The sequence below is a fragment of the Hermetia illucens genome, chromosome 4 (genome assembly GCF_905115235.1).
Source record: "Hermetia illucens chromosome 4, iHerIll2.2.curated.20191125, whole genome shotgun sequence".
NCBI classification, from domain to species: Eukaryota; Metazoa; Arthropoda; class Insecta; order Diptera; family Stratiomyidae; genus Hermetia; species Hermetia illucens.
Genome location: NC_051852.1, coordinates 141,151,214 through 141,223,302, shown reverse-complemented (window position 1 = coordinate 141,223,302; position 72,089 = coordinate 141,151,214). Strand labels below are relative to the sequence as shown.

The window sequence follows — 72,089 nt, the reverse complement described above, 5'->3', positions numbered from 1 at the left end:
TGCTCCTGTTATCGAGCCTCTCAAATTTAATAAACACAAATTTTGTAGACTCCAAATGGGCCGCTTTTCAATTTACTTCAGACATCAAAATTTTATTGGAATACAACGTTCCATGCTTTATAGCACAACAGATTTCCTAGCTTCCTGCGGTGGCCTTCTGGGTTTGTTTTTAGGCATGACTGTTCTAAGCTTTGTGGAGATATTTTACTTTTTTACGATGCGACTTATAGCAAACCTAAGGTTGCGATGGAAGAGCCCCGAATTTAAACTCTATATCGAATAAGAATGAAACTGAATCCCCTGCCTGTCCCTGTGTGTTGCAAGACACAGGTCAACTGTATTGAATGTGAATCCTGAATGTCTAATAAATCATTTAATTCCTTAGAAAGAGTTGCTTTTAATTTTACTTTGAGCCAAAAGTATGTACATCAGAATCGACTCCCTCGAAATGATAATAATAATCGTTGGCGCAACAATCTATATTGAATCAGGGTCAGGTTAGAGCACAAGACCGTAACGGTACACTACAGGATTACAGTATGCTGTAGGAGGCAATGTGGTCAGCATTGCACTCGCCCGAGATTATTACCCTGATTTGACTCAGTTACTCATTCACAGCTGAGTCGACTGGTATCCGACGTCAGATCATGATACAAATCCCACTGCCAGCAGTGAGATTTGAACCACGACCTTCCATACGACAACCTTGTGCTCTAACCACTCAACTATTTGGACAGCTATCCGGAATATGATAACCTCAAGAGTAATGAAGACACCCTTAACATGAACAGAAGTTTGCACTTGATCCCTTGAAATAAAACTGGTCTAATTGTAATCCATACCTTTTCAACCTGAATAGCGTATTGCTATGCGCCCGGATAATGCCAGGATATTTTTTCAATTATTGTAACCGCATCTTTGTAGATCCTCAGCTTTATTTTTTGGAATGAATCCGAGCTGGCGTACACTCGGTTTCAAGGCATGCACATTTCCTTTCTCATTAATTTTCTTGTGTCTGTCGACTGGGAGAATACATTTCATTGTAAGTAACATCCCTTTCTCTACACCATAAGGTCCTTCATCATTCCCATTACTCCATTTTCTGTATAAATCAAGTGTTGTCCAGCAGTTAGCCGATACTTTTGATATAAGGAAAGGGTGCAAGAGATGCGCCGGACGGGGATCGCTTCCCTAGAGAACTACGCCATATATTATAGCTCGGAGTAGGTTTTCCAGTCAGCCAAAAAATGAAACCCGCTGTTACCGGATTTGAAAACATAAGCGAAAAGCCATGAACTCTCCGTTCGGAACGCAAATTTAGATATATAAGCCTCGTTCACGTTCACGCCCCTACAGAGGAGACTGCAGAGTCAGAGAAGTATACCTTCTACGAGACAGTAGAGCGAACTCTCGAAAGCTGTCCCAGGTATGATATCAAGTTTCGTAGAAGTCCAACTGTCGGGTGTTGATAAATTCGTCGAAGGCAATTTTGACAGCCTCTTCGTTCCTAAATTGTTTTTCGGCCAAAAAATGATCCAAACGCTTAAAAAACTGGTAGTCGGTTGGCGAAAGGTCCGGCGAATATGGTTGATGAGGCAGAGTCCCATACTGCAATTCATTCAACTTTTGAACCGTTGTTCTGGAAACATGAACTCATGCATTGTCGTGAAGGAGTATCACACCATCTCTGTTGACCAATCTCGGCCGTTGAATACTCAATTTTCGGTACATTTTCTCGAGTTGAGCACAGTATTTCTGTGCATTTATCGTTTCTCCAGGTGCCAAAAAAAAAAATAGTGGGTAACTCCAGCTGTAGACCACCAAACAGTCACCAATACCTTCTTCGAATGGAGGATCGGTTTCGGCACATGCTTCGGTGGCTCATCAGCATCTAGCCATTGTGCTGATTAGCGACGATTATCGTGTAATATCCACCTTTTATCACATGTTACTATTCTGTGCAAAAAGAGATCGGTTCTATTGCGCCATGTTTTGCTCCGTAAGGGCATGCGGAACCCATTTGTCGAGCTTTTTCGTCTTTCCAAGTTGTTGCAAGTGCCGGGAAACTGTCGAATAGTGTACGTCCAGCGTCTCTGCAATGTCCCTTACAGACTGACGTGTGGCGGATTCGACTAGCAAACGCAGCTCGTCGTTGTCAATCGATGGTCCTCGAAGTCCACCTGGCTCACTTTGAAGGTTTACGTCGCCTGGCCGGAAATTTTCGAACCACCGCTGTGTGGTTCGTTCGGGTACCGTATCAGCTCCAAATGCGCTGTTAATGTTCTTGGTCGCCTCCGCCGCTTTATGACCGGGTTTGAACTCTACAGAAAAAGTATACGTTCTTGGCTCTTGTCCATCCTTTTTTTCCATTCCATTCCCTGTTATCCCAACGATGGTCAAAACTGAAATGACTCCTTGATTAAATGTAGGAGTATTTATACTTCAATGTTCAACACCAACAGCGCCAACTGGTGATGGTTTGATACACCAAAATCGCAACTAAGTTCACTTGATTGCCAAAACGGCCATTGCATATGCAACAACCTAATAATGACCAACGTCGATCTTACTCACACAGTTCCCCAGAAAAACTTAGATAGTGGAACTCTTCTCAGGTTGTGATCGAGAAATTTCACCGTTTACAACAATCCCCTTTTGAACAAAATCGTCAGCGCACTCATCGCCGCTAATGGATCTGCATAAAACCTTGACATCTTAACTATCTACATTCACCTCTGGGAGCCGACTTCCCTTTTGCCGCAGATACCCTCATGGAAGCGAACTACCATCAAGCCGAAATGCATGCATGCAACAGTTCTAATCCACTGACTACCCTATTCCGCATGCCCAACCATGCAAAACGTGCAGTCAAGCCGGAATTCTTTCCAAATTTTAGCTACACGTTGTTCACATATTTTCCTGTAATATTCGCTTTTTAAGGTTTTATGTAAAACAAAACGTAATCAAAATCGGTTTACTGTCTTTTTTTGGTCGTGCACGGAGGTGAAAAATATTCGAAAGACACGTCCGCCCCAGCTCAGCCGCCCAAACTCCGGAGCTACAGCGGGCCCGTGTGGGATTCGCACCCACTAAAAACCACCTCCTTTCTCTCTAGCCCCAGCCCCGCGGGACCACCATTAAGGTGTTACTTCGCAGGGTAGGTTTGCCCTTAGGCACTTGTCCTCCTACTTGTGGCTTTCCTCCTTCCTTGCTCCTTCAGCAACCCCTGCTGCATGCCACTTCTCGTCGGACTCCAGCATCACCGCAACCAAGCTCTCCGGTGTCACGCTTCTGCCCAGCACCTGATTTAAGCCCCTCCTCTCCATCGCAAATCTTGGGCAGTGAAACATCACATGCTACGGATCCTCCGGTATGCCATCGCATCTGGGACAATTCGGAGAATCATCCAATCCAAAGCGGTACAAATACTGCCTGTAGCAACCACCGTGTCCCGTGAGTAACTGGGTAATGTGGTAGTTGGTCTCCCCACGTTTCCGCTCAAGCCACACCCTAATGTTGGGAATGAGCCTGTGCGTACACCGACCTTTCGTGGGTTCGTCCCATCTGCGTTGCCAGAGATCATGCAACTCTGACCTTGTCGCATTTCTACAATCTGTGTGCACCTCCATACGTTTTGCATGGTACAACACACTCATTTCTTTAGCCAGAATGTCAACAGGGATCATGGCTGTCACCACCAATACTGCCTCATCTGATGTGGTTGTAAAAGCACTGCAAACCCTCAAAGCCATCAGCCGGTAAACCGAGTTCACCTGCTTCTCTCTCTGACAGTTTGCACACAGGTAACGAGTAGAGCAGGATGGAGCGCACCACTCGGGCTAGCACCAACCTCCGGCAGTGTTTTGGCCCACCAATATCTGGCAACATTTTTGCAAGTGCCGTAAAGGCACCCAGGTAGAGTACTTTTCCACCAAATTCGCTAAGTATCCGGGGATACCCGGATTCCCTTTAATTCTATTCTAGCTGCCCAAAATGAATGCGTTTTTGACATCCAGCGCTAACACGGCACAACAGGCACCTGAAATCAGTGCACCTTTTGCCTGGTTTATTACCATGCTAATTGTGTCCACCGTAGAGCGGGCACGTCTACCATTGCTGGCTGGATGGGTAGTAGTCTGTTGTAGATGACTCTCTCCACCATCTTCCCCATTGTATCTAGCAGGCAGGTAGGACGATACAACGCTGGGTCTCCACGTGGCTTGCCAGGTTTCAGAAGCACCACCAATTTTTGTTTTTTCCACTGGACAGGAAATATTCCTTCTTTTAGGTACGCCTTGAAAATGTTGGCGAAAAGTCGGGCCTAGTCTTCACTGCCAGTTTCAAGGCTCGATTGGGGATACCATACAAACCTGGGGCCTTGTTGTCACCGATCCTACCACATATTTTCCGCTCCGCTCCGCTCCTTCACAGTTACTGGAGGTATTATGTCCTCATTAAGATGAACAACCATTTGCCTTCCCTTATTTTCGTGGTGAGGGAAGAGAGTGGTAACAATCTGTTTCAAGAGGCGCGGACAGGTCACCTGGGGTGATCTCCGCAGCCTTTTCATTACCGGCCTCGCCCCAAGAGTTTATGTCGGCATGGTCACACAGCTGTTTGAAGCTGTTTTAGGCGGCCAGGCAATTACCTGTGTGCCTCCTCTCAGCCTTCGCCATCGGGTTTTCCCCTGAGCCTCTGGCAAAGCCCCATTCAAGTCTGACATATATCAACCTCATCTGCGATTTGTGTTCAGGGCTCTGCTGTATTTCGAGCACCTGCTGCTGCCTGCAATGGACCAATGATCCTCACCCTCCTTTCCTTTGTACAGTAGGCAATTTGGGTCAGCTCCGCAGTCCTTGCTGATATGGCCCTCCCCATCTCCTACATTGCTTCGACCTGTCATTTGGACTAGTGCATGCCTTCGCAATGTGACCGAATCCAAGGCATCTAAAACACCGCTTCAACGCCACTTGTTCCCTAAGACGACAAATAACCCTGTATATTCTCATTCTCCTTGCCGCTAACAGTTTGAGTGCGTTCTCTACTAGTAGACTGATGATGGCGGAGTCTCCTCCCCCTTGGGGAGCTGAAGCAAATTTCAGGTAACTGTGAACGATGGAGCATAGGTGCTGTTGACAGGCTATGCCCCGAAGTTGTTAAGAATTGCACGTATTACTCCCTTTCGAGAAGTATGAAATCGAGAAGGTCTATAGCGTTAATGAGCCATGGGAAAAGATTTGTTGGCATTAAAAAGTAATAGCCGTGAAGATACTTCATTGGCGAATATGTTGTTGCAGGGCATGCCTCTTTTTTAAGATTTTGTGTAAACACAAAACCTTATTAAAATCGGTTTACTGTCTGTCTGTCCGTCACACGCATTTTTCTCGGAGACGGTTATAGCGATGGTAGAAAGGTGGGAACTGTGAACGCTCACGCATACAGTGAATTACATCCTTTTACGTCGAATTTAAGGGGGGTCCCAATACATGCAAAAGGGGGGTGTAAAATTTTTTTTCATCAAATATATTATAGTTATGTGGGGTATCAAATTAAAGGTCGTCTCGATTAGTGCTTTTCAAAGCCAATCTTGGTTTTGACGTTCGTTAGAAGGGTGGGGAGCGCAGGGGTTTGAAAGTGATCACTTCTACCAAACCGAAAAATCTGAAAAAAATCAGGAGGCTGCCACTATATGGTGCCTGGGCTCCGAAATACCTTCCATGCCGATATCTGTTTAAATAAAGTTAATAATAGTATATTTCTACAATTTTTTGTAATTGGTTAGTTATAATACCTCAAATTTGTTGCTTCTTTGAAAATTGAAGCCTATGAATGCTAATATCACCCGAAAGTGGATACCCTCACATAATATATGGATATATTACGTGCTACGTACTAAGAAATACACAAAACCTTTCGTACCTGAATCGTCCAGCTTCCGGTTTCCTGACTTGTTTAACAAATTAGTACAGAAATATGTATTCCAAGAAGAGGAAATCTCATCAACCTGATTAGCTATGGATTATCGATTATTTAATTATCTAAGTAACTCGTGTTAACAATGGAAAAAACCTTAAAGGAGGATATTTACTTCCTTCTTCCTTATATTCCCAACAGAAAATAATCAAGGCGCGGTATGTGATTTTCACCCTTCTTAACACAAAGCAAGCAATAATTTCAATACATAAAATTCAAAGTAATTCCGTTTTCTTACCTTCTTATCAACAAGTAGAAAACTTGATATTTGAGAAAATATTCGGGGTTTTTTCCAAATCTGAAACTGCTGACTGCAGTCATATGCCTATAATTTACGTTACATTGATTACCGCTACTAGCTGCTTACATTTATTACAAAGTAATTACCTTACAGAAGCTAAGGTCGTCCTACTTCTGCTACTACCAAAAATAGACACACTTAAACTTTAGGGCAGTCGGTGGGGTATAAAACACTTTGACTTTGGAAGAAATCAGATCATCCCCAAATCGTGGATTGGAGTAGCCAATTCCTCCAGTATATGTTACTGCTGAAGTTAGTACCATACAATCCGATATAAATCAATCTTAAATTGAAGATACTTTGATAATTAGTTCGGAATAATTCGTCAAGCCCACTGAAGTCAACCTCTGGGAAGTTCTCCTCTCAAAACAAGGAAAGGAAAAGGAATCTGCTGAGGAATATGAAAAAAATTCCCCTTAATCCTCAGTCATTGCAATGGTGAGACTTCACATTATTTAGATATTTTCCATTTGGTTCATATTTTTCTTTTGAAGGCGATATAATCCTCGGCTGAACAGATCAATTTCAAATGATTCAATTGCAACTGAGGAGGAGGCAAAGGAAAATATCGTGTATGGCACCTGGTTAGAAATGGTCTGGGGAATCCTTTTGGATTACTCGACGATAAGCACTATCCATGGAATACGTTATATTTTGGAAAGAAGGCGATCGTGGTGGGAAAGGTAAGAACAATGGAATTTATTTAGGCTGTTAGTATAATGAATTATGGTGGTGTTGACTCTTGGTCAATCTTTGTTGGTGTAGTTTAGATATAACGGTAAAAAAGTAATATAAAAGGATAGCGAAAGGAAAGACATTGCAATTCATCACCATCAACGGCACAATGACCAGTATCCGGTCAAGGCCTGTCTTGGAACGGAACAGCAGACACCCCGGTTTTGTGGCAAGGTCCACCAACTCGATATCCCTAAAGCTATCTGTTGTCCTGACCTACGACGTTGCTCCACCTCAAGTAGGAGCTGTCACATATTTTTCTTGTATCATAGATATTGGCACCTTACGGATTTACTCCTAGCGACCGCAGCCTATTCAGCCCGACTTTATCCTCTGAATCGTCCATTTCCCTCTTGTAACCAAAAATTGTTCCGAGAAATCTTCCCTTGAACATGGCTAGGATTTCGAAATTTTGCTCGCTGGGAACCTAAATCCCAGAGAAATACGTAAGAACTGGCGAGATCATTGTCTTGTATAGTAAGAGCTTTGGTGGTCAAAGGGTAGTATGGAGCATAAAACCTGGGAAATGCCTGCTGAACATCAACAGCTCTACTACCAAACCCTATCTCCACCTAGACGTGGTAACCGCTGGGAGCTCTTTCTTAACGAAAAGTTGCAGACGGAGAAGGTCCCTGTACAGAGATGAAGCTGATGAGCAGCTAGCCGATACCCTGTCACAATATAGGGCTGATGTAACAGCGTTACAGAAGATGCGTTGGACAAGGACCGGTTTCCTGGAGAAGAGCCACTACACCATATATTATAGTGGCCATCCAGTAAACCAAGTGCTCGGAGTAGGTTTCTTAGTCAGCCAAAAAATGAAACCTGCTGTTATCGGCTTTGAAAACATAAGCAAACGGCTATGCACTCTGCGCTTACGAGGCAAATTTAGAAATATAAGCTTCATTAACATTCACGCCCCTACAGAGGAGACTGCAGGGTCGGAGAAGGATACCTTCTACGAGGCAGTAGAACGAAGCCTCGAAGCCTGTCCCAGATATGGTATTAAAATCATACTTGAGAATTTTAAGAGCGAAGTAGGGAAGGCGATACACTGGCTCCCATAGCTTACACAAAAATACAAATGATAATGAACTGCGGATTATTCAATTAGCAGCGTCACACGAAATGGTTGTTGGAAGTACCTGGTTTGCGCGGAAAGCGCTCCACAAACATATGTGGGCCTCTCCAGACGGGATCGCTTTCAACCAAATTGACCACGTGTTGATTGAACGCCGCCACCGCCGCCTTATCATTGATACGGCCACAAACATACTTGACCCCAGCCGCGAAAGGAGTCGGAACGGCTGGTTTGACAATGAATGTAAGCTAGCAACGGAACGGAAGAATGCCGCACACCGAGTAATGTTGCATTCTCAAAGAACGCGGGCACGCACAGATACTTATCACGAATTCCATCGCGCGGAGAAGCGACTTCACAGATGGAAAAAGGAAGCCTAGGAGAACCGACAAATCTGTGAACTAGAAAAGTACAGGGAGCAACCGCACCAGGCGCGAAAGTTTTACCAACAAGTCAGCAGGATGAATCCTTATACACTTCGATGTTCATCCTGCCGAGACAAATAGGGAAATCTGATTTCCGACAGAATAGGCATATTAGAGCGATGGGTTGAGTACTTTGATGAACTACTGAACAACCAGAACATCGGCGAGTTGGAGGTCCCGAAAACTGAAGACGACGGACAAATACTGCCACCACCAAGTTTAGGAGAGACGGTCTGTGCAATTCATCGGCTAAACAGTCATCAGTCGCCAGGAGCCGATGGAATTACAGCCAAATTAGTTAAATATGGAGGCGACCAGTTACACCAAGTGGTTCATCAACTTGTGCTCAACATATGGGACAGCGAAGCAATCCCTGACGATTGGCAATAAGGCATTATCTGTCTCATACATAAAAAGGGAGATATCACATAGTGCAACAATTATAGAGGTATCACGTTGTTGAGTACCATCTATAAGATATTCTCCGCTATCTTACTAGGCCGGATAGCCATATCCCCAGAACATCCATTGGCCCATACGGAAAAGTCTTCACTCCAGGCAAATCAGCAACAGATCAGATTTTCTCTCTGCGGCAAGCGATAGAAAAACTGTTGGAATATGGACAACAGTTGCACCATCTATTCATCGACTCTAAAGCCACGTGTGATAGCACAACCAGGGTAAAACTGTACACGACAATGAGAGAATTCGGCATCCCGACGAAATTAATAAGACTGACTAGGCTGACCCTGACCAATGTGCGAGGCCAGATAAAAGCAGCAGGATCACTCTCAAGACCATTCGACATCAACAACGGTCTACGACAAGGGGATGCCCTATCAAGCGTCCTCTTTAACCTGGCCCTCGAGAAAGTGATCCGTGATGCTGACGTAAATGCGAGAGGTACGATCCTCCTTAAGTCCACCCAACTACTGGCCTACCCTGCCGATATCGACATCATGGGAAGAACGACCCGAGACGTACAAACTGCCTTCATCCAGATCGAGCTGGCGGCGCGAGATCTTGGGCTGCATATTAAGGCAAGACAAAATATATGGTGGCAACGTCAGCACCGAAAATGAACCAAGCAGCAACATCAAACCGCACTGGTCAAACAGGAAGAATAAGAATAGGAGAACACAACGTTGAGACCGTTGATAATTTCTCCGGTCGAAAATCACAATCGATAACAACTACGATGATGAAATCCGCGCACGGTTGCTGTCACCCAACAGAGCCTATTTCAGCTTACAAAGACTGTTCCGCTCGAAACGTCTCACCATAGGGTCAAAGCTCTTACTGCACAAGACTATGATCTTGCCAGTCCTTATGTATTCCTCGGAAACTTGGGTTCTTAGCAAGAAGAATTGCGAACTCTTGGCCGTGTTCGAGAGAAGAATCCTCCGAAGAATTTTTGGAAGACGAGGCAGACCCTGCCTAAGATGGAGCGATGGCGTAGGCCAGGGCGCCAGACAGCTTTTAGAGATATCGAATTGGTGGACCTCGGCGCAAAACCGGGATGTCTGGAGTTCCTTATTAAGGCAGGCCTAGACCGGATACCGGTTGTTGCGCCGTTGGTGATAATGAAGAGCTTTGACTCTGAAACGTTTCAAAGGGATACTACTGCAACCAGGAATAGGCTCTGTTGACTGCGCCATTGCCATTGCCATTAATAATAATAATAATTCAGAGTAATAATTCAATTTGAATGTAGGCCTGTAAGTGTATTAGAGCACCTCATTCCAAAAGAGCACCGATACAATGGGGTGCAATATGATAAACATTTTTCATGAAGTCATGGAGTAGAAAATTTTACTAATTATGAAAAGTGAATTCTCCTAGTATCAGCGAGTAATGTCTCTCACTCTTTGTAGAGTACAGGACACCTACTCTACATTTTCAGTGAAACTGCGTTTCGGTTTCGCGATTATCAAACTAAATGCGGTACAAACAGTGCAACAACATACACAAGGATGGCACGGCAATTCAGCCTTTCCTACGGCGCGATTTAAGAAGGGTGGTAGCCGTCCTCACCAAAGTGTCTTTTCCGCTTCTAATCAGCCCCTTTTTTAGTGACTTCATACCACGTTCCTTATACTCTTTCAATAGATTCTCCTCCATCCTGACTTGTTCATATTTGATATAGGCGGCACTTCAATTTGGCGGTTTTAGGGAGCAGTATAGTCTCATTGTACACGTGACTACATTTAACCAAAGTTCCTAGCGCTGGAATGGTATATTCTGAAGAAATTGTTGGTGATTCGAACGCCATTTTCTAAACCCGAAGGAACCTTTGCAGAGAAGGTTCAACTGAGGTAGTCTCTCTGGTGTGATTGGCACGAACTTGAACCCGGTAAAACCACCATCGACATAGTGGCTCCAATATATTATTTCCGCTGCTAAAGGGCATTTTTACATTACCCCTTCACCTAGTCTCCGGTGAATGTGATGTCCAGGTACAAACCGCCGTTGTATCACATATAACGAACCTCAATTTGAAGCACCACCAATGTGTTCTCTGGATCGTTCCTCCACCAGACTAACTGGAATTTTTTAGCAGAGTCATTGGCTATGTTCTGATGCAATATTTTCTCTATGTCAACCATTAGGGCGAACCTTAGCATTCTAGGTCGAATGATTGAATGCAAGCACATTATCCTGAATTTTGCGGACCACGGACAGAATTTGATCTCGTAGCGGCAGGTCTATTGAATATGGTGCGTAATTTGGTGGGTCATGTTTTCTAGTTTGTGCACCCAGTGAAGGAATAGAAAATAATAGGCCTACTGAACAGACTTGACATCTGTCTCCTCCATGTGCCCCGGAAGTTAGAATTCATAACATGGTTTGCGTTCCAATAAGACACGCTGCTATAGCCCCCTAATAACACAGCCTTTCAGCTATCTCTTCTGTGAATTTGGCAGAATCGGGCCTCGCACTTCTTTTCATTCAAAAACATCCCAGGGTCATCGCCCTTAATTTTCCCAAGTTGCCAAAATTACGTAATCTTTTCGGTGAGACGTTCGATTTTAATTGAAACTTTTACCCCGCGGAATGTTGGGTTTTGTTGAACTGGCTCACTATCGACAATTCCAGTGACTCTACCTGGTACCGTTCAGCAACTGAGTGTGTTCTACGTGGAGAGTGATTCCCAAGGACACTGCCCAAATACAGTAGAACATTTCCGGACCGAGAAATGTTTTCTCCTTGAGGACACATTGATATACCAACTGGGCTGCCAAATTACTATCTGTTCGAACCGGTGAACACTGGTGCACGTTTTCTGGTAACTTGCACCGTACCTACCGATTGCTCTTTATTTTTACATGATGGGTAGAATCTATAAATTCGTCAACAGCTGTTGACGTTTTACTGCATCATTTTTCATAAAGTTCAATTACCAACATAAGTCAAGGATTACTTAGCAGTTGAAAAGGTTGCATGCTCGTCACTGACCATGAAAATTACTGTCGAGAGAGGATCACTTCCACGGAGAGAGATGCTGATGTTGGTTGGTAAGGCACTGTCCCCGTAAGTTGATGAGCGGTAATTGAACTTGTCACTCTGTGTTATCTTTTGCGTCCCATGGTCGATTTTCCGAGCGGGCGGGGCTATGGTGTTTTCATATATTTGCTTCGCACCAAACTATAGAATTATGATCCGCTATAGATGAGATCCAGGGGCCGTCATGCAGGAGTGATTTGCGTCTAAATTGTCATTCTGCATCAGCAACCAACTCAGTTTATGGAGGAACTCAGTTACGGAGTGGAAAATAGCTAATTGAGGGACCCGCAAAATACCTCGGGGAATTTCTACCAATTTCGATCTGAACAGAGATAAAAAATGAAATGATACTCCCTAGTGTCTGAATTCAGGTCAATAGGAATACAGGACAGAGATCATATTGGAGTGTATGATCGCACAGTTTTCTCCCCATACCTCCTACATCGATTGAATCAATGCCGCTAGTGTATACCTTTGCAGAATATCCAGAAGAAGCGATTTAAAGCATTTCTTCAGTGAGATCTGTTCTCTTAAATGGCAGACTGCCCACCAAATCCCAACTTTTTCGGCCACTAACAACTTCTGCTGTCTTCACTGGCTACAATACCCATTTAAGTATCGCCATATGATTTTCTCAGAATCCTGGTAGATTCTTCTCCAAATTCATCTAAGTTCAATTGGTCTTTCAGGGCAGTACAAATTTCGCCTTTCGATACCAAGATCCTTACACTGTAAATCTCATATTTTTTTGGTGCGCAACACGGCATTCTCTCCAAGCGAGTTTTAAATTTGAGTGCGAAAGCATCAGCTTTGCCAACGCTGTATCAATTATTTTTTCCCAAGTTGGGTGGAGGGTTATTCGTCCGAATCAGGGCTTCCCGACGAGACTACTTCTTTTATACAATCCTTTACTTTTAACATATATTGACCCGTCCGTTAATTGATCTTTTACGGTCCTTTTCATTGACGGAAATCTCAGAGTTGACAAGTTTCTCCTGAATGGGTCCTGGTGTACCCCCTACTGTCGCATCTCTTGACCAAACGCGGTGAACTTTAACACCGTTCTTGTCCTTCAACGATCTGCTTTCAGCCCATCTTTCTCCGGTTATTTTGCTAGTGTTCTCAGTAAGGCGGTATTGTGTCTTGTCCTTCTTGCCGCCTTGTCCGACATTGACGGTTCATTTGAACATGACATTTTTCCGTAAACTCATCGATTATGCTGCTCACTCTCTCATCGAGTGACAGACCCTTGGGGAAATGGCTCTGAGTGTGAAGAAAGAAACAGGCAGAGTAGGGTTTGAGATGAAATCCAGCAAAACCAAGCTATCAATCCAACAAATCACCGTACTCTTAGTTTGGTTTAGTAGGGGAAGCTGCAGTCCCAAGCAAGTCTTTCTTAAACCCATTGTACTATCCCCGGAGATCCCCTATTCAGAAAGGGAGATTGCGAAAGTTTACCTTAGCTTTCCAGGGTATCTTCGTCTGAAGTCTGAGGACGCCGAGGAACTGCATACGAATTGCAGGGCGGTCTGTTCCTCCTACTCACATTATCGAGACCACCTCACCAATTTCTTCTATATGGTAGTTTATGGAATAGTATCCTGTTAAAAGTTCTGCTAGGGTTTTCCTGTCCCACTTCTTAAGAGACAACCTCGCCGGTATCCGGTCCAGATATCCCACTTACCCAGAATGGTCGGCAAGTGGGTCACCCTGGGCCTACATGGTGTAGAATAATGACGGAAAAGAGCAAGCTTCTGGAAAAATCGTAGAAAAACCGATACGTAGATGTCGGTAGCATGGATAACCTATTAGATGAACAAATAAGTGGAAGTTGCTTTGAACTGAAAATTTTGGACACAATCAAAAAAACTCAATCATGACCATATCGACGTTTCAAAACCATTGCATATTTTCAGATTGATATGGATAATTGCATTTCTCAGCGCAATATTTTTGTGTTCTCGATTGATTTTCCAAATCCTACTCACATGGAAGTCAACACCAGTTATTGTGACCTTCAGCGACAAATCAACGCCTATCTGGGAAATACCATTTCCTTCGATTATCGTATGCCCCGAAAGTAGGACTGTCAATGGAACATTCAATTTCACAAAAGCATTTCATAATGTTATCGACAATCCGAGCAGAGACAGATTTGACAATCTGTCCAGCACTGAGTAAGTTTCACTCATCATTGCGTTTTTTACTGACTTCAAGGAGTTTCGTTTTCACTTTTGGACTACATTGTTTCAGCTATAAGTATTTGCAAACGCTCTCTCAAATATGTGATATAGATCTGGTAGACCGTCTGAAGTTCCGGAAAACCGCAAGCCCCATCGATGTACTGGGAGTAATGGCATCACTTGCACCGACTATAAACTATACTGTTCCCGTTGGGATATTCCACAAGGAACTATTTTTCCCAGATGGATACTTCACAACTATCTTCACAGATTTAGGGGTATGTCATCAATTTAACGGAATCCACCAATCGGAGTTATTACGTTACCCAAGGTAAGTAGAAACTTATTCGTATGAACTTGTATAGCTAAAAGACAAGAAAACTCAATCCTCAGTTTTGAAAACTTTACATTTGCGGGTGAGGCGCTAAAGAAGTCAACCTGGAGTTTGTCTGAAGGCTACCCCAAAAACACTGATGACGAGGCTGTATACCCTCTACGAGCTCAAATTTCTGGTAAAAAAGGGGGCATATATCTCGTCATACAAGGTTTTCTCGCCGACATCGATTACCTATGCCGCGGAGCTGTAGAAGGATTCAGTGTAGGTTCAAAGGTTATCTCACTTTTCTTCGTTTCTGCGTCAGAAGAAACATTTTAGACAGCTTAATTTTGTGTGTCTGATCATGTCATTCATTCCAAACTTTGTCCTTATTAATCTTTCAGTTGCAGCTGTTAGCCCCTGATGAATTCCCTGCTGCTAACAAGCAATTCATTAGGGGTTCATTCGGTAAAGATGTTGGCATGATAATAAAACCAACCCTAATAACAACTTCGGACAACCTCAGGGATTCATCATGGCAGAGGTAACTCAATGTCTCTCAACGAAAATTAAATAACTTTTTTCCTTCCAGTCGACATTGTTTCTTCGCTGATGAACGTTATCTCCGGTTCTTCAAGACATACTCTCAAGATAAATGCGTTTTCGAGTGTTTAACCAATTATACCTACGCAAAATGCAAATGCGTCAAGTTTTCAATGCCACGTGAGTTTCTAATATCTGGAATTCCTCTCAAAAGGATCTTCCATCAAATTGCTCTATTCTATTTCACCAGACACTAAGGATATGCCCATTTGTCAAGCAGCTGACATACCGTGCTACAATCAAGCTGAAGATGATCTATTACGGAAGGAATTTGAGTTTGAACTCTCAGGAAAGTCGAAGGATTTCACGGGCTGCAATTGTCTGCCAGCTTGCACATCCTTAAAATACGAGGTGGAGGTTAGTGAAACCAAATATTATTACGAGAAACTACTTCGTGCATCAAGGGCAGCAGATTACATGATCGAAAATCCAGGGTGAAATTATTGCTATTATTAATCCTTTCAAAATTTAATAAACACAAATTTTCCAGACTCCAAATGGGCCGCTTTTCAATATATTTCAGGCACCAAAACTTCATTGGAATACAACGTTCCATGCTTTATAGCACAACAGACTTCCTAGCTTCCTGCGGTGGCCTTCTAGGTTTGTTTTTAGGCATGACCGTCCTAAGCTTTGTGGAGATATTTTACTTTTTTACGATGCGACTTATAGCAAACCTAAGGTTGCGATGGAAGGGCCCCGAATTTAAACTTTATATCGAATAGGAATGAAACTGAATGCCCTGGCCCTATTTAAGATGCGGGTTAACTACATTGAATGTGAATTCGAAAAGACTAATAAACTATTTAATTCCTTAGAAAGAGTTGCTTTTAATTTTACTTTGATCCTTAACTTTTCAATCGAAATACGCTGGCTACTGTTGCCATTCCTACTGGGATAATATAAATCCCACTTTCAGAAGGTTTTCCCTTTCCATCAGCTTATTTAATCGGTTGGAGATGTTGGGAGTCCTGAGTCCGCACCCACTTGGTGACGGACCGGACCACTTGGGAAGCTGTGATGCCATTGTATCATCAACCTTTCTCCTATTACCGTGCTATTTATCTGCCCCCACTAACGTGCAATTCCATGTATTTTCTTTCAAGCAATGACGATACATTTATTTGTGTCATATTGTAAGGTTTCGAGTGAGTTTGCCAATATTTACAAGCAGCAACATCTTCAATTTTCTTTTGCTTCACATGACCGAGCGACGACGTGATGCAAAGGAAGCAACTCATAATGTGCAACAAATGGTTAACGAATTTCTTTCTTTTTCTCGATGACCTGTCCAGACCAGACCATTTTTACGAAGTGACAAAATCCTGAGATAAAATTTAGGGGAACCTTGTAGAAGGCGAGAAATTAAAAAAGTGGGAAGGAAGAAAAAAAGTTGACTGACTGAGTTCGCCCAGGGCAGAGGCAACTCATCAGATGCTGCCTCACCTTTGCTTTTCGTGTAGTGTGACCGAAAGTAGCGACAATTGGTAATCGTTCCATTTATATATAATCGAAACAAGACAAACACGACATAAGTGCGAATTATATCGAAGTGAAATCCTTCGTAAATTCAGACCTGAACCAAGCCGAAGTGAATTTATTGTTGAGGATGGTAGGAGTCCTGAATCCGCATCGACATGATGACGGACCGGACCACTTGGGAAGCAACTTACTACTGGGTAGGAAGGATTCCTGATTTCTAATGCGAATGCTGTGCCCTGTTTATGCACCAAGAATCAAGAGTATTGCTTTTAGAAGACGTTTGAGTGTGCATTTGTCCCATTAGTACCTAGCACGTAATATATGCATATATTATGTGAAAATATCCACTTTCGAGTGATATTGACATTCAAGGTCCTGAATTTGTACGATTTCCACTAAACTTGATAGGATCATGCTCTATATTATAGCCTACATTGCTGCATTCGTGGTATCAGGATGAACTAAAGAGGGGTTCTACAGCCAGTAACTGAAATTAATAGTAATACACTATTATGACCTTGATTTGAACAAATATCGGTATGGAGAGTATTTCGGAATTTAGGCATCATATAGTGGCAGCCTCTTAAATTTTTTCAGATTCTTCGTTTGGGTAGTTTCTGAGAATGGGTCCGTTAAGGAGAAAATCACTTTCGACCCCTGCAATCCCTACCTTTCCAACAAATGTGAAGATAAAGACCGGCTTCGGAAAGCCCTAATCGGGACCTTTCTTTTAATACCCCACATGACTATATTTGGTTAAGAAAAACCTACACCCCGCTTTTGCATGTATCAGGACCCCCTTAAATTCTACATAGAATGGTGTAACTCACTCTATGCCAGAGCCTTCACATTTCCCACTTTTCTACCAAATTTGATATCAACCGCTTCAATCGTCTCCGACAAAAATGCTTGTGACAAACAGCTAGACGGACAATAGAAGGAAAATCACAGCGTCCACACCGATTGAGGGCATTGCGAATATCGTGCGCTTACCGCACAACATCAGACGAAGCAAATTGTGACATCTTGGCGAACAAAGATCGACGTGTCTATAACCCATCATATGCAATCGGTGAGTGCTATACATATCGTCGGCAATTAGCACGAAGTGAATCTATTTTTGAATGGCAAAAAAATATGGGATGATTCACCTAAAGGACGCTGGACACAGAGGATTATTCCAGATGTCTCAAAATGGATCAAAGGAACTCACGGTGGGGTTAGTTATCACCCAACTCAATTCCTAAGCGGACACGGAGGGTGCTGTGCATACCTTTATCGCTTCGGGCGTGACGACTCTCCGTATTGCCCGACATGCGTGATGATTCCGAAGGATGTGAAGCATGTTATTTTTAACTGCCCGCGGTTGAAATTGACGCCAGAGCACGGTTGACACCCGAGCATATCTTGGACCACATGCTAGCCTCTGAAACATCTTGGAGGGCGGTGGAAAAATTAATGAAGACCATCCACAATCTGTTGAGGAAGGAGGAGCTTCGGAGGAGAGTTACAAATAAAGACACGAAGAGCGGTTCGTAACTGATGATAATACCGAAATGGCAGTTCCGCGGGGTAAGCGAAGGAAAAGGAGGTTGTTTTAGTGAGTAAAAGTCTCACTTAACCGTATGACAGGGGACAGCGGTAGGTTTTGAACCTTTCCACCTTCCAACACATAAAGACAAGTCGGGAAACCGGAAGCTGGACGCTTCAGGTATGAAAGGTTTTGTGTATTTCTTAGTACGTAGCACGTAATATATCCATATATGATATTATGTGAGAGTATCCACTTTCGGGTGATATTGACATTCATAGTCTTCAATTTTCAAAGAAGCAACAAATTTGAGGTATTATAACTTTGTTAGTAATCGTGCAATTTCCACCAAACTTGGTAAGATCACGCTCTATATTATAGCCTATATCACTGCAAAATTTCATGGTACTAGGATGAACTTAAGGGGGGTTTCTAACCAATTACAAAAAATTGTAGTAATATACTATTATTAACTTTATTTAAACAGATATCGGCATGGAAGGTATTTCGGAGCCCAGGCACTATATAGTGGCAGCCTAATGATTTTTTTTCAGATTTTTCGGTTTAGTAGTTTCTGAGAATGGCCCCCTTAAAGAAGTGATCACTTTCAACCCCCCGCGCTCCCCACCCTTCCAACGAATGTCAAAACTAAGATCGGCTTTGGAAAGTACTAATCGAGACCTTTAATTTGATACCCCACACGACTATATTTGATGAAAAAAAATTTTACACCCCCCTTTTGCATGTATGGGGACCCCCCCTTAAATTCGACGTAAAAAGATGTAATTCGCTGTATACGTGAGCGTTCACAGTTCCGACCTTTCTACCAAATTTGGTGTCAATCGCTGTAACCGTCTCCGAGAAAAATCCGTGTGACCGACAGACATACAGACAGACGGACAGACAGACAGACAGACAGACAGTAAACCGATTTTAATAAGGTTTTGTGTTTACACAAAACCTTAAAAAGACAGACAGACAGTAAATTAATTTGAAGAAGGTTTTGTTTTACAGAAAACCTTAAAAAGGCTATACGTTACCAATGTGACAATTGAAGACGTATCTACATGCTCCCAACCATCGCAAAGACAATAGCTAAAATAATCCTGGAAAGCATCAAAGAACATTTCGAAAGCTTGATGAACAGAGAGTAGGTTGGTTTCTGTTCAGAATCTTCCTGCATTGACCACATTAATATTCTACCGATCATTTCGAAACAGTGGGCGGAGTTTGGATATTCGCTCCATCTGCTCTCTATCAATTTCGAGAAAGCTTCCCATAGCCTGTACAGGGAATGTGTCTATAATGCTCTACGCAGCAGGATCATTCCAGAGAAACGAATAGCTATTATCAGCGCGGCATATGATGCTGCAAAATGTCACGTGCTGCAACGAGGTAAAATCTAGGTGGACTTTGAGGTCCAAGCGGAAACCGCCAGGGTTGCATCTTGTCACTGAGAGGGAGCGATATTGGAGCAGTTCAGTCGGCTGATTGTTTGGCCAACCATGTGAAGAGTAGAGTGGAAGACCTTCGCAAAATGGTTAGCAAGAACGATTGATTTTTCGGGAGAGGATATATTTTGTGAAAGGAAGTCATTACGGCTGGCAATTTTGGCAAATCACGCGGATAATTGTCTTAGCTAGCTGTTTGTTTAGCTCAATATTAGAGAGGCAATTGTGGAGGTGGTTAGTATACAAGATGAATTGAGGTTTCGGGATCATGGATCCCGTTCTTAAGGAAGGAGTACTGCGTAGAATATCTATTTTTAAGTAGTCTCCGCCGTAAGGTTGTCTTGAAATGGATGTCTAGAGGGATATCGGTCAGAAGAAAGATAAGGTTACCAAAGTTGAAGGAACTTGTTGGTACGAATTCGCCTGAATTATTTCAATATATTGGCGAAACGCGCTATAAATGATACCGTTAGAAACTCACTGATTCTGAGGGAGTTGGAGCTGGAAGAGCCTGGAGATCAGTTAACGGCGATGGCCGAATGGCTTGAACGCAGAGGGGGATGTCAAGGATGATGGCATCATGGTCACTGATGCCAAGTATGGTTTTGAGGAAAGCGGTGGTGTTTGGATTGGGATTTATGCAGATATTGATGTGAGGTATGAGTGGTTGTTCTTTACATTGTATATAGGAAGTACCTAGCTAAAAGGGGAGCTACTATGAACAGCAGGGTGTGTGGTAAACCAGCGTGCAATATGCACCTGTTGTTATTGATGTAAAGTTGTGTCTGACTGGTCGCCCCTAAAATCAGAGACCACCAATTGAAAGAGTTTAGTCTCCGCAAAAGGATTTAATTGAAAGATTTAGTTGGGACAGTAGAAAGAAATGACATATACGAAGCGAGCGGTGATTTGCATTTAGGTGATGGTAATTCCTAAAGATTTAAGGGCATTTGCGGAAAGAAAAGAGATGTCTCGCAACGAATTTGTCGGAGACAAACATTGGATTGTCTCCGGTAGGGTTTAGCTAAGATCGTGCCTCTCTGTGCGGAATAGGTTGGAATTTAGAATGCTGGGTTTGTATCGATTGTGCAACCAAGTTTTACACAAGAGCACCATTTGTGGATTGTGTTCGCTTAGGAACAATTCGAACGTATGCCTTCGAATCCGACCGACTATAGAAATGATGTTTAACTTAGTAGTCCCAACATCCGTAACTTGCTAACATAAGGTAGATCATCGTGTTGAACACCATCATGAACTGCCAGGATTGTATAACGAAAGTTCGGAGATCAAGAACGACTTGGTTAGAAGGTACCTGTTTTGCCAAGTGGCTTGGGTTGCCGCTGTGTAATGCATCAACGAAAGACCGAGTGAAAGTAAGCGTTCAAATCATGCACGGTTTAGTGGATGGAGTTAGATTGGTGCACGAAGGGGGGGCCCCGGCAGTTCGATGCTACATGACGGAGTCACTAGCAATTTCTCACTGCGGAATCTGTTTATTAATGATCCGCTCGATACGAACTAAAGTGTGATTTATCGCCTTTGCTGGGATCAGATCTTCCATCTTAAAAGAACCGTCAATAGTGACTAGCCACAGAAACGGGGGGTTTGTCGGCTAGCACACTGGACCTCCTACGAAGTAGGTGTGGTCCAGGTCACGAATAATAATTGGCGTGGTTTTTCCGAAGGAAGAGTGAACATGAAGAACTTGGCCTTTTTTGTTCTCCACGAGAAGGTTCTTTGTTGCGGTGCAGCCCGCTTTAGATTTCAGGAGGATTTGGTGGTTGGAGTTTTCCGATTTCTTCAACAGGCAGTCCTTGGTTACATCTCTTGGTATGGTAGTCTCTGGCACCTTAAAATTTTCCGCGCCCTCGACAACAACAACAAGAGGAATTTTAATGTTCACCTGTTTCCTCGCCGGCTGTTGTTTACTCCTAGGTTTCGCAGTATAAGTCGCACAAGATGACATTGATGTTGGACAGTCGGTCTGCTCTGGGCAACGTCCACCATAAGTTGGTTTGGTAGTTACTTCTAGTAAGGTAATGGTCGACTGCAGACATTTTTATTATAGTATGCGTCAAAATTGTAAAGCGTTAATCCCTCATTTCCAAGGGCCAATTCTTCCTCATCTTCTAAGGTTCACCAATCCAGTTGCATTTTTCTTACTAATAATTTGATGCATATCAAAGTACAAGCATCGCATGTGTGCATTTTCCATAAACCAATAGTAATTGGCAATGGGTGGCCAAAACTTGCAGGGGAAAGATCCCTCATCTCAATTAAATTTAAAGTTATAACATATATGCTATTCTATGCCTTGCAGCTCCCTACCCTTTACACTGGTTTTGATAAATTCAAGAACAATTAAAGCCATTCGTAGACGTAGACATGTCCTCCCTACTTTGCTTTTTATTCGTCTCACTCCACCCAAAATTCCAAATCTCCAAAATTACATTTCTCTCCCAATAATTTAGTTCCAAAAAAAATAATCCACTTACCAAAAAAATGTCTTCCTTTAACATTTTCACTTCCATTTCGCAAATTTAATATTTAACCACAATCTCCTTCATTTCTATCAATTTCAGCTCCAGAAAGAAATTCAATATTTAAGATGAACTCTGGAATATTTCGATAGCTTCTGCGGAAGTTCAGCCACCAACGCAAACCAACAAAAGGACATCAGCATTTATTCCGTATTCGGAGTAAATATAGAAATCTCGTTCTTTTTTCTATCTGAGGCATTGAGTTCGTCCTTACTGTTCCAGTCATTTCTTTCTGTTCATCTGTGCGTGCACCCCCGTCCCCCTGCAGACATGGAAAGTCGATTTTACTAGGAAAGGAGTCGAAAAATTCAATGTTCTTGGAAAATTCTGTGTTGATATTGCTTTTATTAAGCAAACATTAAATATGGATTGGATTGTTGAAGGTCTCCTCATTGAATATGGAAACGAATCGGCAATTTATTTAATGATTTTCAAAGTGAAATGGAATCGGTTGTGTGGATGAGCATTTTGCGGAGGCTGAATTCTTTATTTCATATTCGAACTGGAGATGAGAGCGTTTCGTATGGAAAAACCGTAGCTAGGATAACATAGCTGCTTCCTCCCTCGAGCGCCTAATTGAATACTGAGTCCGCCAGGAATAGTCCACTTTTCAAATCCCATGGTACGCTCTTGTCTGGAAGGAAAATTGGAATTGTGCGCATGCTAGCCCATTAAGAATGAATGAGATGTCCTGGCCCCACTAGATAAAAATATAAGTGCAGAGTCTCATGTTTGGAAGAGTGAAGTATCCCTGGAGGAAGAGAAACGTACTCTGAAATTTCGTGAACAGAGGGGTTTATGCCGAAAAAGAATAACATTGTAATCTGAAATCACCCGTTAAGAAATAATTAAAGATTATACGGAATATAATAAAGCAAGTTAAGATTATTTACGAGCTCGGTAATTTCTCCACAATTTTAATCGCAGCCGAGTGGGGATGAATACTAGAATTATGCCGTTAATACCAATAGCCGTTGAGCTTATGACGATCACTGCTTGTCATACAACAGTTTCCCGACCAGCGGACTGAACGCTGACATCAAGCAATTTGAATAAGATCATCATCAACGGCGCAACAACCGGTATCCGGTCTAGGACTGCTTTAATAAGGAACTCCAGACATCCCGGTTTTGCGCCGAGGTCCACCAATTCGATATCCCTAAAAGCTGTCTGGCCTCGTCTTCTTTTTCTACCATAGATATTGCCCTTATAGACTTTCCGGGTGGGATCATCCTCATCCATACGAATTAAGTGACCCGCGCACCGTAACCTATTGAGCCGGATTTTATCCGCAACCGGACGGTCATGGTATCGTCATCGTCGATATCGTCAGCATAGGCCAGTAGTTGGGTGGACTTGAAGAGACCCCTTGTACTTACCTCAGCATCACGGATCACTTTCTCGAGGGCCAGGTTAAAGAGGACGCATGATAGGACATCCCCTTCTCGTAGACCGTTGTTAATGTCGAATGGTCTTGAAAGTGATCCTACTGCTTTTATCTGGCCTCGCACATTGGTCAGGGTCAGCCTAGTCAGTCTTATTAATTTCGTCGGAATACCGAATTCTCCCATGGCCGTGTACAGTTTTACCCTGGCTATGCTATCATAGGCGGCTTTCAAGTCGATGAACAGATGGTGTAACTGTTGTCGATATTCCAGCAGTTTTTCCATCGCTTGCTGCAAAGAGAAAATCTGATGTGTTGCTGAATTGCCTGGAGTGAAGCCTCTTTGGTATGGGCCAATGATGTTCTGGGCGTATGGGGCTATCCGGCCTTACAAGATAGCGGAGAATATCTTATAGATGGTACTCAGCAACGTGATACCTCTATAATTGCTGCACTGTGTGATATCTCCCTTTTTATGTATGAGACAGATAATGCCTCGTTGCCAATCGTCAGGCATTGATTCGCTATCCCATATCTTGAGTACAAATTGATGAACCACTTGGTGTAACTGGTCGTCTCCATATTTAACCAATTCGGCTGTAATTCCATCGGCTCCTGGCGACTTGTTATTTTTTAGCCGATGAATTGCACGGACTCTTTCTCCTAAACTTGGTGGTGGCAGTATTTGTCCGTCGTCTTCAGTTGGCGGGACCTCCAACTCGCCGATGTTCTGATTGTTCAGTAGCTCATCAAAGTACTCAACCCATCGCTCCGATATGCCCATTCTGTCGGAAATCAGATTTCCCTCTTTGTCCCGGCAGGATGAACATCGAGGTGTATAAAGCTTCATCCTGCTGACTTGTTGGTAAAACTTGCGCGCCTGGTGCGGTTGCTTCCTGTAATTTTCGAGTTCACAGACTTATTGGTTCTCCCAGGCTTCCTTTTTCCGTCTGTGAAGTCGCTTCTCCGCTCAACGGAGTTCGTGATAAATCTCTGCGCGTGCCCGCGTTCTTTGGGAATGCAACATTACTCGGTATGCAGCATTCTTCCGCTCCGTTGTTAGCTTCCATTCATCGTCAAACCAGCCGTTCCGACTCCTGTGAATAAAGTACAGACGAAAATGCTCCCTCAAAAGCTATATGGGATCGTATGGGAATATCCTAGGAAGGCACTCACAAAATTCTCATGAATCGTCAAAGCTTTAAGGGAACTCCAAATGAATTCTCAGCCATAGATACCACCGTGCCATCTCTGTCTCCCTTTTTACCTACGAAGCTGAGAATCAACTCGGATAGGGCAAATTGTGCCAAGCAAAGTTGGGGAAGAAACTCAAAAAGACAACGTTTTGACCCTTAATCACTTGAATGGTGTGGGGTGAAATAAACAAAATTTCATCTGAATCGTTGATCAATTACTGAAGCTTTCTAAATTCAACAAGCAACAGGATCCAACAGAACATACGGGCCATGATAAAATATCTACACCCCGCTCATGCTGTGAATCCTCCGATGCGCTACTGCTTTCAGCATAATTCGGGGAATCATCCAATGACTCGATGCAGATACTACATGTCCATATCCTGTGTAATGCGTTAATTGGCATCCCGCTCGAGCCATACCCGAATGTGTGTAATTAGCCTGTGTTTTCACCAATCTTTCGAAAACTCGTCCCCCAATTTTGACTTGCCGCATTCGTGCCTTCTGCTTCCCCTTTGTACATCTTGCATGGTATAGTGCGGTCATTTCTTTTCTTAGAATATCTTAGATATGAACCCATATCTACCACCACCAGCACTGCTCCATCTAATGTAGTTCTGAAATCACTGCAAACCCCCGAAACTACCTGCTATATTTTCTGAGGGTTTGCAGGCGCTCCAGTCCACATAGATGACGCATAAAACCGAATGGATCAGCCCACACCGAACAGCCACAATGTTTCGGCACGCCCACATTCGCCAACATTTTTGTAAGTGTCGCGGTGATACTAGCTGCCTTTTGACACGCATACTCTAGGCCTCGCTAAAGACCTAAAGCTATATGGCAGCCTGCTTAGAGACTATCATGTGGTCAGCCCACCTTAACAATGTTCTTATTTCTACGGTTCGTCATTAATATACCTTTCGTTTTCTTATCCGCCAAGGTCAGCCCGGCCCTTTTTAGCCAGGACTTCCACTCTCACTACCTTCGTTGCTTAGACCTCTACATCCTCAGGGTGCTTTGCTGCAACTTTAACCAGGTTATGGACAAAGCCGACAATTATTACCTCTGCTGGGACCAGGAGAACTGGCACTTCACTATACATGACATTCCACTGAAGAAGACCCAGTACCCTGTGATACTCACGCTGTGATGATATGATTTTTGGGACTCTCATCCAACCTGTAACAGAAGTTTCTCTCTGAGAGGTAATTGCTGACTACTTACAAGCCCAATCCTCTTTCCAGATTTCAGATCAGCATGTTCTCTATATATCGGAACGCAACCATTTCTTCCCGGGTGGGTATCATTATTATTATTATAGGTATTTTTGAGTGATCCCAAAAAAGATCATCCCAAATGCTAACAACGTATGGCATTTTGCTAATTAATTAGCTCAGGAAAATAGATGAGTTTTGTTAACGATTGAGGAGTTCTAAATCCGCATCCACTTTTTGTCGGACCGGACCAAATGCAGAGCAAACTTTATGGTCCACGAACTCCTAAGTTCAAAAATTAAAATAGGGACGAAGACAGCTACGGTTTCATAACAAAGCAGAGGCAACTCAACAGACAAGGATCTTGGTACTTTTGTCCGTCCTGACACATCTAGCTTTGCAACATATTAGTTCTCCAGATGACCTTTGAACTTTCATGAAATGAACCCCCCTCACAACCCAATTATTTCCACCAATCGACCCCTGAAGGGTTGTCAGCGATCTTTAGCTTATGGCTCACGATACAGGAAGTGACGTCCCCGAGGTGCCGGAGTAAGTGATTCTGACCCCCTAGCTGGCAGTATACGTACGTCCTAGGTAGTAGCCCCGAGAAAGCTCAAATGACCGGTGCAAGTCGGAACACATTGGGAGCCCTCGGAACCGTTACTACCTGCCGACGTCGATAAGATGTTATGTGAGCCTAGCTCTGCTAAGGTGCTATTTGCGGCATGGATCAGAATCCAATCCCTTCGGAACCTTGATCGTGTGTGTGTGTGTGTGTGTGTATGGTGGGGGAGAAGCTACAGCTTCTGAGCACTCAGGCCGTGTTGGCCCATTGTACTCGCGTCCCCCGTCTAACGGAATATTCCGGATTCCTTAACGTATCGTAGGATTTCCGTTAGTGGATGTGATGCTACCCGTCGCAATTGGAGAACATCGGCACCAAAGATCTGATGCCTGATGCGTCCATAGGCGGGGCATTCACATAGGAAATGCTCGGTGGATTCCGCTTCCTCATTACAGGAGGGACACGTATCATCTTCGGTAATTCCTATTCTGAACATATGCCCAGCTAGTGAATTATGGCCTGTCAGAATGCCCACAATGCACCTGCAAGTCCTCCTGCTTTTCGACAGAATAAACTTTGCGATACGTATGTTGGGTTCTGGCAGGAAAAGTTTGGTGTGTCGAGCAGCATTTAGGCTCTGCCACCTGTCATTATGGGAAACTTGTTCCCAGTTTTTGAAAATAGATTTAGCCAATGCTACTGATACCCCAATTGCTGGCTCCGGTCCCGGCATAGGGGAGATTGACCCCTATTTCGCTAAAGCGTCCGAGATTTCATTTCCCTCTATGCCACAGTGATCAGGTACCCAGAGTAGTTCCACCGTATTGAATCTAGACATAGAGTTCAAACGGTTTCTGCATTCCTAAACGATTTTCGAGGTGATCAAAGGACTACTCAATGCCCTCAGTGCAGCTTGACTGTCACTACAGATTGCGATGCGCCTGCCCTTCAACCGCTCGTCAATCACCCAGTTTGCCACCCTTAGGATCGCATAAACTTCGGCTTGAAAAACCGTTGCATATTGTCCCAAAGGAAAAGCCCACTTCTCGTTTTTATTCGTGAGGTAGACTCCGGCTCCAGAACCTTCTTCTGTTTTTGAGCCATCGGTGTAGAAGACTTCCGTATATCCCTCCACGCATTCCTCTGGGTGTTCCCAGTCCTCTCTACGCTTCAGGGTGGCTACATATCTTCTACCAAACAGATGTATGGGGACACGAGAATCGGAAGGCATTGTAAGAACTGGATTCAGTCCTCCCAATAACTCTTCCAATGCTCTGTGCCCCCCACATCCGTTGTTTTCCCATAGATCTAATCGAATTAGCCTATGAGCTGCTCTCATTGCAGTGCTTTGAATAAATATATCCAGGGGCTGCAAATTGAGTAGTGCATTCAGAGCTGCACCGGATGTCGTGCTTGATCGGGTAGTCTACATTGAACCGGTATTAGTCAACCGCGTTGCCCCAGCGAGCACTGATCCGTCCCTAAGTTCCAGGACCAGCTAAGCGTAGGTCACTCTTCACGGAATTGAGGTAAGGACCTTGCCCTCGAGGGTAAACCCATTCCTGACTATTGCGACCCGCTGCGTTGCGTACGATGTGCTAGTCAAATTTCCATGGAGAGCAAAGACAAAGAAAACTCAAAAAATCGACGAAATATCAAGGAAGGAGGAATAGCTGGCTGCATCTGCGCGCAGCACGAAAATGCGTCGCTGATCGCTGCGACCAGCGAAAGAGGCAGCGAGAGCTGAAACAACCGATGTCATACTGCGACGTCCAAATAAAGGGGAAGGCTTACAAAGTGAAGTAGCTGCCGGCGCGATGACGGCAACTTCAATACCTTGTAGTGTCCCTGTTCCAGAAAACGCTAGTCAAACTCGTTAGACCAAAGCAGCTGAATTCGGATATGAACGGAATGGAAGTGTAGCCGACTGTCCTACCCACTAGCTCCTCTAGAAAAACATCACATCAAAAGCAGCAAAAACAGGCTGATGGATCTGGAGGGACTACCGGACCGCATTTCCCTCTTCAGGCGAACATGAAAAGTAACGAAAGACGAAAATAGCCGCACATTCCACTGAGAACACTGTAAGCGCCAAACGGATCGCATATATCCCACTCCAAAGCGAGCTGGGGAAAAAGCGAAAAGAAGAAGACGCGCCTAAGGAAGACTTTGTCGAAGTAGTTTTTAGGGCTCAAAAAAGAATGTAAAGAGGAACAAAAGGAGAACACACTACCCTGCCGAAGACCTGTCCATCCAAAGATAAGGAGGCTAGAAGTAGCAAATCGGTGACAGAAAAGACAAGGAAACGAAAAAGGACTAGACCGTCTGCTGACTAGACCGTCTGCTCTGCTCTTTAAGCACGACATTTTGGGAACCCTTCAGTGAAATCCAAAGGCAATGGAGCAGAAGTTTCTTCCATACGGAAAACGAAGAATGGTGGAGTCCTCGTTGAATTTGGCCCGAAGACGACTAGCAAGAGTATGTTCCGCGAAGCTATCAAGGGGCTACTGTGGGGGAAGGCTCCCCTCTAAAGCCTAAAGCCTAACTGCTCTCTGGAAGTCCTCACAGAAAAAGTCAAAGCGGAGGAGGCCATAAAGCATGAATGTCACCGACCTGCTGCGAAAGCAGAAATTGCGTTCTCTGCAAGGATCGCTCGACTATCATGTTCCGGATCTATAAATTAACATGCTACCTCTCACAAGTTGCCAACGCAATTCGCTGTGGAGGTAAAAGCTGATAAAGTGTTAATCAGCAAGCAATACCGAAACTTTGGCTCTGTCTGGATGCGCTATTTAGGGATAACGTTTTTTAGCGTTTACCTAACGCCGAATGAGACGATACCGGCATCTTCTAGAGCAGCAAGTCTGCGTCGATGCTCTGAAGAGCATGCTCCTGGCGGCGATATCGTTACAGCTGATACTGTCGTAAATTCATAATTTGATAAAAACAGCCTGCGAAGCTTCCATGCCCCGAGGGGCCCCAACCGTGGAAAACCTTGTCATAAATTGTCATATCCCTGCGGATTGTTGTCAATCACGGAGGACGTCGAGGACTGCCCCCTTTTCACAATGAAGAGCTCGACGAAAAAGACTCAGGTCCTTCTGGTATTCCGGTGGAAGTTTACAAACACTATCTAACTGAAAATAAAATAATAACAACAAAGAATGTGCGGATGACCTAAGCAAAGTAGTGAACAGGAGACATACATAACCTTATAGGAGCCATTAGAAAAAGCGAGAAGAAAGAGACTGCGACCTGCAATTACGTAAAAACCTACTCTCGCAAGGATATACTCATTATCAGAAAACAAGGCACACGACATTTATTTCCAGCCATTTATGAGGTTACACAAAAATATACTTAAATAAATATTTTGCTTTTAAAGTCTCCCTGCCAGTTGAATGCTTTCACTCTATTTCATAACCAAGCAATCATTATTGCTCATTTTTCTGCCAAACCACCATTTTATTATTTGACGGCATGTCAATTACCTCCTTTACTACAATACCATTCTTGGCAGCCTCCTGCTTTAAGTCCCGCAAATCTCGGATACCCCATTCAGGATCGTGTTTCCGCAAAGCTTCATCAAACTCCCGATTGCTCTCCGGTTCCAAAACACCATCTATAGCCAAAGCACCGTAAGTCAAAAGCAAGCCGCCAGGTTTTAGCACATGGCCTGCAGTTCTAAAGAGCCCTTCTGTGCACGCCCATGGACTGACGTGAATTAAATTTACGTTAAGTATGTAGTCGAATTGTCCGGCGAAATTCAAAAGACATGGTTGAGATATGTCAACAAATAAGGGTTGCTTCATATTGCCATGTCGGCTTTCGTCCGCGTAAGCTGCAATGCTGGCCAGAAGTTCTTCATCGTACTCGGTGGGTTGGAATGTGATATTTGGAAACTGATTTGCGAAGTAAAGTGCGTGCTGACCAGTGCCTGATGATATTTCGAGGAACTGCAAACCTGGTGTCTTCGAGTCCAGAAATCTGGTTAAAACTTCTAGAATGGGTTGCCCATTTCGCTCGGCTGGAAGGAAGACTTTTTTGTCGCTAAACATGGAAAAATGCGGACTCAGCATCAAAAATGAGAAAATATTGAAAAAAAGTGTCGAATTTCTAGCTTACCTTCCGTCCTCAGCGTCGTGGAATGCATACATTGTATACCTCAAATCGACAAAAAAAGACAAGCCCTTTTATACTTTTTCAACCCGGGTTCAATTGCACTAGTTGACTAGTTGCTTACCGTCCGCTAGAAAAACCAAATTTCACAAGCGGAAAGGGACCAAAGATTTCGTGATATCATACATAAGTAAAAACGTCACATACAGCTGACCCAGCTGATAAACATCCCGCCTGCAGTGAAGACACACCCCCAGGAATAAAATCTCACATTCTAGCAAACAAATTAAGCTAGTCTACGTGAAAATGTTGACAAGATTGCCGCGTGGATATTAGAAAACCTGAATTTTCCATCGCCATTTAACATGGAAAACATATTCCTTTTTTCATGTCAACTAGCATAGTTTCGAACCAACTATTCCACTAGTTCACATTATTCTAACTATTCTAACTATAGATGGCCTAGTTATCCACCAAATGTGGTGCCAACTAGCGGAATATATTGGAAAGTTGAGGAGATCAATAATTTTATAACTGTGCTTCACTCATTTGTTTTAAGATGCTTGGAGTCTCGTTAAGAACCACTAAAAGGTCATATTATTGTGATAATGGATTCAACTGTTTCTGAGTAAATTGCGTGTGACAGACAGACATAGCCATCAGATTTTAATAATTTTGACAACATTAGGAACGATTTGACTTGCAATTTGTCTACCCTAATGTGTTTGGAAGGCATTTCTAGATTTGCGAAAATCTACGAGCGTCGCAAGCAGGAAACCATTTGAATAAGTATGCTTGGAATAAAATTATAGGGCTAATATATGAGACTTGAATTTCTGCAGCCCCGCAAGTCACTCCACTCCCAAGACATTGATTGCTATTATTCCTCAAACTGACAGTGCAACAACCACTCACCTCAGACTTTTTCAGTTCTATCCGTAAATGTTGACGTCAAAATGTGTATCGAATACAACGATAGAAAACAACCGAGGCAGAATTTTAAGGACTATAATCTGAAACGACTACCATGTCCTACAAAACAAGTTTTGATTTGGTTACCCCATTCAACAAGGGTACCTATTACTGTGTCGGCGTTTTAGATAAAGAAGTTTAGTACCCATAAAAGCTGAAATAGACTACAAAAAAGATAAAGAAGTGTCGGAACCATAGGAAAAGATTGTCCTCTTCTTTTATTAAAGAAAATAGTTCATGATGTTTACTTCTTCAGTGAGTTTCATAATCTGGGTTTCACCTGTACTTCCACAACAGAGAGGGTTCAAACTTTCCTGCATAATGAGCTAAATTCAAACCACAGACGGCTACCTCATCTCCAACTTTCAAGTACTGCTTCATCAGACTATTTATTCTCTCTTGGCTCGCAGTCATTCCTAATCCGGACCAATCAGCCAAAATATTCGTTCGCGTTATCCTTGCGTATAAATAAATCGCGTTACGGAACACTAATGGTCATCACCACTGACAAGGGCTCGCTATTCAAGTCGTCCTTATTTCTGTCATTGCGCTACTCGGGACCAAACAAACCCACATCACACCATATCATCCGGCCTCTAATGGAATCTTCGAATGATGGCACCGTCTCTGATCACTGGGTCACGAGGACAGTAGCCACTGGATTGATATCCTCCCTTATAAGGTCGACGAAATCACCCAAAAAACAAATCTAGACGACCTTTGGCCAAAGTAGAAAACTCGGTGTGAAAGTAAGCAGATGACATCATCCTAGACATCCTCTGGTCAGGAGAGCATAAAGCATGTCACCGATCGCAGGAAAAGGTAGTAACGATAACTGGTTGCCTTGCCGGACTTTAAATTGCTCTGAAAGTTAACATCAGCGCAACAAGTAAGATTTTATTCCATCTAGAACCTAATTTCTCCGAGAAATTTCAGGATAATTTTATCTATTGCCCCTTCTAAAGCGAGAAGCACGCAAATATTCCTCCTATTTTGTAAACATTACATATGTATTTCCAGAATTTATGTATAAGTGGGAACAACATAATCTAATCATCAACAGCGCAACAACTGATATCCGGTCTAGGCCTGCCTTAATAAAAAATCCCAGACATCCCGGTTGTGCGCTGCGGTCTACCAATTCGATATCCCTAAAAGCTGTCTGGCGTCCTGACCTACGCCATCGTTCCATCTCAGGCACGGTCTGCCTCGTCTTCTTTTTCTACCATAGACTTTTCGGGTGGAATCACCCCCATCCATACGGATTAAGTGACCCGCCCACCGTAACCTATTGAGTCGGATTTTATCCACAACCGGACGGGCATGGCGCAGAGTTCGCAATTAAGAACCTAAGTCTCCGAGGAATACATGAAGACTAGCCACATATTTGTCTTGTACAGTAAGACCTTTGATCCTATGGTGAGACCTTTCGAGCGGAATAGTTTTTGTAAGCTGAAATAGGCTCTGCACCCCTCGCATTTAAAGTCGATAAAAAGATGGTGCAGCTGATATCCATATTCCATCGTTTCCTGTGCAAAGAAAATCTGATCTATTGCTGATTTGCCTGGAGTGAAATCTCTTTGGTATGGGCCAATGATGTTCTGGGCGTATGGGGCAATCCGACCTAGCAAGATAGCGGAAAGTATCTTATAGATGGTGTTCAGCAACGTAATACCTCTATAATTCCTGCGCTGCGTGATATCCCCCTTTTTGTGTATGAGACAGATAATGCCCCGTTCCTAGCCGTCAGGCATTTATTTGCTGAACCACACCTTGTGCATCAGGTGACGAACCGCTTGGTGTAGTTGGTCGCCTCCATATTTAACCAATTCGGCTGTAATTCCATCAGCCAGGAGCCAGGAGACTTATATTTTTTAAGCCGGTGGATTATACGGACTGTGTTTTCTATACCTAGTGGTAGCAGCATTTCCCCTTCGTCTTCAGTTGGTGGGACCTCCAACTCAACGATATTTTGGTTGTTGAGCAGTTCATCAAAATGTTCGACCAATCGATCCAATATGCCCATTCTGTTGGAAATCAGACTTCCCTCTTTGTCTCGGCAGAACGAGCATCAAAGTGTATAAGGCTTCATCATGCTGACTTGTTGGTAAAATTTGCGCGTCCCTGTACTTTTCTAGTTCACGGACCTGTTTCTCCTCGGCTTCCTTCTTCCGTCTGTGAAGTGCCTTCTCGATCGGCGGAGTTCTTAGTAAGTGTCTGCGTGTGCTCGCGTTCCTTGAGAATGCAATATTACTCGGTATGCAACATTCTTCTGTTCCGTTGCTAGCTCATCAATGGCGCAACAACCGGTATCCGGTCTAGGCCTCCCCAAATAAGGAGCTCCAGACATCCCGGTTTTGCGCCGAGTTCCACCAATTCGATATCCCTAAAAACTGTCTGGCGTCCTGACCTACGCCATGGCTCCATCTTAGGCATGGTCTGCCTCGTCTTCTTTTTCTACCATAGATATTGCCCTTATGGACTTTCCGGGTGGGATCATCTTCATCCATACGGATTAAGTGACCCGCCCACCGTAACCTATTGAGCCGGATTTTATCCACAACCGAACGGTCATGGCCAAAAATTCTTCGGAGGATTCTTCTCTCGAACGCGGCCAAGAGTTCGCAATTTTTCTTGCTACAATCCAAGTTTCCGAGGAATACATAAGGACTAGCAAGATCATAGTCTTGTACAGTAAGAGCTTTGACCCTATGGTGAGACGTTTCGAGCGGAACAGTTTTTGTAAGCTGAAATAGACTCTGTTGGCTGACAACAGCCGTGCGCAGATTTTATCATCGTAACTGTTATCGGTTGTGATTTTTGACCCTAGATAGGAGAAATTATCAACGGTCTCAAAGTTGTATTCTCTTATCCTTATCCTTCTTCGCGTTTGACCAGTGCGGTTTGATGTTGTTGGTTGATTCGTCTTCGGTGCTGACGTTGCCACCATATATTTCGTGCAGCCCAAGATTTCGCGCCGTCTGCTCGATCTGGATGAAGGCAGTTTGTACGTCTCGGGTGGTTTTTTCCATGATGTCGATATCGTCAGCATAGGCCAATAGTTGGGTGGACTCGAAGAGGATCGTACCTCTTGCATTTACCTCAGCATCACAGATCACTTTCTCGAGGGCCAGGTTAAAGAGGGCGCATGATAGGGCATCTGCTTTTATCTGGCCTCGCCCATTGGTCAGGGTGAGCCTAGTCAGTCTTATTAATTTCGTCGGGATACCGAATTCTCGCATGGCCGTGTACAATTTTACCCTGGCTATGCTATCATAGGCGGCTTTAAAGTCGACGAACAGATGGTACAACTGTTGTCCATACTCCAACAGTTTTTCCATAGCTTGCCGCAGAGAGAAAATCAGATCTGTCGCTGATTTGCCTGAAGTGAAGCCTCTTTGGTATGGGCCAATGGCTGTAATTCCATCGGCTCCTGGCGACTTATGTTTTTTTAGCCGATGAATTGCACGGACTGTTTCTCCTAAACTTGGTGGTGGCAGTATTTGTCCGTGGTCTTCAGTTGGCGGGACCTCCAACTCGCCGATGTTCTGATTGTTCAGTAGCTCATCAAAGTACTCACCCCATCGCTCAAATATGCCTATTCTGTCGGAAATCAGATTTCCCTCTTTGTCTCGGCAGGATGAACATCGAGGTGTATAAGGCTTCATCCTGCTGACCTGTTGGTAAAACTTGCGCATCTGGTGCGGTTGCTCCCTATACTTCTCGAGTTCACAGACTTGTTGGTTCTTCCTTCCTTTTTCCCTCTGTGAAGTCGCTTCTCCGTTCGCCGTTGTTCGTGATAAGTGTCTGCGCGTGCCCACGTTCTTTGAGAATGCAACCTCAATCGGTATGCGGCATTCTTCCGTTACACTGCTAACTTACATTCATCGTCAAACCAGCCGTTGCAAATTTTTTTGCTGCTTGGGTCAAGTATGTTTGTGGCCGTGTCAATGATAACATTCTTCAGGTGATTGTGAAGATCATTTGTTGATGCTTTATCTCCAGGATCTCTGTTGACTGCGGTTATTGCGGCATCCATTTCCCTTTTGTACGTGTTGCGGAGGGTTGTGTTGTGGATGGCTTCATTGCTAACTCTCACCTGATTGTCGTAGGGAATTCTGGGTATTATTGTTATTCGAGCACGGAGCACTATGGCAACGATAGTGATCCGAGCCTATATTGGTCCCTCTATACCCTCTGGTATTCATCAAAGCTGAGAGATGGCGGCGTTCAATTTGGTTGAAAGTGGTCCCGTCTAGTCCGTCGCGCAAACCAGGGACTTCCAATAACCATTTCGTGTGACATTGCTAATTGAATAATCCGCAGTCCGTTATCATTTGTATTTCGATTTAAGCAATGGGAGCCAACATATCTCCTGACTAGGGGCTCCGTCCCTATTTGGCTGTTAAAATCCCCAAGTATGATTTTGATTTCATATTTGGGACAGGCTTCGAAGGTCAACTGCCTTGTAGAAGGTATCCTTCAGTCTCCTCTGTGGGGCGTGAACGTTTATGAGACTTATATTTCTAAATTTGCATCGGAAGCGCTGAATGCATAAACGATCGCTTATGTTTTCAAAGCCGATAACAGCAGGTTTCATTTTCTGGCTGACTAAGAAACCTACTCGGAGCACATGGTTTACTGGATGGCCGCTATAATATATGGTGTAACGACTCTTCTCGAGGAAACCGGTCCCTGCCCAACGCATTTCCTGCAACGCTTTTACATCTGTACAAGTTATCGGCTAGCTACTTGACAGCTCCATCTCTGTACAGGGAGCGTACGTTCCATAAGATAATGCGCAAATCGTTATTCCTTTGTTGTTGCCGGATTCGTCGTTGTGTTATCAGTCAAGTCCGGGGCTCCTGTTGTCGCTTCGTAACAAGTTGTCTTCCATGTATGGTTGTCAGCCATACCTCGAAGACCAGTTGGTATAATTTATACCACTTTTAGGCGCGGGAGACTCGCCTTTATCCTTCTCCGTCTGCAGCTCTTCGTTAAGAAAGAGCTCCCAGTGGCCATCACGTGGAGGGGGAGTTAGGATCGTGGGTATCAATCCACATTTCGCTCTGGGACCTATACTACCCTTTGACCAAGATGTATACGTCCAATGAATTCATTTTGGGGAAACTCACCAGGTCTTACTTATCGCAGTCCTGCGGCAACAAAGCAATCTACAGGATGTGCTTCCGCATTAACTTCGAGTCGAAATGTACTCCTAAATATATAACTATTTATACCAATTGGATTTCCTCTCTTACTGGGGTGGGTAGCGTATAGCTGCTCCACCAAACGTTCCTAATGAACATAACTAGCCCAGTCTTCCTAGCGTGTACTCCAGGAGTCATAGCAAAGCTTACATAACTAAGAGCTATAACAGATGAGAAAGAACCCCTCCTTGTGGGCAACCCTGACAGAGGCAGAAGACATCCTGCCTCAATAGACTTCTATCCGACCAATATGTAGATCTTCCTCCAGTTTAGCATGTGAAGAATCCAACTGACTTATAGCAAAATGATTCCATGTTTTCTTGCCGCGTTAAAAACCGCCGGAAGTGAAGCATAATCGAAGACGCCTTCGATGTCCGTGAATGCGCTTAAGGCGTATCCTTTATTGGGCATTGCCTTCTCAATTTTTGTCGTTAGCTCACGGAGTCATGTCTCCGTGGATTTTGGTAGGTATGTAGCCTATAGTGAAGTGGCCATCTGGGGATGTATGAGTGACAGTGTCCATAACAAAAACAAAAAGGAGTGCTGGGGGGGCGCCCCCATGATGAACACTGACAAAGACACAAACCATTTTGATACACCCGCCACACCTCGTTTTCAACTTTTTGGATCGTGGTAGACCAATTGAACCCTGGTACTTACCTGGTACTTGGTGTTGCCGTAGAAGATTCCAAATAAGTTCATAAAGAGGGGTATGTTTCGCATGGTGTTTCTCCAGGAGTAACCACGCAGCGTGCATTGCGTCAATAGTTCCACGGTCTTGACAAATACAGCTTGATTTATGGTTATTTGAACGATTTCGTGAATACGGTTGTCAAAAATGCTTTCAAAAATCTTCATGGTATGGGACAACCGGATCGGACGATAATTTGAACATCCTGCTAGTCTACCTTTCTTTTTCCATATGGAACCAGACAGATGGTGTTCTACCTTCTTCAATAACCTACTTGAAGAATTCACTGAGCCACAGTGTTGGGTCCCAGCTTTTCGTTTACCAGAGCTCAGATGTTATGTCGTCAGGTCCTGTTGGTTTTACCGATTTCAATCGTTTTATTGCTTCAGTTGGGCTGATAAGTAGGATTGCTCCAAATATCGGCAATGATTGTAGAAGTGGAGGATGAATAAATTCTTCCGTTGCAATCTGCTCGAAATATTCTCACCATCTATCCGTCACAGCTCGTCGACCGGTAAACAAACAACCTTTCTTGTCATTAACGCAACAATTGTGAGCGTTGATGTTCGCCTTTGACAAGTCGATATAGGTCTTTCCCGCTATCCTGAGCTCCTAGAGTATCGTATAGATCTTTGTATTGGACCGCTCGAATGGCAGCATATCGGTTTCTTTGCTTCCCGGTTGGTATTCTTGTGAATTTGCCAAAATCATTAAGAAACTTGTAGTAGAGGTGCTTTCTTTCACGTACCTTTATTTCAGCATTGTCATTTCAAAGCCAGCCGATCTTCAAATCGTTCGACTTCTTTAATGGCATCATGGGAACCCTCTGAAATGGTGGAAGGGTTCTTGCGAGTTCCTCGATGTTTCCAGTGAAAGTGCCAATGTTAAGTGTAAAAACACCCATTTATTTTGCTCGGAGTAACTTACTTACATCCTGTCACCGTGCCATGTGTCAGAACCCTTGTCCGACAAGACCGAAGCCTGTCCTGCCGCGTCGACTGAGATGGACACCCTAGCATTTTCCGAAGCTTATGGCTTAACACGATCATTTTCTTTTAAACGACATTGGATGCATTTGCTTAGTCGGCCTGCCGTGGGATCTGCACCAAGAGAAACCAGGTAGAATTTAGTACAGTGGAATAACTCCAACTATACTTTATTTATCCCTTTCCCTGAACTCAGCTCTTTATTTTTGTTTTACCTGGAATAATAGAAATTACGTTGCCTCTAACGATCTTCTTTTACCTGGGCTTGGGGCCAGCATATAAATAACATAGCGGAGTTCAAATGGAACGTGCTGGATCAGGGTAATAGCCCAGAGTAACTTAAAATCCAAAGTGGAATCCAACAGAGTTTCATCTTGTCGCCGATAATATTTCATCTTATTATTGGTGACGTTTTTGATGCTGTCTGCGCGTCCGAAGGCGTTGAGGAGTTTAAGGGACGATTATATCTTTCCCCTAACTCGTCCACCACGCTAATTATATGAGTTGCTCTCTGACCTCTTGGACCTTGGCCAAATGGCTTTAGATTTTCAAAGAGGGGCAGGTAGATAAAGGAATTTTAGTACATTCCCTACTTCCAAATCTTTCAACTTTGCATTAGATGCCTCGACCTAAATTAGATGCCGGACACTTCACTCCAGAACCTGTATAGAGGTTTCCAGCCAGCTCTCCTAGGTGATAGTTTAGCCAGCAGTGACCAGTGACAATTCCCATTATGATTCGGAGGTTCTTTCTGGTGAGGTTTAAGCAATCATTTGTACGCTTGGGTTCGTATCCCCCAATAAACACCCTGAAATATTTCATTTCTGGTAAACCAGCCCAGTATAGTTTGCTCTACCGTTCCTCTTAATTTTTAATGCCATAGCCATGAACCCATTTCCGAATTCACAGAAGAGCCCGCATAAAAACGTCCCTGCTCCCTTCTTGGCTAGTTCGTCCGCTGTCTCATTGTCTTCTAACTCGACATGGCCTGAAACCCAGAGTATCCAGAGCCGAACGTATTCACTCTTTCAAGGCATTCCCATACCAGTTTACAGTTCACCTGGTTGGACCTAGGTGCCTTAATCGCTACTTGGCTGTCGGTCAGAATAGAAATGTTCTGCCCTATGTAGGCACATCTATCTATGGCCCATATTTCCGCCTAGTGTGCTTACCGATTGGCTACTAATAAATTTTCCATGGACCAATGACCCGGAATCCGCTCTCTCTGCTGTGAGGGATTCTTCAGTGTACCAAGTAATCAGTTGTTGGTTTAAGCGGTATGTCACAGTCACGCTCTTTCAGTTTGCCCTGTTGCTTCAACGTGTTTAAAACTTCTTGTCGAAGTGAAACCTCGTTTGTCATGTTATCCCTTGGTATCAATAATTTGCCTTGAAAAAATATCAACCTTCTTTCGATTTACGCAGCTCCCCTCCTCACTGATACTCCCGGCCATACTGAAGATTTCTCTCCTTGCCTACATCCCAGAAAGGCCTTTAGGGATGCCGTTGGGCATATCATCATTGCCCCACTGGTACACACGCAAGCGAGTCTTTGAAGTTTGTGTAGCTCCCTGGCTTGAGTGCTGAGTTTAGTTCTTCTTTCTATAGCACGCTCAGAAGTTCGTCCACTACAATACTCCACATAAAAGACGATAGTACCTTACCTTGTGGACAACTTTGAGTAGTATTCATGACAATAGAATTTGTAACTGTCGGTACTTCTATTTGCCTGCTCTCTGACATTTAGTCCATCCAGGAAGCCACGGCGTTTCCCATTCCCTTACGGCTCAGGGCATCTTGTATTTCTGTGTGCAATGTGTTACCGAATGCTCTGTCGATATCCAATCCACACAGTGCTATTTAGTTTGTTTGTAAGGCATCCCCTGGTACATCCATCAGCTGATACAGAGCAGTTTCGGTTGACTGTCCTGCCCGGTAAGCATGTTAAAGCTGATGTAAGGGATTATGCTTTAGAATGTTAGTTCTAATATAGTTGTCTATGACCTTCACCGCCATTTTGAGTATGAACGATGTTGGGTAAATTGGTCTGAAAGATTTAGGGTGAAGAGGATCGCTTTTACCTGCTTTTGTAATAAAGACCACTTTTGTCCGCCTCCATACCCTTGGTATATATCCCAAGGCTATGCTGCCCCTAAGGTGATTCTAGGCCTCTCTGGATTTGTGCTGGGAAGATGCCATCTACTGCGGGTGATTTCGGTAGTTTAAAAATTGTCATTCCCCACCTTGCCCTAGCCTCTGAGCATACCTCTTTTACTAGTTTCTAGTTCTTCTTTCTTCCCATTTTATTCGCTGTTTGGGTATCAGGCAAAATGTTATAGGGTAGGACGAGGGGAAATAAGTTCTGAGATGCAGGTATATTCTGTATTTCTCATTCTCGGTAAGTGTCCAATCTTCCGTCTTCAGGCAGACAGAAGATTTTGCCCTGTCTTTGGCCGCAGCTTTGTACAGCCTGGTTGCTCCTGTGATTTGTTCGATCCCTTCACAGAATACCCTAAAGCTGTTCCGTTTTCCTTATTTTGGAGTTGCTGTCAATGTCGAATCTGATTATTCTGTGATCAGACATAGAGGGTTGATCCGACACCATTCAATTCCTGACCAGTCCGTTCATTAGAGTATTTCCTACAGTTATGTTCAGTATCTCTTGTCTAGTGTTGGTCACAAATGTTGGAGTGAATAAATTTAAGAACGTCTCCGATGGATGTCGCTGCTTCCCTAGACTTCATGATGGGCGTTGGCATCGAAGCCGAGGACAAGTGGCAACGACCTCTTCTCACAGTACTTCACCAGTTTAGCGACTTGTTCAGGAAGAACCCGAATATCGTCTCCTGGGAAGTAATCCGATGCCATGACTGCCTCTCGAGTGCTCCTCCCGGCTGTCAGTGAGACTTGGATAACCACAAGGTCCCCGGTAAGGAACTCTGAAAGACAGAATAGCGAATCATACACACATCTTTTTTTTTTTTTTTTTTTTTTTGAGGAGGTGGAAATCTTCAAAAGACACTGATTTGGACACACCAGCGTGTGGGATTTTTACCCACTAAAACCACCCCCGACTCCCTCCCTGCCCCGCGGAACCACCATAAGGTATTACATCACGGGGCGGAGTCAGCTCACTCTAGCTTAATCCCATTTCTTCTGTACGCGGCGCACGTGACCGCGTTTTTCTCCTTTCCTCTGCCTTTCGCAATTTATCTAGAATTGATGCGATCATGGAGTTGTGCTAGCATTTTCGGCACCAGATTTTCTGGTACCAGCACCTCTCCTAGAGTCTCCTCTAGGTTCCTCCTTTCTTCTACAAATCTCGGACAGTGGAAGAATACATGCTCTGGGTCCTCTGGGACTCCATCGCAATTTGGACAGTCGGGTGAGGTCTCCAATTTAAACCTGTGAAAGTATTGGAGATATCCTCCATGTCCAGTCAGAAACTGGGTGAGATTATAATTAATCTCACCGTGTCGTCTCTCCAACCACTCCTTGATGGCAGGAATGAGCCTGTGAGTCCACCGACCCTTTCCCGAGCGTTCCCACCGCTCTTGGCATCTATTTATGGATCTCTCCCTCCCTTCTTCTTCGTCTGCAATAAGGGAGAGATTGGCTTCGCATTGTATATATTCGCCATCTCATCTGCCAAGGTGTCAATCGGCATCATTCCAGAGATGACGAATGCTGCATCATCTGAGACAGTCCTGAAGGCAGAGCATACCCTCAGAGCTGTCCTCCTGTAGACTGCATTCAGTTTGCTAGTGTTAACTGACATCCGCAACGCCTCGCTCCAAACTGAGGTCGCATAGAGCACGATTGAGGTCACCACCCTGGCTATAAGCAACCTAGAGGTATGCCGTGGCCCTCCCACGTTCGGCATCATCCTCGCCAGGGCCATACTAGCTTTGGATGATTTATCACAAACATACTGTACCTGTTGCTTATAGCTGAGCTTCCTGTCTATCACTACCCCCAAGTATTTGATGGCCGACTTGGAAGTGATGATATGATTCCCGACTCTAATACAGGCGTAATTTCTCTTCCGGCGCTTCGTGATGAGGACCACTTTCGTTTTTTCCTCCGCAAGCGTCAGACCAGAGCTCTCTAACCAGCATTTGACAGCACTGATTGCCTCGTTTGAGTATAACTCAGCATCTTCGAGATGCTTTGCGACAACAACCAATGCAATGTCGTCAGCGTAACCCACCACTGTGGCTTCCTCCGGAAGGGGAAGATTAAGTACATCGTTGTATATGATGTTCCACAGTAGTGGGCCCAATACGGAGCCCTACGGGACACCCGCGGAAATGACGTACTCCTGCGGGCCGTCATCAGTGTCGTACCAGAGCCTCCTTTCAGTTAAATAACTATCGACAATTGCGGCGAGATAGGCGGGAATACCAACCTTCGCTAGGGATTTCTGGATTAGATTCCAATTGGCCGAATTGAATGCATTTTTCACGTCCAGGGTTATTACCACGCAATATTTGCTGGTACTACCCTTTCCGTGAATTGCATCTTCGGCCAAGCCAGTAACCAATTTCATGACATCAATGGTTGATCTGGCTTTACGGAACGCATACTGCCGATCTGAAAGGCCGCCTTGACTCTCAACTACCGGGAGTAATCTATTATAGATTACCCGCTCTAGCATTTTCCCCACCGTGTCCAAAAGACATATGGGTCGGTATGAGGATGGTTCACCTGGATGTTTCCCAGGCTTAGGCAGGAGTACCAACTTCTGCCGCTTCCATACCGCTGGAAATATTCCCTCGGACATGCACGCTTCGAACAACTCAGCGAACACGGCAAGCTTAAGAGCCTTATTCGGTACTCCGTCCAGACCCGGTGCTTTATTGTCTCCTATTCTGCCGCAGATCTATAGCAGTTCGTCTCTGGTGACTGGCGGGATTGCCGTCACATTCAGAGGTGGTTGGAATGTGTCGGTGTTCTCCTCTTGCTGGTGGAATAACCCCTGGATGATTTTCAACAAGAGGGTGGGGCACGTGATCTGCGGAGACGAACGGCCTCTAAATCGTCCCATCACGATTCCATAGGCTCTCCCCCACGGATTTACGTCCGCTTCTGAGCAGAGCTCCCTAAAGCATTTCTTCTTGCTTCGCTGGATGACGAGCTTGAGGGTTTTGCGGGCTGCCTTGTAGGCGCACTCTTTCTGCCCTTGATCGACTCTACCTACCGCCCTCTGAGCCACTCTTCTGGCTCGGTGGCAGGCTGATCGAAGGCATCATCATACACACATCTGCTTCTTTAGCAAGTCATGACAGATCTGGAAGAAATGTCAATAAGGGATGGACTAGCGCAATGAACCAATCATGGTAATAATAACGGGCGAGCGCAATGCTGCCCATATTACCTTCTACAAGGAACCGTAGTGTATTGTTACGGTCTTGAATGAAGTTTTGTAACACACTTCAAGGTTGTCAATGAATGTTTTCGTTTATAACCGCAACAGTTTGTTGATTAGCTATAAGATTTAATGTTGACAAAGGTTAGTAGGTCATTTACGCAGCAATAAGTGTAATGAGTATGATATTGAAACACAATCCAACAACAATAACAGCGAAGACTGTGGGGATGGCTTAGATAAAGCAATGAAGAGGAGACATACAAAACGTTATAGGCGCCATTACAAAAAGCAAGAAAAAAGAGACTGCGACCTGCAAGTACGTAAAAACACTACTCTCGCAAGGACATGCGATTCTGCGCAAACTTGAGAAGGCCTCCAGACAACAAGACGCATCAGCTATTGTTATAATATATCAAATATTATACTCATTATCAGAAAACAAGGCACATATTTATTTCCAGCCATTTATGAGGTTACACAAAAATATACTTATACAAATACTTTGCTTTTAAAGTCTCCCTGCCAGTTGAATGCTTCCACTCTATTTCATAATCAACCAATAATTATTGCTCATTTTTCTGCCAAACCACCATTTTATTATTTGCTGGCATGTCAATTACCTCTTTTACCACAACACCATTCTTGGCAGCCTCCTGCTTTAAATCCCGCAAATCTCGGATACCCCATTCAGGATCGTGTTTCCGCAAAGCTTCATCAAACTCCCGATTGCTCTCCGGTTCCAAAACACCATCTATAGCCAAAGCACCGTAAGTCAAAAGCAAGCCGCCAGGTTTTAGCACATGGCCTGCAGTTCTAAAGAGTCCTTCTGTGCACGCCCATGGACTGACGTGAATTAAATTTACGTTAAGTATGTAGTCGAATTGTCCGGCGAAATTCAAAAGACATGGTTGAGATATGTCAACAAATAAGGGTTGTTGTATATTGCCATGTCGACTTTCGTCCGCGTAAGCTACAATACTGGCCAGAAGTTCTTTATCGTGCTCGGTGGGTTGGAATGTAATATTTGGAAACTGATTAGCGAAGTAAAGTGCGTGCTGACCAGTGCCTGATGATATTTCGAGGAACTGCAAACCTGGTGTCTTCGAGTCCAGAAATCTGGTTAAAACTTCTAGAATGGGTTGCGCATTTCGCTCGGCTGGTAGCAAGACTTTTTTGTCGCTAAACAAGAAAAAACGCGGACTCAGCATCAAAAATGAGAAAATATTGAAAAAAAGTGTCGAATTTCTAACTTACCTTCCGTCCTCGGCGTCGTGGAATACATACATTGTATACCTCAAATCGACAAAAAAAAGACAAGCCCTTTTATACTTTTTCAACCCGGGTTCAATTGCACTAGTTGACTAGTTGGTTACCGTCCGCTAGAAAAACCAAATTTCACAAGCGGAAAGGGGCCAAAGATTTCGTGATATCAGACATAAGTAAAAACGTCACACTCAGCTGAACCAGCTGATAAACATGCCGCCTGCAGTGAGACACACCCCCCAGGAATAAAATCTCACATTCTAGCGAACAAATGAATCTAGTCTACGTGAAAATGTTGACAAGATTCCTGCATGGGTATTAGAAAACCTGAATTTTCCATCTGCATTTAACATGGAAAACATATTCTTTTTTTCATATCAACTAGGATAGTCTCGAACCAACTATTCCACTACTTCACATTATTCTAACTATTATAACTTTAGATGGCCTAGCTATCAACCAAAGATGCTGCCAACTAGCGGAATATATTGGAAAGTCGAGGAGATCAATAATTTCATAACTGTGTTTCACTCATTTGTTTTGAGATGCTTGCAGTTTTGTTAAGAACCACTAAAAAGTCATATTATTGTAATAATAAATTCAACTGTTTCTGAGTAAATTGCGTGTGACAGACAGACATAGCCATCAGATTTTAATAATTTTGCAACATTAGGAACGTTTTGACTTGAAGTTTACCTATCCTAATGTGTTTGGGAGGCATTTCTAGATTTGCGAAAATCTACGAGCGTCGCAAGCAGGAAACCTTTTGAATGAGTATGCAGGAAGTAAAATGATAAGACTAATATATGAGACTTGAATTTCTGCAGCCCCGCAAGTCACTCCACTACCAAACCATTGAAAACGACTACATTCGTTGATTGCTATTTTTTCTTAAATTGAGTCCAGTGCGTCAACCACCCACCTCAGACCTTTTCAGATCTATCCGTAAATATTGACGTCAAAATGTCTATCGAATACAAAGATAGAAAACAACTGAGATAGAATTTCAAGGACTACAATCTGAAACGACTGCCATGTCCTAAAAAACAAGCTTTGATTTGGTTACCCCATTCAACAAGGACACCTATTACTGTATCGGCCTTTTAGATGAAGAAGTTTAGTACCCATAAAAGCTGAAATAGATTATGAAAGATAAAGAAGTGTCGGAACCATAGGAAAAGATTTTCCGCCTTTTCTTGTAAAAGAAAATATTTGATGATGTTCACTTCTTCAGTGAGTTTCATAATCTGGTGTTTCACCTGTACTTCCACAACAGAGAGGATTCCAACTTTTCCACATAATGAACTAAATAAGAATCGCATGACTTCAAACCACATTCACTTAGACGCTTATTTTATCTCAATCTGTCAAGCGCTGCTTGATTAAACTGGATCTATTTTCTCCTTGGCCGGCAGTCAATCCTAATCTGGACCAATCAGCCAATATATTCGTTCGCGCTATCCTCACGTATAAGGAAATCGCGTTGCAGAAAACTATTGATCATCAGCACTGACCAGGGCTCGCAATTCAAATCGCCCTTATTTCTGTCATTGAGCTACTCTAGACTAAACAAACCCATACGACACCACACCATCCGGCTTCTAATGGAATTTTCGAGTGATGGCACCGCACTTTAAAGTCTGCTTTCACGAGGACAGTAGTCACTGAATTGGTATCCTCCCTTATAAGAGCTATGAAATCACCCCAAAGAGAATGTACACGCCCTTTCGCCAAAGTAGAAAACTAGCTGTAAAAGCAAGGAGATGTCATCAGCATAGTTGAGCTAGTTGAGAAAGTATTACATCGCACATGAATCCCTAGAAGTACCCTGGACAGGGGAGCATATAGAATGTCACCGAAAAGGTAGTAACGATAACTGATTGCCTTGGCGGACTTTAAAGTACTCTGAAAGTTATCAGCACAACAAATAACATTTTATTCCATCTAATAATAGCTCCTATTTTCTCCGAGAGAATTCAGGATTATTTTATCTATTGCCCCTTCTATAGCGGGGATTACGATAACTCCTGGCCTATGCTAGCGCTCCATCTCAAGCAGGCTCTGCCTCGTCTTATTCTTCTACCATAGATATCGCCCGCATAGACTTTCCGGGCTGGATCATCTTCATCCATACGAATTAGGTAACCCGCCCACCGCAACCTGTTGAGCCGGATTTTATCCAGAACCAGGCGGTCGTGGTATCGCTCATAGATTTCATCGTTATAAATGTAGGTTACGGAATAGTCCATCCTCATGTAGGGGGCGTAAATTGCTAAGAAGTCAGATTTTTTTTTTTTTTTTGGGATTAGGGTAGGTGAATGCGTTCACGCACAAAGTGTTGGACTCCCGCCACAGCACGCTGGCGGACTACCAACTAAACACCTCCCTGTCATCAGAGAACTAGCCTGGAACCGTTTGACGCATTACTTCGGGCTTGCTCTCCCGGCTTTGGGAGCCTTCAAGTCAGGGAATTCCTTTCAGGGGGAGAGGAGGAAGGGAGTTGTTAGTTCAGGGAACCCCTTACCGTCCGATCCCTCTGCCGGTCGAGTTCAATCTTCTTCGTAGTAAGAAGAGCCCGAACATAATGCGCAATACGATTCCAGCTGCCAGCGCTCTTCCACATCTCTCTGACAATGTTGTCTGGAGAGAGCTCCCCTGTGTCTGCATAAAGCTACTGACGGAGGCCGTCCCACCTCTCGCAAGAGAAAAAGGTGTGTTCAGCGTCATCCGCCACTCTATTGCAGAACACACAATCAGGAGATTGCGCCTTCCCAACCCTGTGCAGGTAAGACCGAAAACCTCCATGCCCACTTAGAAGTTGGGTAAGGAAGTAATCAATCTCACCGTGCTTTCTGTTCAACCATGGGAAGAAGAAGTCAGGTTTCCGAGGAACACATAAGAACGGGCAATATCATAGTCTTGTACAGACGTTTCAAATAAAACAGTTTCTGACACACTTACAAACACAAGAAACAAGTCGGGAAACCGGAAGCTAGACGCTTCAGGTATGAAAGGTTTTGTGTATTTCTTTTATAAAGAGATTTGAGTGCGCATTTGTCCCATTAGTATGTAGCAGGTAATATATGCATTATATTATGTGAAAATACACACTTTCAAGTGATATTGACATTCAAAGTCTTGAATTTGCACAGAAGCGCCAGATTTGACCTACTTTAACTTTGTTAGTAATAGTGCGATTTGCACCAAATTTAGGGGGGCTTTCCTGTAATTACTAAAAATTATAGTAATGTACTATTATTAACTTTATTTGAACACGTATCGGTATTTCAGAGCCTAGGCACCATACAGTGGCAGCTTCTTGATTTGTTTAGATTTTTCGGTTGGGCAGTTTCCGAGAATGGATTCGTTAAAGAAATAATCAATTTCAATCCCCCGCACTCCCCACCTTTCTAACAAATGTCAAAACTAAGACCGGCATCGAAAAGTGCTAATCGAGACCTTGTATTTGATACCCCACGTGACTATATTTGATGAAAAAAAATGTACACCCCTCTTTTGGATGTATGGGGCCCCCTTGAATTCAACATAAAAGGATATAACCTACTATATGCGTGAGCGTTGACAGTTCCCACCTTTCTACCAAATTTGGTGTCATTCGCTATAACCGTCTTCGAAAAAAATGCGTGTGACGGACAGACAGACAGACAGTCAACCAATTTTAATGAGGTTTTGTATTTAAAAAGAAAGGGGAAGGTAGGAAGTGCCGTGTCGAAAGAAACTGGAACTGTATGTATTCTAATTTGGCTCTAGCCTACTTAAAGAAATATAAAAGGTCATCAATCATGCAAAGATATCCTCTCAACAAGATTTGTTCAAGGTGTATTATACCATCTATACTTAACCCGAAACCGGACCTTACACTCCAAGATTAATTGTTCGTTAGTTTCTCTAACCATGCAAGTATTACATTTGTGCGAAGCGATGTTTTCAAACCTTTTGAGAAAAACTTTATTATATGGGTGATTGGCCTAAAAACAATTCACTAACTTTTTTTCGGAAGCTGTAAGCGTACGAGTAGCCAACGGTTGAATTATGGGTAAAGCAGCGTGAATGCTAGAGAAAAATGGTCCTTTGACACGTGATATCCCCAAAGAGTTGTCTCCCACTACCTATAGGAGTGTTCCTGAATAGCATTCAGAACATCTACAGGAAGAGGAGAGGGTTCGACCAAACTTATGGTATTAGTGCCCAGAGCCCTACGGGTCTCTACATAGCCGAGTTTATTTAGTGGGTGTCCTGCGTGCGCCGGGCACGATCGAATTTTTAAAGACTTAAAAAGGGAGTCGGAAGCAAGAGCATATATTTTCCCGACTAGGTGATGTGATGGCGTACTTTCTCTGAGTAATCAACAAGTATGGAAAGAGTAATGATAGCAACCTTCTCCTTACCATTCTTGAAAGCCACCTTGATGGCCTGAAGCATGGCAAAAACTTCAGCCAAATCCAAACTGACATCCAAGGAAAAACGTGAGACTTGCGTCCCATCTGGACCAACCACCGCACAGGCAGACCCCTGCGCATGAACGCCGCATCAGATGACATACCCAGACAACTCCTTGATTTGAGGCCCTCCGCCGCCTTGCCACAGGCAGCCGCCGTCTGGACGCTGTCACAGGTGCCCCCAAATCATACAACACGATAACCTCAATCTTATTAAAGCTTGCGGGAATAACATTGGGAATTACAGTGTCAAACAAGCTGCGGAAAGACTTATAGATCGAGGAGAGGCTATTTTCAGCTAGGTTTTGGGATTTCTTTCCTATAATTTACGAAGCTCTTTGACTGCCAGCAGAGGCTTTCTGAAACGGAGGGGCGGAGATGGACTTAAAATATTAGGCTTGAATGCCTGACGTCTCACAAGCCATCCCACTCTGCGGGCATTAGGCACGACTTCATTCAATGGTTGTCATTATCCCTTAAACGGAGGACGTTTCGAATTATACATTGGTAACAAGCGGAAATGGCGGACCCCTCAAGGGAAAAGCTAATTCCAATGCTATCAAATTTGACAAATGATAGAAAACCATCCCAAAAGCGCCTTTATATTTTCGACATCTCTACCGGTTTGAACTTTTCACTGGACATATGGACTGAAAACGTTACCGCTCCATTTAGAACTTCGCCACACATTCACTTGGAAATTCTGTGTTGCCGATATCTTCCGCTCAATCACTGGAACCAATCTACTCAAGCATTATGTTTTGCTTGCAGACTGAAGAATCTTTGCGTGCTGGATCCGAAGACCAAAAAATCTGCGAGATAGATTCCGACTGCTCTCAGCCATTCCGGAATTTTTTTCAGACGCTGACGATCCCATGATCTTCTGTGAAAATTCTCGACCATTTTAAACCAGGACACCAAGCATGAGCAAGGAGCGGTGCCTATTACCACATCGAAATCTCTGACCCGCACGTAATTGAGAAACTCCGATGACTCACACCACGGAAGCTGACTGGCGGCACATCTGGTATCTGATTGAGAAAGGCTTTTGACGACCATTAAGAAACCCCTAGAGAAGCGCTTTGCGTTTGGTTTGCAAAAAGACAGTTGAATGCAGGCCCAACGCCTGACCGGTACCCAGGAACGCATATCAGTACATCGCCACCAGTCCTGGTCGGAGGACGATCTTTTCGAAAATGGACTTGATAAGCACCCCAGTTGCCGAATCGTACAAGATGGCTGTGGTCACTCCATTCGACTTCGAGTTTTCAGTCATGAAGTTTGGAATGCAAAACACCGCCCAGTCGGTCCAATGCTTTATGGACAACGTACTACAAAGTCTGGATTTTGGCGTTTGCTACATCCATGATGTTTTAGAAGCATCAGTGGACGCGGCACTCGCTTCACCTCCGGTTGATGTTTAAACGACTTGAAAAATTAGGCAAATGCAATTCTAGAGGAGACAAACTGTTTGATTTTATCACTTTAGCTAGTATAATGTCATAACATTCGTGGGGCCAAGAAGAAGTGAAGTAATTGACCTAACAATCTGCACTTCAAAGTTGTTAGAGTTGATTAGAGACTGGCGATTGCTAGATGAAGTCTCACTCCCAGACTATTGCAGGTCAACCGTCTGTAATACAAAAACGGAATCCTAGGAAAACGGATTGGGCACAGTTCAATGAACTTCTAGGTGATTAGGGACTCCTTTGGCGATTGAAAATCAATTGGAAACCCTGAATCGCACACTTTTAGAATGCTTTGAAGAGGCTTGTCCTATTTCCCGAAGCCAACGCGATAAAATGGTTCCATCGTGGAACCGAGAACTAAAAAGTCTCAGGAAATCAACCAGACGACTTCTGAATCGTGCTTGCAAAATAATAAGGATGAAAACTGCTTAAACTTTCGAAACTCACAGCGTTAATATAAGAAGCTAGAAAAACTTTCGAAATGAGATTCCTTTAGAGGATCCTGTGAGGAACTGGAAGGTGAAAGGGATGCTTTCAGGCTGTGTAGGTTTCTTAGTAAAGATGAGGCCAGGTTGGACTCTCTTAGAAAACCCGATGGTACTTTCAGGAACTCCAGAGTCGAGTTTATGCAGACTCAGTTGGAAGTATACCACCTGCGGGAACAGGTCTTGGAACTGGGAGGAAAAGAATTGGCGGTTTCTGCAAACCTTTCAACAGCAAGGTGTTGCAAGAGGAAGTGGGACACTGCAAGAGCGGTTGTTACTCATTTGAACACTTAGAGGAACTTATAAGAAATGTTTTTCGAGGATGTCTTGCTCTGGGCTACATGCCTTCCTCTTGGCAGAAGGTTAGAAGTAGAAATCTTTATATCTAAGCCTGGAAAAGGTGACTATTCAAACGACATTGCAGTAAATTTCAGATTTGACACATTGGTTGATACCTCGATCACAAAGAACATCAGTGGCGGAATGCCGCTCCATCGAGGTTACGTTGATACGTGAACTAATTTCAGAATGCACTTCTCCATTGGCTGATAGCGTTAATCCAAGGTATTTATCATAACTCGCTCAGTTCTGGGCAGATCACTGCCGCTGACAGTGGTTGTGCCTGTTTCATAAGAATCGGTCGTCAATATTCAGTTTTATTCAGATTCAATCTGATACCGTGTTGCATGAGGCTATCATTCCATTTTTGGACAAGTTCCTCCAGATCAGTTTTGCTGTTAGACGCTAGGAAAACATCATCTGCATAAAGCAGTGTATAGAACCCTGGCCGTTGGATGTCCCGCGTGTCAATTCCCATAACAAGATCGAAGAGGAGTGCTAAGACGGCGCTTCCGTGATGAACACAAACAGAGGCACCAAACGATGTTAGTACATGTGACACACTGCGAACTTTACTTTTCGGACGGTGGTAGAGCAATTGAAAGTGTTGCCTTATAGCATCTTCATGGTATGGGACACAAACCGAATGGGACGATAATTTGAACATTCTGCTGAACTACCTTTCTTTTCCATATTGGAACTGTGGTACCTTCTTGCCAGTCAGATGGTGTTCTATTATACTTTCCTCAATAACTCAATTAAAGAATTCACTGAGCCACAGTGTTGGGTCCCAGCTTTTCGCTTACCAGAGCTCAGATGCGAGGTCGTCAAGCCCTATTGCTTTTTCCGATTTCATTCGTTTTATTGCTTCTTCAACTTCAGTTGTGCTGACAGTGAAGTCCTCGGTGTTTAACGTAGGTACCTGTCTTGAGACTTAATCCTACGGCCCTCTTCAGGCACGGATTGATTTTGTGACCACAATCAGAGCCCCGTTAGACAAACAGAACGGTACCAGTCTATACCAAGTGCATGGCTTAGCATTCATTCTGGTGGATGCAAGAATTACCTAAATCTCTACCGAACTATGGAGTACGGCACCCGTGTTGATACGCAACACCACGTCGAGGCCCGAAGGTCTCTTCTCACTCGAGCACAACCACAGCCCCCATGAAACTCCCACAAGGGGGCCAACCGCAACCAACCGAGCTGTACTCAGATACGACAGGAATTCTCCTGAAGTATAAGAGTCCAGGGGCTACCTCGGTTCCCATGGTACCAGTATACCCCTGGTAAGGTTTCGTGACCGAAGCCACTTCAGATGAGTCCCCGTGCAGACTCGGGTCTGATCGCCCTTGCTAGGCCTTGGAGCATTCGCCTACAGCATCACGGCCGGCAAGCCAATGCGATACAGCGGTTCCCGGTGCCGCCACGTGGAGGTTCTCCTCGGCCACTTGGTTTTGGTTCAGCCGACAGGGTTGCCGCCCCGGCTTCCTCCCCGCCACCTCAGAGCACCATTTGTGCTGACACGTGGAATTGCTCCAAATGTCGGCAATGATTGTGTAAGTGGAGGATGAGGAAATTCTTCAGGTAAAATCTGCTCGAAATATTTTTGCCATCCATCCGTCGCGGCTCGACAGTTGGTAAGCTTGATATCCTGTGTGCGTTCATTTGGGTTTTGGCAAGCAGATACAGAACTCTCTCGCCATACCGAGTGTCTCGAGTTTATCGTAAATATCTTTGTAATGGACCGCACGGATGACATCGATCGCTTTCTTTGCTTCCCAGTTGGTACTCCTACAAATTTGTCAATTGACCAGCGTTTTATTGTAGAGAAACTTGTGGTAGAGGCATTTCCTTTCACGGACCTTCATTTCAACATCGTCATTCCAAAGCCAAGTATCTCAGTTGATGTACCGCTAACCTGGCTTGATCACCCCGAGGGTTGCAGAGGCCGCTTTGTGGATAGTGTCTTTAATTTATTTCCACGATCCTTCCACATTTGTTATGGTTGGTAATCACGTAAGTGCAGAGTGTCCGCACAATCGACTATACGCTCGCCACTCTCACTACACGCTCCAAACCCCCCTCCAATAGTGCGATCAGCTGATATAATGGTGAGCTTCATCAGCCGATCATCAAATCGTTCGACTTCTTTAATGGCATCACGGAAGCCCCCTGAGATGGCAATCCCAACACCGTATTGAGTGTGCGGGTTACCTAAATTGAGAAGTTTATAGACATTTCTACCGCGTTCGCGTTCTAAGTTGCAGCTTTTGGCACCAGACCATCCAGTATTTTTCCGAGGCTTGTTACTCGATCTGATCATGTTGTTTTTAATGGCATTGGATGGATTTCCTTGGTCGGCCTGTCGCGGGACCTGTCACCAAGAGAGATCAGGTAGGATTTAGCATGGTGGAATAATTCAAAAATATACTTTATTTATCTCTTTCCTTGATCTCAGCATTTCATTTATTTTTTTGTTAAGGAGTTATGTTGCGTCAAACCGTCCTCCTTTACCTGAGCTTGAAACCAGCATCCTATGTTAATAGCGTGACGGAATTATGACGTTAAGTTCTGCTTGGAGTATTCTGGTCCGTTGCTCACAGAACATAAGACAGAATTAGTACTTATTACCAAGTAGAGAAGAAAAATCATATAAACAGTACATTCCAAGCCTGTGTCCAAGTCCTTAAGTGTAACGATTGATTGTGCAATAACCAAGCCATATAACACCGGAGCACTGATTGTGAGAATGCTAGCAAATATAGGTGGTCCAACGCCGAGTCTTCGAATCCTTATTTCGAGGGTAGTAAGTTCGATCCTACTATATGCAGCCTCAGTACGGGCAGATACACTGACAATACAACAAATAAGAATCCAATCTTTGGAGCTGCGTATCGAATAACTGCATTCCGAATATTTTTCTATTACAAAACAAGATCCTATGAAGCAGCCTGCGAGAGAAGGACAACGACTTTACGACCGAGTGTATCCCACCGAAGAATCTCCTCCCCGTCGGCAGCAGTTCAGACCAACTGAAACCATCGCGGAATGCAGAGGAAGTGGGGCGAGTCGCTGGACACGCAGAATCATGGTGGATATTCGTCAATTTATCACGCGACCACACGGCGAAATAGGATTCGACTTAACACAGTTTTTTAACAAACACAGAGGTCACCGAGCATATCTCTATTAATTTGGACATGATGATTCGCCATATTATCCAAAGTGCCTGAATATTGCAGAGTAAGCAGAGCACATTTTATTTTACTGCCGGGAGGATCGAGCCTCAGAGGGCTGCGTTGGAAGCTACAACCAGGGAGCACTTAAAAACCGAAAATATCATGCATGGTTCGTCGAAGGTGAAGGCGATACGGACTGAAGTCGAAAAAGTGATAGCAGCCATCCATAAGAAGCTTAGGCAGGAAGAAGTCAGCCGGAAGAATGAACGGGAGAGAAAGACGAATATCCAGCTTTGGACGTATTACCATATGTGAGTCCCGCAGGGAGAGTGGAAGGAGAAGAAGATGGTTTTGGTGGGTAAGAGCCCCATCCATCGACCAAAAAAGGCAAACAGAGCGGTAGTAAACCGATTTTGAACAAAACCTCAAAAAGTAGCTCATCAAAGGATATTAGTAATTAGTAAAGATCCTGGAGAATATCCACGGCTGATCCTGGCATGCTACAAAATCAAAAATGTTTAGTTTCATCTGAGGAAAAAAGTACATGATACTTTCTTAAAGCCAGTTCTCAACCTTTTTTACTGGAGTCTTCAATAACGCCGAAGGAAGAAAATATTCAGGTGGACCTTGATGGTATCATCAACCAGATTGTGTCTATTCGCAAAAAAGTGTTTGTTTCTTTTTTATAGTCTGAACTCATTGCCAATACTCCCTTAGGTATTCGATGCTCTACTATCGTTTCAACAATGAGTGGTTTGCCATCCTAAACAATTAAAAGTCCAAACCACTCAATCAGTCCAATCTAGGTCAAAGAGCCTTTAAAATCTCTCTCCTTGACGTCCTTAACGAAGCCACTTGTGCTAATTTCATACAACATAAAATTACCATGATTACATCAAGATTTCTCTTCCTCCTGCAATCTTAGGATTGAGTTCCGGCGAGTGTAGTGTTTTATCGTTCCTTGATGACTCTCATAATAAGCTAACACAACAATAAACAAGAAAACTATGCCCGAAACTTTGAAGCCTGATGCGTATCAATCGAGCTCGTAATTCACGACGTGGATATGTGCCCATATATCCTTGAGCAGGGCATAGTGCAGAGTGGCCTGGTATGGGTCCAACAGCTAGCTATCAACATAACCATAAAACCGGCATCGATAAGGCTACCATGTCCTTATCTCATGTTTCATTTTGTTTTATAGTCCTATATTCCGCCCATCAAGGCTAACAGCAATTTTTCTAGGCTCCTCTCCAAATGTGAAACTGTTTAGTTAGAATCGTAAATGGTACTAACGAAAAAGGTTTTGATATATGTTCTTAGATAAAATAGATGTGTCGGATATGAGGAGAGTGCGTGTACGTACGAAGGATGCGAGGGCTATGCTACTCCTTTTGGCGATGCCATTCGCAATTTAGTGGACGAATAAATAAATCTTACGGAAATGAAAGTAGGACCCTGTGCGCTTATTGCTCTTCATATTAATATTTTGCGGGATTAAATTGAAATGTGGTTTTCTATGTGAGGGGGAAACTTGTAGATGTGTCAAGAGGATAATTGATACATTAATCAAACGAATTGAATATTTATTGTGGCCAAGTATCTTTCGATCTCCAGTAGGGAGCAGAAGTGTGACTGTGCGTATTTGAAGAGTTTAGATTTACCCAAATCCCTTCAACACAACCTGAAGTCGGTATTACCGTAGCCGCCTCTGAGTTCTCACGGGTGACTCGAGAACCTTGCTGGGTCGAGAAAAATGAGCGCTTTTCCTCAGAAATTCCGGAAAAGTAGCTGCTTACGCGTACAATGATTTTATATTCAATTCCCATTTTAACGACATAATCATCCAACAACAAGCATTAATCTTCTGTTAATCGATCCACACGGACGGAACTCCTCGGGATAATCTTTCACTTTAAATGCAAAGACGCCTAGTCACTCGTCAATTACTCATCCTTGAACATCATATCATATATCATTTAATCCCTCTCGATCCACCCCCAGCCCGCCAAAGAGGGTCCACTTGATACAAGGGGATAACTCAATTTCCCCATCGGGAATAAATTGATTCGAGGTTGCCGTGCATATTTCGAAGATGTTCAATGATTTACCTGAGCCGTGAAGCAAAAGGAAAATGAGGAATAGAAAAACTGAAGCGAGCAACGGATGTAATTCGCGAGGCTTTATGTAAACGTCTTAAGGCGCACCTCAGTGAGCGAGTTGCGTATAATTTAATTGGAAAACTTTTGATGTTCACTCGACTATATTAAATCCGCTTTTGGTTCACCTGCAACTTCACCTGGAAAATCTCTTCGATTATGAATGGAAGTGGTGTGAAAGTGTATGCGAGTGTTGGGGCGCTTAATGGGGTTAGTTGGAGCTCGAATTTTGTGCAAAGTTTCGGTATGTGTTCGCACATGGTAAATTCGTTGTTAGATGAAACGATTTTGGTTCGGAATATCTGATAATGTAGCTAACAGTATTACAAGAGCTTACTCTTGTTATCGTATGAAAGTAGAAGTTAGTGATTAGGGAGGAAACTTTTCCCTTCTATCAGAAAATATCATGAAACTATCAACGCGCTTGACTTCGATATAGTCTCTCCTTACATCTAATCATACTTTGTATAAAATCTCTTCGAGACTACTCCCCATGAGCTTGGTAAACTCTACAGGTAAATCCTTTGAAAGGTTTAAGTATAGAATACCCTCTACTCTTGCCGTTAAAAGCATCTCGCTCACTCTCACGTGACGAAAACATTTGAAGCTAAGTTTTAATCTACCCCAAGCAAAGGTATTTGCGCCATTCCAACAGTTATAGGGGTTCAGAAAGGACCAAGAACAGTGAACACCATCCGATGCTAAATAACCTTGTCTTGTTAAAAAGGGACTCTGCCGAAATTAACTCACTTTCCCAGCATTACTGACAATTACGGTGAGTTAACCGACCCCAGCTTTCGATGTCAACGACTTACTCACAGGTGAGCACCTGCCAACCTGGCACAAACCAAAAACCCCAAATTGTACCAAACTAAGAAAACTGATATTAGGTGATGACGGCTTTACAGTTTCTTACCAGGGCAGAGGCAAATCGTCCGACGCTGCCTCACCTCTGCACTGGGAACAGTGTGACCAAAGCAGCTCGCAGATCTTAAGTGCTCCTTCATACAATCCGCAGAACACAACATGACTACGAATTAGATTGAGCGTAAATCCGCCCATACTTTGGACCATAGCTTGGTCAGAGCTAAACATATTTTGTTGCCCTGGTAAAAAACCGTAAAGCCGTCAACGCCTAATATTTTTAAAGTTTGGGTACTAAGCCCCTAAGTTTGGTCCGTGAACCAAAGAAAGAAGGAGTAAGTTGCTCCTCATTTGGTCCGGTCCGCCATCAAGTGGATGCGGACTTAGACCCCGCGATTCTTAATAAAGATTGAATTCTTCGAAGCATCAGCCGCCAAAACGTGAACCATCCTTCTGACGATTCCAACTCATCAACGCAACCGGTACCAAAGCGACTTAATCGACAATATCTAAACGCTCATTTGCAGGTAACGGTACTAAAGCTGATGGATGGTCCTTGTCTGAAGACATTAATCAGGTTACGAGAATAAACAGTTCTAACAGTTTGAGAGGACACTCCTCCTAGCCGTCGGACTCAGCATCAAAGCAGGACGTCTATGTTTTCTATGTCGAAGTCCGCTCAAACGAGTGGCTCAGAAAGAACTGGTTCTCTATCAGCTGTGCAGAAGTATTCTGGATTAACCGTCAAAATGATTGTAGCCTACTAGCTCTTCTAGCAACTTCTAATTTATACATTATAGCTGCCGACTCTTAATATAAAAACAGAGATACGAATTACGGGCTTAAGTTTCTGGCATTCTATATTACCTTATGAAAACCAAAGTGGCACCCGTAAAACTAATTATAAAAGATCACCAGGGAAATCCCAAAACTCTTTGATATTTTCATTAGTCTCAAAGATATCTCAACCTCTTTTTTCCATTCTGATAATGGAAGATAATTTGCACCGCCTCCTTGAACCTTTGAAATGATGTATGGGTTGGGGGTCTAGGTGGCGGGAAAATGGCCTTAAATTGGGGGGAATCTTTTAAAACACTTTAAACGGCTGTACCTCCGTTAATATTGAGAATTTTGAGAAAAGAAGGTTAATTCGTGATCACTTGTATAGAGGACAATTAGACCTTTGAAATGATGTATGGGTTGGGGGTCTAGGTGGCGGGAAAATGGTCTTAAATTGAGGGAATCTTTTGAAAAAGTTTTAACGGTTGTATCTCTGTTAATGTTGACAATTTCGAGAAAAGGAACTTAATTCGTGATCACTTGTATAGAGGACATTTTGACCTGAAAATGATGTATGGGTTGGAGGGTCTAGGTGCCGAGAAAATAGCCTTAAATTGGGGGAATCTTGTGAAAAAATTATAAACGGCTATATCTCCGTTAATATTAAGAATTTCGAGAAACGGAGCTTAATTCGTGATCACTAGTGCAGAGGAGATTTTGACCTTGAAAATGATGTATGGGTTGGGGGGTCTAGGTTTCGGGAAAAAGGGTTGGGAAATTCAGCCAACCCAAAGGAATGTAAATGCTTCCTTGGACCATTATATCCCGCAAAGAGTTACATTTCTTAACCTATGGAATCAATATATAGACGGATCGACTTTTTTGGAATTGTGCCATCGGTGCCCAGTTTCCTCATTCAGCTCCTTTGTGGTGATTTTTTCAGAAAATTGCAATCATTTCTGATGAATTCGCCCTGCTGATCGAGGCATTTCATTCGCTAAAAGAAGTAGGGGGATCATTCCAAAAGTATGCCGATTTCACCCTCCTCCGGTTCACAACATTGTCTGTCGTTCCAACCCAGACAAGAGCCTTACAGCGGAATGGATTTCACTACCCCTGGCCCTTGATATTAGGCATCTTTCCTGCTGCAGGTGAACTGTCCTTTGCTACTTTCTCTAGACGGGTCCCTGAGTACTTCGTAACTCGTAACTACAACCACCACCAGTTCTTTTTCAAAACATATTAAATTCGCCTCCTCTTGCATGTAAAAGACAAGCACCCCAATATGCACAATATTCCATAACAACCGTCTAAGAGCTGAAAATCAGCACCTGGTATCATAATCTATTTTTTGGCCATGGCAACATGAGTCACACGTAACACCATTGTTCGTCGACTGCAGAAGAGATTTGCCAAACCATTGCCTGAGACCAATTCTGGAAAAAATGGTAACAATTTGGGAAGATTAATAGGCGCAAACCACTTGCGGAGATTTTCCCTAATATACTTTGTTCATCACAATTTTGTAGGCAGCATAACGTCTCTTCCTATTCCATGCATTTTCCCTATCCTCCTTTCCCCCTTCCCTCCTTTCCTCCTTTCCTCCTTTCCTCCCTTCCTCCTTTCCTCCTTTCCTCCTTTCCTCCTTTCCTCCTTTCCTCCTTTCCTCCTTTCCTCCTTTCCTCCTTTCCTCCTTTCCTCCTTTCCTCCTTTCCTCCTTTCCTCCTTTCCTCCTTTCCTCCTTTCCTCCTTTCCTCCTTTCCTCCTTTCCTCCTTTCCTCCTTTCCTCCTTTCCTCCTTTCCTCCTTTCCTCCTTTCCTCCTTTCCTCCTTTCCTCCTTTCCTCCTTTCCTCCTTTCCTCCTTTCCTCCTTTCCTCCTTTCCTCCTTTCCTCCTTTCCTCCTTTCCTCCTTTCCTCCTTTCCTCCTTTCCTCCTTTCCTCCTTTCCTCCTTTCCTCCTTTCCTCCTTTCCTCCTTTCCTCCTTTCCTCTTTCCTCTTTCCTCCTTTCCTCCTCTCCTCCTCTCCTCTCCCTGCTATCCCAGGTGGCTTTAAAGTCGATGAAAACATGGTGCAACCGATGTCCACATTCCAACAGTTTTTACATCGCATGACGCAAAGAGAAAATCTGGGCTGTAATCTGTTGCTGATTTGCCTGGAGTGAAGCCTCTTTGGTATGAGCCAGTGATGTCCTGGATGTATAGCAAGATAGCGGAGAATCTCTTATAGATGATATTCAGCAACGTGATACCTCTATAATTGCTGCGCTGCGTTATATCTCCCTTTTTGGGAATGAGACAAATAATGGCCCATTGCTAATCGCCAGGCATTAATCCACGGTCCTACACCTTCACCATGAGTTGCTGAACCGCATGGTGTAGCTGATCGCCCCCATATTTAACCAATTCGGCTGTAATTCCATCGGTTCATAATGACTTATGTTTTTAGGCCGATGAATTGCACGGACTGTTTCTTCCATGTTTGCCGGTGGCAGCATCTGTCCGTCGTCTTCAATTGACAGCAGTTCATCAAAATACTCAACCAATCGCTCCAATATGCCCATTTTATTGGAAATCAGATTTCCCTCTTTGTTTCGGCAGGGTGAGCAGCGTGGTGTATAAGGCTTTATCCTGCTGACTTGCTGGTAAAACCTCCGCGCCGGGTGCGATTGTTCACTGTACTTTTGGAGTTTACAGGTCTGTTGGTTCGCCCAGGCTTCCTTTTCCCGTGCTCGCGTTCGTTGAGAATACAACATTACTCGGTATGCACCATCCTTCTGTTCCGTTGCTAGCTTAGGTTCATCGTCGAACCCTACTTTCTTGTGGCTGAAGCCAAGTATGGTTGTGGCCGCATCAATGATAATGGTCTTCAGATGGTTCTGAAGATCATTTGTTGATGCTTCATCTCCCTCGTTTATTTGTAGACGTAAACCAGGTGCTTCCAACAATCATTTCGTGTGACACTGCTAATGGAATAATTCGCAATCCGCTATCATTGGTATCCTTACGCAAGCTATGGGAGCCAACATATTGCCTAAATACGAGCACTACTTGACTGTTAGAATCCCCAAGTATGATTTTGATATGATACTTGGGAAAGGTTTAGAGGGTCTGCTCAACTTCGTCATAGAAGGTATCGTTCTCCGGCTGTATAGGCTCATCTGTAGGAGGATATATGTTAATGAGGCCTTAGATTTCGAAATTGGCCTTGCAAGCGCACAGTGCATAGTCGTTCCCTTACGTTTTCAAAGCCGATAACTGCAGGTTTCAGGCTGCTGAGCAGCATTCGGTCTGTACGGGGAGCGCACGTTCTGTGAGATATGGCGCAAATCTTCACTCCGTTTTCGTTGCCGGGTTCGTCGCTTTGTTGTCAATCCAATCCGAGGCTCCTTTTGTGCCTTTGTGTTGTTTTCCATATAGGGTTGTCATCCCTAAAAAACCACAAACTTTGAGGACCAGTTGACACAGTTTGTCACGTTTTTAGGAGCGGGAGACTCGCCTTCGTCCTTTTCCGTCTGCAGCTTTTCGTTAAGAAAAACTCCCAGTGATCACCACGTGGGGGTGGAAATAGGGTTTGGTAGTAGAGTAGTTGGTATTGGTTCAGCAGGCGTTTCCCTGGTTTTATGCTCCGTCCTGGGTACCAATTTCACCCTGGGACCTATACTGCCTTTCGACCACCCCAACATCTTGACAAAACTAGACTAGAAGCAGCAGGAACAGTCGACTTGAGTATTAGTGAGAATAAAATGAAAAGGATGATACAGTCTAAAGGAAGAAAAGGACAAAATCCATCCATATGCAGGCCAGAATTATACCATATTGCTCATTCTGATGAACTATTATATAACATCTTCTAGCGACGAGTTTTCGATCGAATATGGGAGTATAGTGGGATAGAATAGTAAATGGCCAATCAAATAAAAACTAGAGTCGTATGCCATATTGAAAAGCCTTTTACGAGTGATATTTGAAAGATTCGTTGAAGGCATGATAGCAACACAGATATCGCTATTGACATGCTTTTCCAAAAAATTGTCTTCCAAAATTCCAAAAATCTCCTCATTACATTTTCCAGGGTTATAACTTCCAGAAACTTTATTTTATGAAACAGTTTTGAAGATGTGAATTATGAAACCACCCCCACCCCTAGTTGTCAACGATCCCTGACAAATTGTACTTAAATGCTGAGTTTCCCTGAATATCAATTTTGGGCATCGTTAACAAAAATGAACTGAAATTTCCTGGAACCAGCGTTAGGAGGATAGGTCAAGGATCCAAGCAAGATAGTTACTATTCAGTCGTCTTACGATAACGATAATCAGACAAGAAACAATTTTACAATAGCCACATGTTTGCCAAAGTGAAAATGCCTTTCATCAAATATGACTTGTTAATGTTTGCTGATAACCCATTCAGATATCCCTTTCATCAACCAAACACCCGCATCGTATATTATTCTCGAAATTACTTGACCTACCCCCAGCTAAGATGATATCCCTTTGCCAAATTAATCCTGAAGCTAAAACAGAAGAAAAGGGTATCTCATTAGTAAAACTAATTATCGACCACACACTATAGTTCGGTTTCCAGGTCATTAGTTCATGGTTAATAGAATTCTTGCGCGTCATGCTCCAAGCTGGAACATCCATGCATATATGGATGTCTATCCAGTTCATGCGTAATAATGGATACATATTAAACAGACAATGTTGAGTAACCATGCCATGTAGATCTGCCCAACTGATGATAATATGATACCCTGACATCCTGAAACACATTCTAGACCGCCTCGCTCCAACTCTAATAATCAGATCAAATATTGTATAATGTTATAGTGGCTTAATTTCATTTTGCCTACATGAAATTGTTATGGTAATTACGCCACAAGGCCGCCTCGGTCCAATCTCAAGGCTACCGAGGAAAATGTGCTGCGAAGCTTCATTAGGAAAAATTATGAAAATAGAAATTCAGTAAAAGACAAAAAAGTTTATTAGATGAGGGACAAAGAATAACTGGAGTAAGGCGTAAAAGATGACGATAATGGTGGCGAAATGGTGCGATAGTTGTGGCTACGATCATACGCCACTTGCTATCGGAAAGTTTGAGAATGATTTATGTGATTTCAGCGACCATGGACTCATTACGAAAGGAGTCATTTGAAATTTCCATTGGGTTGTAAATTTTCCGACGGTGTATTATCAGTTTCGACGCAATAGATACATCACATGGTGTAAGTCGAACATAAACCTAGATCCATAAAATTCTCATAAATCATGTCGCAAAGTCGTTTACTAGTGCATACCGGGCATTTCAGACTGACGAGTTCAGGTGTCTCAACTCTGCTACCCTTCATTGAATATGCATAGAACCATACAATTTTCCACGAAAAATCTAAATAAATTGAATATGAAGGTTGTATGGATTCAGACAGATGAAATGGGTATCATTACTTTCGTGAATCCTTTGGAGTTTTGTACTGAAAATAGGACCAGTAAGAAGAAATGATATAAATGGTATTCCTCAGCACTGAGAGCTCGAAAACAATGCTCTAAGGAATTCAATTCACTTTATTCAGATTTTAATAATTTAGATACAATGTTAACGTTGATTCCAGATTCATGACATCTCTTCTATCAAATTCTAAAATTTTGTCATGACTTCAAGCTAAATTTAAAAATAATTTGGTATCCACATGCTCGTATACTGACTGTGCATGGGCTATCTCTGGTACGTGGGCCAAAATGGCTATGGAAAGGAAACCCAGAAAATAAAAGCGACATGGAAGAAGAGAGAAGGAGGAAACTTACGGTACAGGGGCTCGGAACCTCAGTACCGGCGGCTTTTGGGAGTGAGCAAGCGGGCTTCCGGTCATGGATATCCCCTGACCACAGTGCCCCGGTGGTGGACAACTTGGCCACCGTGGCCTCTAATGCTACAAATGGTTTAGAGTTGGAGAAGGAGGTGTTCAAGCAAAGGAAGACCTTGCCAACAACACCAATTATGAAGGCAAAAAATGATGGGTTGAAAGAAGATCGCTGCCCGACTAAGGCGCTCGCCCATCGCATTTATCCAAGAAATACGACCACGGGAGGTACTCCGAGGTCAAGCAATTGACCCACTCAGAAGAAGTTCCTCAATTCTTCGATAAAATATAAAACGCAGAAAAGCACGTTAAATGCTACAGGAAAAGGTGCGATTAGAAGGAGTAACCCGACCAAGACTCATAGAGAACAAAACCCTGATCCGGAGCAACTACCTTTCAGGCAGCTTGGAGCAAAAATAATTGAGCTGTCCGAATTCATCAAGGACAATCGCAACGTCCACCAAGCTATTAAAAACATGGTGAGAGTAATAGCCCTCTATAATAGGTCGCAGAGGAGGAAAGAGGTCCCAAGGAAAAGCCGAAACCTGCCATTCCAATAGTGTTGCAAGCGCCCCAAGTGACATCAAAACGTAGTGTTAGTGATCTGCCAGCAAAAAAATAAGAGTCCGGGAGAAAGACGGTGATCCTCTAAGGAATCAGCAGGCACATAAGAAGAAAAAAAGCAAACGAACATGTCCGAAGAAGGGAACTAAAAGCACAGAAGGTAAAAAGCCTGCGCCCCAAGTGCAAGCATAAGCAATCGAAGGAAAATCTAAGGAGGAATAAATTGGTGGATGGACGAAAAGGGAGCTAATAAAACGGCGAAGAACAAACTAAAAGTGCGAATTCGCCCAGAGGTAATCGTTATCTCCCCTAAGGAAATTTTTGACCCCCTACAAGTGGATGAACGATCCCATAACCTGTGAACTATACAATGACCACCTTCCCACCAAATTTGGTGTCAATCGCTATAACGGTCTCTGAGAAAAATGCGCGTGACAGGCAGACAAACAGATGGACATACAGCCTGTGAGGACTGGCCAGACCTCCCATCAGGTGCGACCCCGGTTGGCGAATTGGGGAATACCTATTGATGTGTAAATAGGTGTTCATGTACTTCTCTTTTCTGACTGTGCATGGGCTAGTATTTGTTCATCTCTGGTGCGTGAACCAAAGTGGCTATGGGAAGGAAACCCAGAAAATAATACCAACATAGAAGAAGATAAGGAGGAAACTTACGGTACAGGGGCACGAAACCTCAGTACCGACAGCTTTTGGCAACAGGCGCCTAACAGGGAAAAAAAGTGCACAAGCAGTTCCGAAGAGCGGAATTAAAAGCACGGAAGATAAAAAGCCTATTTCTATTTTTTACGAAATATTCCTTCGTCGAGGAATTTTTACATTGGTTGCATAAATATGTTGATTTTGCATGTGCGCACCTTTCACTGCTTTAATGGGAATACCATCAGATTCAGTGCTTTCTTGTCCTTTATTTTTGGCATAACTGAAGCAATTCATCTACGCGGTATTGTCTCTAAACCAGCTGCACCAATTGCTTCGATGACTTGGAGGGCTTTGTTGCAGAAGTTTTAGAAACTATTTGGTAAGTTTTTCTACTGATCCTCGGGTCATACTGACGGAGTTCATCACCAAGTCAAACGCATCATCATCATCATCAGTTTATTTTCAAGAACTTCTGCCTAGTGATCACTGTGGGTGAATTCTTCGCTAATCCACCACCTGATCTTAGGCAGAAGGGAAAAGCTTCCGAAAGTGATATCAATGATCGAACTCAAACCGGCTTCACGATATATGCTTATATATATGGTTTCCATCCACCCCTTGTTGGAGCATAGCGCTTCAATCCCACCTACAGGCCATCGTTCTCACCTTAACTAAAATGTCCTTCAGCACCTCCCACGAGTTGCTGAGACACTCGAACTCGACCTCTACTGTTTTGCGACCCACTCGTCAGCCATCTTGGGAGAGTGGATTCCACTGCATGGCATAGCCCGCAATGCAATTATAGCCTCTCCTTATCATGTGACCTATCCACTGCCACTTCCGACTTCCGATCAGAGAGAATACGAATGGCAAGCCTGGGCGCCGACCAAGTTCTTTGTTTGAGATTGTGTCAGATACCCTGGATAGTGATGGCCTTTGACAGAGAAAAATGAGGCGACAGTGCAAAATGAGTCGACCCTGCTTCTGAACGGAACAAAGGCTATAGAAGAAAAAGAAGACAAAAGGCAAAAAGATGAGGACAGTGGCATTTTTCAAGATTTTCGTTACAGAGGAGGAAAATACATTGTTTGCACTTATTAAGGAAGAGGTTAGGAATTACCAACGAGAAATTCAACCACAGAAGGAGTAGAGTGGGGAATGTTGAGAGATTTAGAGCAGTCTGCACATAGAAGTGTCGTAGAAGGTGCAATAGCCGAGGAAGTAAACACGGATGAGGAACAGGTCGTGGAATTGTAGTGGGGAACTAGCAGTGGAGTCAGCAAAATTGATGGAAGAAGCAGAAGATTGATACGGGTTACGAGAGTAACGAAGGCGGGACTAAAGGGGCTTTCAAATCACCGCAAGCAACGGCAACGTTTTAGATAATGGATTTTATAGTCTCGAAATGAGCGAGTTCGGTGTTATTCTTGCAAGCCAGAAACTTTTTCCGCAGCGCATGCTTCTGGCGGATGTTCTTATGGACTTCCGTGGTGAATCAAGTTAGTTAAAAGCGCTGACAAGTCGGGCAAAAGGACCCACGACAGGAGAGTAGATCGCGAAGGATATTGCGAAAAAACCTTAATCACATGTTGAATGAGATATCGCAGTTGATTGAACCTATGACTGAGTACAGACTGTCAAAGTTGGCTTTGAGGAAGTTGAATTTAGCTGGTTTACACAAGTCTTTCGAGTTTGAACGAAAGAGCTCCAGTTTAAACTCATGTGGGCGGTGGTAAGCGTTACTTTTGACATACGGGAATGTACAAGGAAATATTATGTTGTGGCGGTTCAAGAAGTTTTTCATAGTGTTAAATTGCAGGGCAGAACAAATATTCTTTAAAGAGGAGAGTAGAAGAGAAGAGTGGGTGAAGTTGTAGAAAGGAAATGGGTAACTAGGGTGATTAGACCAGGTGAGCATCGGAGGAGGGCAGGCGTTCAAATTCCCGTTGTGAAAGAACACGAGAGTACAGAACCTGAGAGTAACGAACACAGGGGACGCATATACAAGATACAAAAAACGGGAGGGAGTTGGGCGGAGAAACACGTAAGACAACACGCTCATAAAACGAACCAGGGGAGGAGAAGTTGGGTTCGTTACGGTGTAGATGTTTGATTGCAATTAGGACCCCACCGCAAGTGAACTTGCGTAATGCAGCCCAGCACCTGTCGCCGTGAAAAATGTGTGTGAGTGTGTGTGTTTTTGTTTTATCCCACTTTGTCCCAGCAGGCCAACGATGTATGATACCAAATACCACCTACGATGACTCCGTGACATGGTTGGCTAGACAGTTGTCAATGTTGCCAGCATGACTACGAAAAATATGGGCTACTGTTGATTTCTAAATTCTGTAGTTATTTGGGATATACAACTTATACACTTCTGAGATGCCATGAATCCAATGTCCAATTGTGGACAGGTGTGGAGCCGTTTTTGTGAGCCCTAGGCATCTTTTGAGAATTGTGGCTGTTATTGAGATGATTTTGTTATTTAGGTATCTGGGTACTATTGTGGCAGCGGCGTAATCTAGGATGGGTCGTATTAGAACTCTGAGCAGTTTGATACTATTTTCAGGAGGAAGGCCCCAAAAATGCCCAGTAGAGAAGTTGATGACTCTAGCAGCTTTTTTGCCTTAATTATGGTGTCAATTGTTTGTTTTTTTAGTATTAAGGATGAGTTTATGGTCTTGACTAGGAATGTTATCTTTTCCACTTGCTGTATGCTGACATTGCCAAGGTTCAAGGGGTGTAATGTGTTGCTGTTTCTTTTTAAAGTGATGAATTTAAATTTGTCTGGATTTATATTTAGATTTAGTTTTTTACATTCATTGATGAGGGCTATTGCTTGGGATTTAATGGAAGCTTCAGCTGTTGAAATTGTTTTACCAATGGCTAAAATGAAAAAAATCGTCAGCATATTAGTAAATTTCTATATTGGGGTCCACTGGATTATAGAGTGAGGCAGTGTAAATGTTGGATAGTGTAGGGCTCAAGACACATTTAACAAAGTTTCATTAATGAAGGTTAACAGGTTTGTTAAGGACCAGAGCAAACTCCTCAGGAATAAAGTTTTGTTGAAGTAACGGTGTCAGTCTCCCCCTCGGACACCACCTTGTGGTGGGGGAGCGTGTAGTAGTTTACTACTACACTAAGGATGTCCAAAAATATGAATATGGAAACGATGGATTTAAACTCTCCAAGTGGTAAGAAGTCACAGACTTCGAATCCACCCGCGACCATGAGCAATCATGTCGCGGCCGAGGCGCGGATTTTGGAGGCCTCACCACATTCATATTCGCCTACAGATCAATCTGTAGACGGCATGCTTTCCGACTCAGTGGAAAGTTTGCACTTGGTGCCTACGGCGAAGTTAGCCAGAAAGGAAAGTACGGAAACTTTCAAATTTTGAGAAACTGAAAATCCGACTATGGCTGAATTCTGCCTGTCAGAACCTTCTCCTTCATCCTTACCAGGAAGACCGGAAGAACGGGAAGCTGGTGACGTGGACGCTACTGGTTTAACGCCGGTGTGTGGAAATGGATCCAAGCGGTCCGGACACCGTGAACCTGGAAAGGCCCGAAGCCGACGGCAGAAGAGAGCACTGCGAAGGAAGATGAAGCACCTTGGGAATGAGGACATGGACGTGGCTGTACCACTAGGCGCGGTAACGTCCAGAGAAATCGGACACAAGGAAGCGGAATCTCCGGCGGAAGGTGGGGATAAACTGGAAACCCCGGTAAGATCCACACTGGACGCACCAGACTCTTCTGTCAGCGACAATAGACTAAGTTTATGTCGAAAAACATAAAGATTGGTCAAATCAACCTGCAGCATGCCAAAGCTCCCTCCTACCTGTCGGCAGCGAGAATGACAAAGCTGCAGGATTTCCCCTATATCTTTCTGGTGCAAGAACCGTGGGTTCGATTTAACAGAATCTCTGGCATTGGATCAGTAAAGGGGGCTAGGATCTTCTACGACGAAAGATCCATAAGACCGAGAGCTTGCGTCGTGATGTCAAGACGGTTAGGGGCACCTATGCTGAGACAATATTGTTCCCAGGACTTAGCCACGGTCATCCTACAATACCAAATAAATGGCGAGAGGAAAAACATCATAGTTGCCTCCGCTTATTTACCCTATGATTCTTTGTATCCTCCACAGACGCAAGAACTTAGGGATCTGGTGGCGTATGCAGAATCAAGTAGTCTCGAACTCTTAATAGGTTGCGATGCGAATGCTCAACATATTTGTTAGGGCAGTAGCAAATGCAATCTAAGAGGAGAGAAGCTATTTGATTTCATCACTTCAGCTGGTCTTATGACTGCAAACGTAAGGTGCGCCCCTACGTTCGTGGGACCGAGAAGAAGCGAAGTAATTGACCTAACAATCTGTACCCCAAAATTGTTAGAGTTTATTACACACTGGCGAGTGCTAGACGAGGTCTCACTGTCAGATCACCGATATCTAGAATTCAATCTGACTATTGCAGGCGAACAGTCTGCAGTACAAAGACGGAACCCTAGGAAAACGGATTGGGCAAAGTTCAATGAACTTCTTGGCAATAAAGTATAGTTCCCTAGGCGACTAAGGACTCCTTTGGTGCTGGAAGATGAATTGAAAACTCTGAACGGCACACTTTTAGAGTGCTATGAAGAGGCTTGTCCTATTTCCCGAGGCCAAAGCGGTAAAACGGTTCCTTGGTGGAACCGAGAACTGCAAAAACTCAGGAAATCAACCAGGCGACTTCTAAATCGTGCTTGCAAAAGTAACAAGGACGAAGACTGGTTAAATTTCAGGAACTCACAACGTGAATACAAGAGGCTCGTGAGGTGCTCAAAACGAGACTCCTTTAGAGCGTACTGTGAGGAACTGGAAGGCGAAAGGGAGACTTCAAGGCTGTGCAGAGTCCTCAAAAGGGATGAGTCGACCAAGCTGGATTCTCTTAGAAAACCCGACGGTACTTTCACGAGCTCCAGACTGGACTCAGTACAGACCCTCCTGGAAGTACACCACCCGGGAGAACGGGTGAGAGAAGTGGTAGGGGGAGAGTTGACGGTTCTTGCAACCCCTTCAACACGCAAGCGTTGCAAGGCGAACTGGAACACTGCGAAAGCGGTTGTTACCCATGAAAAGGTGAGAGCTGCCATACTGTCCTTTGAACATTTCAAAGCACCTGGCATGGATGGCATCTATCCGGCAATGCTAAAGGAGGGTATGGAGCATTTAGAGCGACCTCTAAGAAATATTTTTCGAGGATGTCTTGCTCTGGGCTACGTGCCTTCTTCTTGGCAACAGGTTAAGGTAGTTTTCATACCGAAACCTGGGAAAGATGACTATTCTAATCCAAAGAACTTCAGACAGATCAACTTGACTTCATTCTTGCTGAAAAGTTTGCAGAGACTGGTGGAGCGTCATATTCGTGGAAACGCACTTAGGTCACACCCACTTAGTGAAAACCAACATGCTTACCAACGTGGAAAGTCCTGTGAGTCTGCTCTTCATTCTTTGGTCACAAAGATAGAGGATGCAACTTTGAATGGTGAGTACGCGATGGGGGTGTGCGTGGACACTGAAGGGGCTTTTGACTGTGCGCCTTTTCAAAAACTTTGTAATGCCGCCAGAGCGCATGGTGTTGATGATGCTTTAATTAAGTGGATCCATGCTATGCTAACGCAAAGGTTGTTGTGCGCTGAGGTAGGGGTCGATCGCTACCGGACTACAGAAGCGACGAAGGGCTGCCCCCAAGGAGGTGTGCTTTCGCCGCTTCTGTGGAGTATGCTGATTAACTCACCGCTTTGCGAACTGCAAAATTTGCCAATACACGCTCAAGCTTATGATGATGACGTGGCTGTACTTGCTGTTGATCGGGATCTTGGAACGGTGTGTAGGAACATACAGCGTGCCGTTGATTTGATAGACAGCTGGTGCCTTAGACATGGTTTGTCAGTTAATCCAAATAAAACCACAATGGTTTTATTCACACAAAGGAGAAAACTGGATGGACTTTGTCTCCCTGAGATGAGGGGTACTACCCTTCAACTCTCCGAAGAAGTGAAATATCTAGGGGTCACTCTAGATAAAAAACTTCCTTGGAACAAACATGTAGAGGTAAAGATTAAACGAGCTCTCACAGCTTATGGGCTGTGCAGACGGACCTTTGCCTCGAC

General features: G+C 43.7%; 3 protein-coding genes across 3 annotated transcripts in view; 1 reads left to right on the top strand and 2 right to left on the bottom strand.

Annotated features, from left to right (window-relative positions):
- LOC119654109 (pickpocket protein 28-like) overlaps positions 1–283 on the top strand; it is a 1,679-nt gene extending 1,396 nt beyond the window's left edge. Inside the window, exon 7 of the mRNA XM_038059272.1 lies at positions 49–283. Within this exon, the coding sequence (XP_037915200.1) occupies positions 49–283 (235 nt within the window). The remainder of the gene's footprint in view (positions 1–48) is intronic.
- A 29,506-nt stretch (positions 284–29,789) lies between these two features.
- LOC119654403 (UPF0585 protein CG18661-like) lies at positions 29,790–30,862 on the bottom strand. Its single transcript, XM_038059787.1, has 2 exons — positions 30,619–30,862; positions 29,790–30,543 (listed from the first exon to the last, which is right to left on the bottom strand). The coding sequence occupies exons 1-2, from the start codon at positions 30,648–30,650 to the stop codon at positions 29,928–29,930; spliced, it is 648 nt and encodes a 215-aa protein (XP_037915715.1). The 5' UTR covers positions 30,651–30,862; the 3' UTR covers positions 29,790–29,927.
- Positions 30,863–44,272: 13,410 nt separating this feature from the next.
- On the bottom strand, positions 44,273–45,317 carry LOC119654492 (UPF0585 protein CG18661-like). The gene is made up of 2 exons (XM_038059915.1): positions 45,096–45,317; positions 44,273–45,020 (listed from the first exon to the last, which is right to left on the bottom strand). The coding sequence occupies exons 1-2, from the start codon at positions 45,125–45,127 to the stop codon at positions 44,405–44,407; spliced, it is 648 nt and encodes a 215-aa protein (XP_037915843.1). The 5' UTR covers positions 45,128–45,317; the 3' UTR covers positions 44,273–44,404.
- Between the last annotated feature and the right edge of the window lie 26,772 nt (positions 45,318–72,089).

Excerpts from the sequence above, each read along its gene's own strand:
- LOC119654403 (XM_038059787.1), bottom strand. The coding sequence starts at position 30,650 with ATGTATGCATTCCACGACGCTGAGGACGGAAG. Across the intron at positions 30,544-30,618 it reads CACGACGCTGAGGACGGAAG|CGACAAAAAAGTCTTCCTTC; the intron begins GTAAGCTAGAAA and ends TTCCATGTTTAG.
- LOC119654492 (XM_038059915.1), bottom strand. The coding sequence starts at position 45,127 with ATGTATGTATTCCACGACGCCGAGGACGGAAG. Across the intron at positions 45,021-45,095 it reads CACGACGCCGAGGACGGAAG|CGACAAAAAAGTCTTGCTAC; the intron begins GTAAGTTAGAAA and ends TTTCTTGTTTAG.